The sequence below is a fragment of the Corvus kubaryi genome, unplaced genomic scaffold (assembly GCF_017639235.1).
Source record: "Corvus kubaryi isolate FWS band 111438036 unplaced genomic scaffold, C.kubaryi_AGA036_p1.0 137, whole genome shotgun sequence".
In the NCBI taxonomy this organism is placed as follows: Eukaryota; Metazoa; Chordata; class Aves; order Passeriformes; family Corvidae; genus Corvus; species Corvus kubaryi.
Genome location: NW_024580671.1, coordinates 19,822,114 through 19,894,202, shown reverse-complemented (window position 1 = coordinate 19,894,202; position 72,089 = coordinate 19,822,114).

Here is a 72,089-nt window from a genome sequence, read left to right as displayed (position 1 = left end):
CTCTGTTACTGGGCCAAATACTACAATTCAGTAGCAATTTTAAAATGTCTTAGAGGTTTTTAACTTCTAGAGGTGCTTTAGAGAAACCAGTTCAAAGGCTAGTGCTTCGTTACATCAATTGCAGAGATGTGACAAATTATCTAATGCCAAGAGTCCTCTTTCTTAATTTAAACTAGGCTTTTATAGACAGCAGTTTGTTTCACAAAGGATATTCTTACTTCATTTTTGAATAATTGCATTGAGTGTGCATTGTGCTTAGCAGCCTTGGCCAAACAACAAACAACTGGGCTTCCTGACCTCTCTGAATGCATTCACATCTGACTGCCTGTAAGGTGTTTCCATTTCCATTTCAGATGCTGCTGCCTATAAACAAGAACATGGGCACATTTCAAACTACCTACGTCTTCCATCTGCCAATCCTTTGAACATCATGTGTCCTCACCTGACATCTGTACCAAAACAGATGCGATACACTGTGGTTTGGCAGGACTATACACCCTACAGACAGGCTGGATCCACACTCTGACTAGGATCGAGATCCAATTTTTCTCCCCCAGAATTCCCTGGGAGTCTCTTCAAATCTGTCTCTGATCTTGGTCCAAGGGCAAGAAACAAGCCTGAATGTGAATGAAGGCATGGATCCATGCTTAGAATGGAGAGTACATATTTCTGTTGTGTGACCCAACACTATGTGTGACCCAACACTACACTGAGGAGAGCTGCTAGAGGTATTTCATTTCTTCTGCAAGGTATGAGAGAACCTCATTCAACAGGAGCAGTGGATACAGGATTTATATCTTAATATCTAAACTGCATTTACCGGTTCTTCATGTGTCAACTTCTTTTTCACTGGCAATTGCAACAACTACAACTCGTTCAGCATCTGCAACTGTAACCAGTAAGTTTAATTTGTCAGAAGAAAGTGACCTGTCTTATGAAATCCAAAGCAAAATGCTCATTAGCACTCAGTAAATATAGACCACTAAGATGGGTCTCCTTCTGGTACTTCAGAGTGCATGACTCTAATTCAAGATGATCATGCTCTGACAAAAAGCCTATAAATACCATAAAAAGATGCATACAAATGACAAAATAATAAAACAGTATCTCTTGAACTACAGAAATTATTATATGTATTAATAGATTTCATTCTTTATTTACAATTTATTCTCTCCTTAAAAAAAATCTCACATTATTTAGTTGTACTGAATTAAGCACAAGAATATCCATCTTCCATTCTGGTTATAGTTTCTATGAAAAGTATAAATCTTATAATTAGTTCTTTTACTGTCTTCAGAAAGGTAGGACTTTGCTATGATCTGAAGAATCCCTTACTCTTTCCTTCACAAATGCTTCAATATGTGCTGAAAATTCTTTAGCAAAAATAGACAGTTTCCACTTAAATTTCAGATAAAGCCACTACAAATCCTAAGACAAATTTAAAAATTATGTCTATTAGCACTTTTTTTTGTTTGTTTCTCTTAAAGGTCAACACAATTACTGTGCATAGGGGTATCTGGAGTACAATTTTGCTACTAACTGTATTGCCTTTTTCTGGTGTTCTTCAGCAAGCTCTCTGTCCCCGTCTTCATATGTTCTTGCATCAAAGCCAGACAGGAGGTGTTCTTGGCAGTTACATGATCCATATGTCAAGGCATGGAATATTTTTTTAAAATGATGGTCTGTGTCTACATACCTGCAGATTCAATTTTCATCACTAATCAAGTATTTTGCCAGACTAAGAGGAAAGTGAAGCAGCTGACTACATGCTCAGCATGGGTCTGCTTCCAAATTTTTGTCTCTGTTGTCAAAGGACAATTTTTTTGAATTTTATTTTGTTTTGGGGCCAGTTTATTTCTTTGTGCATTTTGTAAATAATCTTTCAGTAGTTCCTAATGAGATCCATATGTAAGTCGATCAAAGGGTTATATCCTCATGGCCACATGTGATTCAAAGCACACTGGCCACAGACCCATTCACAGAACATTAAGCAGAAATTAGAAATAAACTAAGCTTCTTTTCTACATAAAGGCAGTGAATTATTATTGGCTGCTCTTCAGCAAATAGAAGGATTATATTACTCTTAACAGAGATTGCCTATCCATCTGGCCACATGGATGCCTGCTGCCTGATTAGTGCTTTGGTAGGAGTTTTGATTTGCTCACAGTAGCAGAAAATGTATAGTTGTGTCTCCCCATTTAAAGTTAGAGTGGTCTTCCTAAAACATGTCAGTATTCAGTAACGGTTGGGAATTTGGTTGTTAATGGATTGTCTAGGCAGAGGATAGACAAAACCCTGCATTTTATTTTCTTATTATCTTGCAGATTTCATTCTGTTTTTACTAAGGGTTCAACTAATCTTATTTCATAAAAAGGATGTACTAGTAGCTGTTCTTTACTCATGCCAAAAACTAAAATAAAACACTATTTTGTTATTTATAATTTATTTGAAAACTCAAATTTGTGTGTTAAATATATATGGAAAAATTTCAATGGATGTAGGTATTGCAATGTTTAGAGCTCGAAGCAGGAAACAAAAACTAGTAAGAAAAGCATTTGTCATCATCTTAACTCTTTTCTAGTCTCCCTGGATGCTTCTTTTCAAGTAAGAGACATTTTACTTGACACCGTATCTTGAGATATATATTCATATCTCTTCTACTCTAATGAAAGGATTGAGTCAACACCAGAAGCTTAAAATGCATGGCAATTATTGGGCTCAGGCATCCACCTTATCATCTCAAGGGTTCTGTGAATCAGGATGAATGGCATTACGTAGACCAAAGAAAAGAAGCACTGAGTATTGTTTTGTTTTGTTTAATCCTATCCCGAAATAAACGCTATCAGGAAGACTACACACATAAACCAGAATTTTTTTTTTTCATCCCAAGTAGTTTAAAAAAGAGACATTAAAATAGCTGGCAAAATTTTGGCCCTTTAGGCTTGTTTATGAACACATATATGTAATTGAACAAAATAATTTGTTCAAATAACAGCTTCCCACATTACACTTGGCTTCATTGGGCTTTCTCACCATGGCACACTAGGTTCCTTTTTTGAATTGGACTAGAAAAGAGTTCAGTTGCTGTCTCCTCAGGAATGGAGGGACATACTTAGTCTCAGCTGTTTCCAGTTGGTCCTCCACTTAGTGTTTCCTCAACCCTTTTTTCCCTTTCAGAAAATCTATGTTTTTTTTAAATAAACTGACCGACAAAAGAGCAAACAAACAAGAAAGACCTTTCTTCTGTCATTGCCTTCCAGAAATTGATCCAGTCAGTGTTTCTCCAGACCCAATTCAGAACTAGAATGACACATAACCTGTGCATAAGAAATGTGGCACTTCTAGTATTAGTCCAATTTCTACCTCAGAACTACACAACCTTTTTTCTCAAGATGTGCAAAAGAGCTCCTCTTAGCTGCAGTGAACTTCTCTTCTCTGTTTGAAGGAGGAAGCTCTTCTATTTTCTATAGGTGGTTTCTCTTTATTAATCAGTCAGTTTGACTTGATGTTTTGCAAACAAAGTTAAATAGTTTTCAATCCTTTTGATGCCACTATGGAGACTGGTTGAACAGCTTGATGTCAGTGGAAGGCTCAGTTCAGTTGCCCATACGGAGCATGTAATGGGATTCATACAAAAAAGATAAAAGCAAAGTCTAGATTTCACAACAAATACCATTACCTACCTCCAAAGCAGAAAAAATTTCAAGCGCATCACCATGATTTTGAATGAATTTTAAAATTTACAATTTATAATTGCACAAACTTAAGCAAACGCTTTACTATGAACAAACAAGAGAAGGCAGTGATTTCATTAACAATTTTGTGGTCTCCTACACAGACCCACAGATGTTCTTCTACTTTATTCTCTCTCTCAAGGATAAAAGAAAGGCAGCTTAGTCCTAACATCACTTGGCTCAGTTCTTCTTAAAAGCATCATGAGACTGAGACTCCCAGTTAAGCTAGTCTTCTGCTTCTCTGTCCTTTCTGTTGCAAAGCTTTGCTTGTGTAAAATCAAATGTCTCCAGCTGCTCTTTAAGCCTTTTAGCACGTGGTCTCTCCCCAGTGAACAAAGAGAGCACTTTCCTGTTTGCTTTTCGTATACTCAGAGTCATTTGCCAAACCTATACTCAGAGTCCATTGATAAACCTCCTATAGATTTTGCCTCTCTGGTTAAATGCACCTCTTCTCTTTCCTCCTCCATGTAAATTTTTTTCAGCAAAAGACATAAAAGTGCACATTTCTATTTTTCTGAAATACTCATAATACCAATTGTAAGACTGTCTCTGTAGCCTGTTTTTGCTGGGTTTAATTGGAAGTATTTCAACTGGTGTCTCCAGTTGGAATGTCCTAGGTTGGTTTAGTGAAATTTCTTTCTACTTGTCCTTTTTTCATCTCCTTAAGTATAAGCATATATTTGTATTGCTATTAATAACCACTCACATAATTGATAAGAGTTGCCAAATGTTGGCTGTAATACTTGAGCACATTGAAAGATTTTGTACGTGTCATCAGGCACAAGAAAGCCCACAAGTTGAATATGAAGCAACTCATGGATTTCACAAAGGGCTATTGCAATCCTAAAACTGCAGATACAAAATTCTCTCCCTCTGTCATCTCTCAGTCCAAGTTCTAGTAGTATTAAATAAAATAGTCCTCTACTTGTTTGTGTGAAGTATAAATAGTCCAATTTATGAGTCCATTCTCTTGACAGATTTAACAAAGACAGCAATGAATTCCAACCATTTAACATCTATGAAGAAAAATGTAAAGTTCATGAAAACCAAGGGATCAAGACTAGGAAGCTAATTTCTTTGCAGTAATTTTAATAGTAAGATTGAGACCATAGGCCACTCATGCACTTTTGACATCACAAACACTTCTGACAGGGATTAATTTCATATCTGTCATGATAGCTAGTAATTGAGTCTCAGTGTAATTGGAAGTAATGGCTTGTGTCAACAATACTCCTCAGAAACACAGATTTACATGGTAAGATCTCTTGGTATGTACAAAGTTTAATCAAGCCATGACTGTAGGAGAAGCTGAATATTACAGCTGGTGTGCTGCCTGATAAAGACCCCGTTACAAAAATTGCTCTGAAGAACCAATTTAAAAATTATTCCTTTCATATTAATTTCTAAGTCAGGACTGAAATAACATAATTACTTGACTATTTTGTTGACCTTTTGTTGTGTGATAGCCAAATTTGTAATGTGTTGTGGTGGTTTAGGAATGGTGTTTCCCAATTAAGTCTTCCTACTGGAAAATTCCAAACCATGCACTGCTTGCTCACTCCCCCTCCCTTTATCCCTCCCCTTGCAGCGGGATGGAGAGAAGAATTAGAGTCACAAAAGGTAAAGATCACGGGTCGAGATAAAAACAATTTACTGGAAACAGCAATGAAATAAGAAAGGAACAGTAACAGCAACAATATAAATAACAGTGCACAAGAGAAGCAAACAATTCACACATAGTGCTCACCACTACAGCACATGGGACCCCCAACAATACCCCACCACACCACGATACATGACCTGAAAGGGGCCACTTTGCCCACCCCCAGAAACGACATCAGGTGGCATAGAATAACCTCAGGTTCTACTCCATGCCTGTCCTGGCTACTGCAAAAATTAACCCCGTCCTGGCCCAAGCCAGGATGTGTACTTGATAGTAATTCATGGGTTCAACCTTCTGTTTCATGGACAAATGAAATATTTTTATTTTATACTGAGCATATATTTGAATAATTTGTTGAACTACAACCTTATTTGTTGTATGCAAACATGTTTTCAACAAAATTATGCAAGTAATCTTTTTCTCTAGTCACCACAAAAACATTGAACCTTTCAGACTACCATCATTGGGAACATTGGGCACAACTGAGGAAAAGTTCCAGTATGTGGAAACTGGAATTAAAAAATAAACTTTTAATAAAATTGCAACAGATACAGGGGTAGACACAGAGCGTTGAACTATACAATATGGACATTTCTTAATAAAATTTTTACATTTCATTGTCCTGTTTTTAGGTCCAATTTGCTTATGTCTAAAACAGAGGTGCAAGTACACAGAACAAATAATTAGATCTGTAAATTTCAGCTGTAGGTTAATCAGTCAGAATATGGATATAAAACATAGCATGTGATCATGATAAAGCAAATGAAATCCTAGAATGTATGAAGGGAAGTATTACTGCTAGAGATAAGGAAGTGCTAGTGCAATTAGATGAGGCACTGGTAAGACTTCCTCTGCAGTAATGCACACACTGTTCTGGTAGCCTCTGTTTAAGAAAGATTAATTAAACTGCAATAGTTGCAGAGAAGGGCTGCTACGATGATCAGGGAAAAAAGAGCTTATCTTGTAAGAGTAGACTAAAATAACTTAATGAAGTCTGATAGGGTATATCATTGCTCTCTATAAATACTTCAGAGGTAGATAAATGCTAAAGAAGGAGAAAGCTATTTAAACTAAAAGACAAGGTTGACACAAGAACAAATGGGTATAAATGGGGAAACTTAGGCTGGAGATCAGAAGAAAGAGTGAGTTTCTGGAAGAACAAATCTTACTAGTTTAAAAGTGAGACAGGACAAGTACATAAGACGTTTGTGTAAGAATAGGAAGGAAATTGTCAAGATGACTAAGAAAATCCTTTTTGCTGTCTTTTCAAACCTTACCTGTATGACCACCTGTATCTTCCATATCAAGAACTTAGAAAAACAACCAGAATGCTGTTGTTTTATTGGTAAATAATAAAAGACTGTCACTATTGATTCATTTGGTCATTCAGAATGCAATGTACATCAAACTCCAGATTAATGATACATAGAAGACCTGCTAAGTCTGAAGTCCATGCTTAACTTGACCCTTTACCTCTGTAAAAGCAGAAGATAAAATAGGGGCTTTCAGGGTGTATTCCATCTTAAAGTTTTTTGGAAACAGAATTATGTAACTGGGTATACTGAGAGCAAAGGAAAGGGAACCAGAAGCTAGATAATTTCTTTCTTCCATTTAGGGAAAATTTTGCCAAAAAAAAAACCAACCTAGCAAGAGATTTAATGTTCAGTACATCCTGCAATGCCATGTCCAACTCCTTCAGACTTTCTTTTTGCTACTCTGATTTGATATTTTTTTCAGTCCTTTTCCTTACACCTTACACAAACCTTTATTCTTAGATTCTTTCTATATACAACCCTTGCCCACTTTTTTCCCTACTAATTAATTTACTTTTGGTTTTATTTCCTTTATAATTTTGGGTTTTTAACTCCAAAGTAAATTTTGGAACTTGCATTTGCCTTTTTCCTATCTGTCCATTCAACAGCTTTTAAAGCTAAAACAATTTTGTTCAGTTAGATTGTTAATTCCTAAAGATAAGTACAGTCCACTGCTGTGATTGTTGTGTTTCCTAAACCAAAGGTGTCCAAGTTTCCCCTGACAATCAACCTTGACAGGGCTGTAGTTACTTATATGAATTAACAAAATATTGTGGAGCAGCTCAGCTGAATGAAGTCAGCCTATTTTTTTTCTCATCTGCTCATTTTCTTGCCTTGGTCATCAAACTTATGGTACCTTCTCCTGAGATTTAAGAATACACTGTACATCAAGACCAGTGACATGTACAAGTGAGATTTTGAGTATCTGCACATAATCTAGAGCATAAAATTATTTTGTGCTTTAAAAAGGGGGTTATTACAGTCACAGGAAAAAAAAAAGTAATGTGCAGGTCTAGTTAATAGTCCAAATAAAATAATTTATTTTTTCAATTATACATTTTGACAAATCACTTACAGGAAATTCTGCATCTGTTGACCAGGGTGCTTTTTGATAGGTTTGTTTTTATGTTCCAGTTTGTTATCATGACTATTTGTTGTTGTGGGTTGACTTTGACTGGTGATCAAGTGCCCACCAAGCTGCTTTATGACTTCCCCTCCATCAACAAGACAGTGTGGAGATAAAAAACCAATGAAAAGGTTATTGGTTGAGTTAAAGACAAGGAGACCACTTACCAATTACCAACATAGGCAAACAGACTTGACTTGGGGAAAATTAATTTCATTTATTGGCAATGGAGTAGACTAGGATAACAAGAACAAATCTTAAAAAACAAAAATAATCCTTAAACCCACATCTCTCTTCTTCCCAGTCACATCTTCACTCAGAGTTTTCTATATACCCTCTTCCACCTGAGCAGTGAGATGAGGAATGAGAGTTGTGGTCAGATCACTACACCTTCTCTCTGACACTCTTTCCTCCTCATACTTTTTCCCTGCTCAAGCTTGGAGTTCCTCCCATGGAATACAGTCATTCATGACTTCCAACAAGGGTCCTTTCCACAAGATGCCTTTCTTCATGAACTGGTACAGCATGGGTTCTTTCCATGGGATACAGTTTTTCAAGAACAGAATGCTCATATGTGGGTACCTCACAGGGTTGCAGATCCTGACAGAAAATGTGTTTCTGCATGGGCCTCTCTCTCCGTAGGCCACAGGTCCTCTCATGATCCTGCTCCAGCATGGGCTTCCCGTGGCCTGCAGCTTCCTTCAGGGCTGCTCTGGCATGAAGCCTATCCATAGTGTGGATATCTCTTCCACTCTGGACCTCCATGAGCTGCAGGGGGTCAACCTGTTTCACCACAGTCTTTACCACAGGCTCAGGTGAGAAACCCTTCTCCAGTTCCTTCAGCACCTCCTCCCCTGGCTTTGATGTTGTCAGAGCTGTTTCTCACATATTCTCAAGCCTTTCTTACAGTTGCTGTTGCACAGTGTTATTTTACCCTCCTTAAATGTGTTATCATAGAAGTCCTACCTATGTCACTGATGTGCTCAGCTTTGGCCAGTGGTAAGTCCATCTTAGAGCCAGCTGGAAATGGCTCTGTCCAACACACAGACAACTTCTGGTGTCTTCTCACAACAGCCGCACCTGAAGCCCCCTGATATCAAAACCTTGCCACTTGAACCAAACACAGCAATATATTAAAAACTCATATATTTAGTATGATTCTCAGGAATTGCACGTAACACTGCCTAGAATTTCAGATGCAAAACTCATTATTTTCTTCTAACATTTGAGGCATATCTCTTTGCAATTGAACATATTGGTAAAATAGACTAACTATACCATAGCATATACTCTGTAAAGCTCAGCATTTCAAGTTTATCAAAAAATACAAAAAGAGAAGATAGGCCACTAGAGGTTAGATCATGGGTCCATGTGGCATATTATTTAGTCCGCAGTCAATCCAGTCCAGATTCAACCCAGTAGACATAAATGGACTTCTGAAAAAGAACAAAACCAGTACAAGTTTAGATGACATTTCCCTGGAATACTTTCCCTGTCATTCTCTGGTATTTCAGCTTAGAGGTTTTTCTGAGCCATGTGATTTGTCTGATATTTGTGATTTGCCTGCTTTGTGACCCTCAGTATAATCCTCTTTCGGGTACTTTGCCAATCTTGCCTTGACCTACACGCAGTTTTTTACACACGCTGTCCTTTGATACAGGGTACCTGTTATGATCTGGTTATTAAAACTGTTAGAGAGTTACCTCTGCCCAAATTAAGGTGCAAACAAGATCATATGCTGAAGTCAATAGTATGGATTTTATTTAACAGCAAATTTGAAGTAGACAGAGACAGATAGAAATAAACAGAAAGAGAGAAGGAAGAGGGAAAGGGAGTCACAGAGACAGATTAGGTAGAGAATAATCAGATCCCCATGGCATCCAGTTGATCCTCTTCTGGTCTTGGTAGTGAGGGTCACACAAAAGATAGAGTTCAATGGATACATGTGGGCCAGGTGGGAATGCCCAGGTACTTCCCCTGGAGGTGGGAACAGTTTTACACTGTCTTTTGCAACAAACTCTGGATCTGTTGCATCACTTTACATCACATGCAGTGCTCTAGTGCAAAGCCTCAGGAATGAGTCTGGGGGGCACGTTGGGGGTCTTGGATGGTTTATGACCATCCTCAGCTGCCTCTCATGTGAATGCCCTGTGTGTATGTGGCCTTCCCAGGGTGAGAGAATTTTACAACTAGTGACAGGTCACCAGTCTGATGTCATCCCATTCACTACAACCCTTTGTGGCCTACCTGTGGGCCTGTTGCTCATGTGCATGATGTGTTTATCCAGTTCAGTGCTAGACATTTTGTTCAGAAGGATGCTATAGATACAGTATCAAAAGCCCTACTGAAATCCAAAAATATTACATGAACTGGCTGTCCTTGATCAACTAGGTGGGTTACCTTGTCATAAAATGAAATCATGTTTGACAGGCAGAACTTTCCCCTTATGAAGCCATGCTGGCTGTGACCAGTGACTGCATTGTCCTTCATTTGTTTTTCAATACTTCCCAGGATAATCTTCTTGAGGATAATCTTCTTTACTGTGTTTCAATACCTTACATACTCTTTTTGATGTATCACTTTTCAAGATATGTTATCAATATTTGGCCTTTTAAAAAAATCAATCACTCAATTGCATCCCTATATTCACATTAAAAGAATACTTTGGAAATAGAAAATTTCTTCACCCTGCTCATCAGAATGTGCTGGAGTAAACTAGGTTGGACTCTAATCTAGCATTTTGTCCTCAGATATCTTCCAGATCTGTTTTGGTCAAGAATGAAGAAAGCAATGAGGTCCTTCGTTATCTTTCTTTTAACAGAAGACTTCAATTATATGATTGTAATCTGTCATCCCTAATTAACATTAAATCATCCAAAATTTAAAAAAAAACCAAAATTAATGCTGAGTCAAACTAGTATGATAAAATTTCCTGTCTTCTATAAACAATCCTTCATAAATCCATACTGAGTAGTAAGCTAAATTAACTACATCAGAAAGTCATACATAATGAGAATTCATTAAAGACAGTGACAACTTGGTAGGAGACAATGCACCACTCATTCCAAAAGCTACTGAGAAGCCTTACTTGATCAAAATGTTTGTTTATTTGGGGAATGGGTAATTTAATTATATCTCTTCCTGACAAAAGACATCCTTGTTGACTAGAGATGTAGGTATTAGCATATAAGGAATTTATTATTTCACCTAATCTAACAGCTTGACATCAGACTTAGACTTTGACCTATAAATAAGCACTGGAAAGTCAAAAACCAAACAAGCAAACAGGCAAAGGTTGAAAGACAAAAGAGGATATGCTGCTGAAAATCTCATTTTCCTGGCATCAATTTTGCTGAAGTATAGCCTACCTCCACTGTGCTGAAGGAAAACATTTACCTTTGTAATACTGTTTGAAGTACATATATTAACTTTTGAGAAGTTTTAAACAAGGCAATGTAAGTTATTCTCTCCTGGTCCAAGAAAGTGCTGTCTTTGTCATTGTTGCCACAGTCAATTTTCTATCCCACCACCTGGTAGCTACCTCCTTAGTGAGCAGAGGACTGCTGGAAACTACTTCAACTCTGGAAATGGACTGAGCTATTTCTTAATTATTTTTCATGACCATAAAGTTTTTTCCTTGCCCAAATTGTAGCTGAAGGAGCAGTGGTGAATCATTTGTGAACGTTGCCTCAACAGATATCTCATCTTCCAAGTCAAATCTTCCATTGACCACAACATGGAGACATTATTGAGATGATTAATATGACTGGCAAAGAAAGTTTTATAGAAGGAAAAATAATGCTTCTGTGGGATAGAGCTTGGAAATGTGCTGTGTTCAAATGCATAGAAGGTAACTTTATATGGTGAACAGAGGGAATAGGAAGTTCTCAGGTAAGTAAAATCAATTTGAGTTTTAGAAAATATTACAGAATCCTGGACCCAAATAATGGCTAAAGGAGGAGACTGAAAATTTTTTGCAAGATATTCACAGAAAAAGAAAATCCAAGAACCTTCTGTGGAATTTGGAAAATGAAAGTGAGAGGGAAGAAAGAAAATTTTGAAAGGAAAAACTCAGTGTATTCTTTCTGGGATCTTTGCTGAAAATATCTGGTAGCCTTAACCTTCAGTTTAAGTGGGATGCTTTACTATTTTTCTTGCTGTGTGTCTTTGTCAGAATTATTCTTCCTTTGCCTTTGTAGTCAAAAGTGGGTTTTTTGCAAAAACCTCTGACGTTTTAAAGCTAAACAGCCAGCTCACTATGGGTTATGAACTGATCAGTAGAATTCACAATCAGTTTTTTTTCTGTGGAGGGACACAAGGAGTTGCTTTGAGGTACCCATACATCACACAAATGACAATGTTCCCTCACTATACAGTAGCTTCTGCTGTAACTGGCACAGCTATGGAACAGAGCATTTGGTCCGCTTGCAAAGGGAGCAATTTCATACAGTCTATGGATGTTGCCAAGGAATACTTCACTTTCAGAATGCCAACATAAATCTGAAAGTCACCAAGCAAGTACTTATGCAGTTCAAATAATTATTTGGATCAAAGATCATAAAATGAGTATATAAGCAAGCAAATATAATGTCTGTATTTAAATCAACTTATGATGGCTTTAAAAATATTAGAAACATTGAAGTATTATTAAATTACATCAAATATCAAATAATACAGTAAAATACAGATAAAAGCAGTAGCCAAATAATGCTTGTTACATTTGATGAAGGGAGAAACAAAACACAAACACATTTACAAACTATTTTTTTAATCTGGGAGGGATTTATGCAAAATTGGACAATATTTTATTTTTGTGCGTTCAGCATGTGAGGAAGTTAGTTTTGCCTGTTGAAGTTTCCCTGGAAATAATGCCAGTATCAGCAATCATTTGATTTTTCAGAAACCTTTTTTCACTTCAGTCTTCATAATGAAAAGTTGCCTAAGGGCATGATCCATAAAACATAAATAACAAATTATTTTGTGCAAATGCAGCATTTATACTTTCTGCATAATGCAAACACTAACATGGTAGATACATTTTAATATTGTTCTAATATCTTTTAAATGAGTTTTGTGTTTTGGTTTGCGTTGGGTTTTGGGGTTTTTTGCAAGAATATTTAGTAGTTGTTAAATTCTGAGACAGAACAAGATAAAATAGTGTTTTGGGAGATAAAGATTAAAAATATAGATTGCATTTTAAACAAAATATTAAGTGCTAATTATGGATGTCGATTATAAACAGTTACATACAAATGCAAAAGAAATGTTTCACAATAGACTGTGCATGACAAGAAGGATAAAGATTGAATACTAATGGCAGTAAAGAAGGAGTTAAGGCCTAACCTTTGCCATATCTCTGCTTTCTTATTTCTTTCTTTATATTGTTTTTCCAGTTGGTACATCTATCTAATTGCAAACAGCTGCTGGCAGGATAACAGATTTAGCTGTACTTTAGCAATTCAATGGCAAATGCTGATATCTTTTACCTCAATAATCAGCGTATCCTCATTCAAGTAAACTTTCAGTGGGTTTGGCATTTGATCTGTTTTAAGTAGTCCCAATATGACTCAGGACAATCAAAAATTGTGATTAAAAAGTTTCACAGTATTCAAAGAACAACTAGTGTCAGTCTCATTCTTTTTCATGTACTGCAGTATCTGAAAACAATTCTTATATTAAGCACTGACAACATGCTTGTCTTCTCTTTTTTTTTTTTTTTTTTTTTTGTTTCTTTGGTTTGGTTTGATTTTTTAATTTGTATTTTTATTTTTTCTTAGCAGAGTGTGCATATTTGAGACAGAAAGATGCACAGTTGGATGCAGTCTTGGTACAATTAGTATTTCTGTTGTTCTGAAAGTATGAAGCAAATACCTGAAAATGCTTTATAACTCCAGAATGACCACATACCTACATCGTAATTGAATTCACTTCATCAATGTGGTGATTCCTTTTACTGCTTTAAAGTTAAGACTATCACCTCCTACCCTTTATTACAAAGAAGAAACTTTCTCTCAATGGGCTGAATGGGATCCTTGAGTGTAAACCATCTATCTGTAGTCTTCTTAGTGCTGATACAGTAATGAATGCATTTATTGTGCACAGATATTATAAAGTATTGCTTAATAAGGTGACTGGTTACACAGGATATAAAAGTCCAAACTTGAAAGCCCATGTCAATTCCATTAATTTATTGGAAACATTAATTTCACAATCCTTCCTCTGAATTACCTTAAGAGTGTTGTTTCATTTAAAAATATCCAAAGATACTGTGCTGTCTTGCAGGTCACAATTACAATTTGATGGTTGAGTTAGCAGCTCTAAGGTAGACTAAATCTCCAAATGAGTGGGTTTCATGACAGAGAGGCTTATACAAAAAAAAAAAAAAAAAAAAAAAGTTATACAAATTTTGCTTTACACCACAAATTTCATAAAATAGAACTCAAAGTTGAGCACATTGGGAATGACCATCTGGGCCACTTACAGGCATCAACAAACAGTGAAAGAAAGAAAGAAACTACCATTCAGTCTACATTTCTGGACCTGTGTAGGGCAAGAGAGAATTAACTTTACAGTCTATATTGAAAGTTCAGTGTCAGAACTGGAGTAGGGATGCATAGAAAAACAAAGGATCTATTCTTTTTACAGGGTTCAGGCAATCATAGAAATTTTTTTTCTTGAATTCATATTTATATATTGACTGACTGTGTGTTGTGGTTTAACCTGGCAAGCAGCTAAACACTGCACAACTGTTTGCTCACACTCCCCCAACAGGATAAAGAGAACTGGGAAAAAAGTAAAACTCATGGGCTGAGATGAAGAGAGTTTAACAGGACAGAAAACAAAGGGAAGATTCAAATCCAAAACACAACACTGTACCACCTACTAGGTAGAAAATTAAGTATACCCCAGCTGAAATAGGACACTGCAGTATGTATTAGGTCCAGGATGACCAAGTATGGGGTTTTTGATAACCATCAAAAACCCCACACTTACTTGAGGTAGAACATCTGTCCAGAATGCAATGTATTATCATTGTTTTTTCAGAGTCCTGGTTTTAGAATTTTATAGTGTTGTTACAAATTCTTTCTGTTTGTTTGGTTCAGAGATTTAGAAAATGCCAAGTATCCCTCCCCAGTGGATGTATGCAGAATACATTAAATTTTACATTGTCACTAGTGGTTCTGAACTTTCTGCTGCAATCTTTTTGCTAATAACATTGGCAAAAAACCTAGTTTGGAACTGTGGTTTGGATATGTCCTCAATTCTTATTAAAACTGTGTAGGAAAACTAAAAATAACCCTGAAGACAGGAATGAAAAATGTCAATTCAAGAAATAGGGTAACAAGACTTTATTAGCTAGCTCAAGCACAGACTAGAAAAAGCATAAAAGACAGTACAGTCCACAACAAATGTACATTTAGAGATTGTGTCAAAACCCTCTGTGCTCATGCAGTATGGCTTGATTTGCTTACTACTCCACCTTCATTTTGTCATCAATGCTGATGTTGTAATCCCTGTTACATGCTTTACAAGGAAATAACCCTTGTCCCAGGGTAAAATTTGGAAGGTAATAAAGAGCATTTCAGCACTGGATATATTCTGTCTGGTATTCACAATCATACAGATACACAATCCAGGATTACTGCGAATTCCTGAGTCGCATTCAAAGTTGCCAGGCTGCTCACATCTGCCTACATTTATTTGTAATTGCTTTCCTGAACAATATCATCTAGGTAAGGAACTGGGGGCGGGGGGGGAGGGGGCTGAAAGTCAACAGCTTTGCTGATAAACACAGCAGGTATGTATTTAATATAATTTTTGCAGCCCAGACAGCTAACTTCCCTTTTCTGAAGTGGAACACATAACATAGATTCAAAAGGCAGCACCATCTTTCAGTGTAATAAAACTCTTTATTAATATTTTCAGAGGCTCTGGAGGAATAAAAATCTTCAACTGAAATATGTCTATTTGTCCCTTTCAAATCTAGAGTTCATACTCTTTCTGTTGTTGAATTCACCATCTCTTGTTTATTAGTGTGCTCATTGAGTATGGTCTTATCATCTCAATTTGACATGTCTACATTCCCAGAAGCCAGTTCTGTAATTTATTCCTAATTTATTCCTTGCTCAAGAAACATTCATCTTTGAAAAATAACTGAGGCCATTTACTATTTCACTATCAACTATAGCTAAGCCTATGGTGCTACAGCATATATACAGTGATACAACATATATACAGTGCTGTAGTGATAACATCATCAAGAGATTTTAATGAATATATATTCAAGTAGAAAAACAAATAATTTGGTTTGTTTTGGTTTGCCTTAAACAGAGGTGTTGTAGTCTGTCTAGCAGAGTTTTTACACTGCTTTGTGCACACTACAAATGCATCACTCAATATGTGGTAGAAGACAGCTGGATGTGTTTAGTAAGGTATTCAAATTTAAGTTTAACCTTCTGCATGATATGGAAAATAGATAAGACTTTTTGCCTTCTTGCAGAAGCTTTGGGGTTTTTTTTGTAAATTGGCTGAATTTGTCCAACTGAGTGGAAAGTAAATGCATAGACAGGGAGTTGCCTTTCTCAAAAGTAAACTTCTCCATGTAATTTTTGGCTGAACAGGAGAGGATGTCTGGAGATTCAGGTAAGACTGCCAGTGTGTCCTTTTTGAAGAGAGATCATCTATTTCACCCCCTAGGGAATTCTAATCCAGCCATTCCTTGAAAGACCATGTCTTTAGTGCAGCGGACTTTTGCAAAGGCTGATCAATACCTAACTCTGTAGCTGATAAAACAAGATTCAGGTAGCACATTAAATATTCAGAGTAGTCTTTTACTGATGAGAAATCAGTGAAATGAAAATAAGCTGAATATTATTTCTCTTTAAACTGTGTTTAGAGCAGTAACTTGTTTGGTTTGAGGTATTTTTTTCACAGCTTTGAAACAGAACTTTCTATTGTCTTGTTTTTCCATTTCTCCAGAAGAATGATTTTAGGTCTTTCTTGTTTTTTGAAAGCTAAATTTCTGGAACAGCAACTTTCACATGTACTTTTCCATTAAATAAAGTAGTGCTGTTTCTGCCCAGTCCTTGCAAATATCACGTTAGTATTTTAAAGTTTATTGGAAGGTATTAGAAAGCATTTGGGAGGTCCATGGCATGTGGTATTACATAGGGTGTATGTTGAACCTCTGTTGTCTAAGGACTCTAGTCTTATCAGTCTCTTCCAGTCTTCGGCTCTGAGAAGTAGCATTTTCCCTCATAGTCTATGTATATGTCTCAGAGCACATCTGTATAAACCAAAATTATGCATGATCAAATGACAGAAAGCATCACTGAATAGTTTCACAGGTAAAAAAACCTCTGTATTCACAGACACCTACTTACATTTCCTACTTGGATGGAAAAAGCCCTAAAAAAACCAAATTTAACCTGAAGAATTCAAAATACTCTGTAATGGTATAAAGATCATAACAACTTCCAACATATTCCTCTTCCTAAAATGAAATACCAATGAAAAATTTTACTCTACTGAACATGTCTGTCGAAATGGAGGATTTGAGAAGCAAAAAATTTACAACCTGTTTGTACAAGTGTGTAGTCATTACTGCTGTATACACTCTCAGATCCAAATCTGTTCCATGCTATCACTGAAAATCTGGTTTTTCTACCATCAGATCAGCAAATTTCAAAAGCTGATCATTTTGGAGAGTAGAAAGCAGCGCTTCAAACAGAGCAGACACAAAAATATTGTCAGGCTTTAAGAATGTAAGTGCATCAGCCAACATAATTAAATTTGATGATCATCTTGGTAACACCCTCCTGAGAAACTCTTTAGGATGGTATAATTTCATTCTTTTGTCTGTCAGATATGACTGCAGCCTGACAGCTTAGCTAGCTTAGTACATTTGTGACCAAAAATAGCCCATACTAGGTGTCACATTTTGTGAAATTCAATATAATAAAATCTAAATGCCAGGCTTAGAACGATAGACTCATAGAATGGCTTGGCTTGGAAGGGATCTTAAAGATCATATGGTTCCAACATTCCTGCCATGGACAGGGACACCTTCCACTAGACCAGGCTGCTTGTAATTCCATCCAACCTGGCCTTGAACACAGACAGTGTTGGGGCATTCACAATTTCTCTGGGTAACCTCTTCCAATGCCTCACTACGCACACAGTTAAGAATTCCTTTCTAATATCTAATCTAAATCTACTCTCTTTAAGTTTGAAGTCATTCCCCCTTGTCCTGTCACTACATGTTCTTATAAAAAGTCTGGCTCCATCCTTCTTGTAGGCTCCTTTCAGGTACTGGAAGGCAGCAATTAGGTCATCCCTAAGCCTTCCCTCTTTTGGGCTAAACAATCCCAATTCTCCCAGCCTTTCCCCACTGGAGAGGTGCTCCAACTCTCTAACCACCATGGTGTCCTCCCCTGGACTCACTCCAACAGATTGATGTCCTTCCTGGGATGGGGCCCCAGAAGTGGATGCAGTGCTCCAGGTGGGGTATCACCAGAGTGAAGCACTGGGGCAGAATCCGCTTCCCTGACCACTTGTGACATCACTTATCACTGATGTCCATTGGGATCTGAGCCATTGACAACTGGATGTGACTATCCAACCAATTTCTTATCCATTTAACACTCCACCTGTCGAATCCATTTCTCTCCAGTTTAGAAAGAAGAATGTCATGGGGTATCGTGTCAAAAGCTTTACAGAGACCCTGATAAATGACATCTGTAGCCTTGAATACTATTTCTGAAAAGAAGTCTGAACTGACAATACTAAGAGAAGAATAAGAAAATATGCTCAGAAAGCAGTTTGGATATGGTTGCAGGCTGCTTCTTCTCTGCTTTTGGTTTTCATGGTCTACAGCCCACAGTCCTGTTTGCCACTGGTTTAACCAGGAGTATGGACATACATACTTATGGCATGTTTATTATAGGCTGAATCCCACATTTACCACTCCAACTAGTTTTCACTGTCAGATGCTCACTTGATGCTTGCCACCACAATTTCCTTTACTGGATTTCCAAGAGCCTGGAAAAGGTTGTGGAGGAACAGCTCTGACAGATCTCATTACACAATGTGGCTTGCCAGCATACCTCTGACAATCTTTAGTAACAGCTCCTGAATCCTACTAGTCTGAGAAAGGATAATTAAACTCATTCAGAGCCAACTCTGCTTCTACCAGAGACAGTACAGAAGCTTTTTATAGTGAAGTAACAGCTGACAGTAAGACTGAGAAGCCCTTGATGCAAGAAGCCTATCATATATATATAATTACATGGATTGCTTTGGCACTTGCTACACATTACAATGGTAAGAAATACTATATTATACTATATATACTATAGATTCAATTTTCCTTTTGCTTATCATTAGGAAGTAAATTCTTTAGAAAAATGTTTGCTGTTACAACATGCATAGACCATGAATGTACTATTTTTTTAAACTGAAGTTTATTTTAACTGCATTAGCTTTAATTGAAGAAATAAAAATGTTTGATTCTGTAATTGCTAAATTCCCTCATCTCCTACTTCGGACTACCTTCAGGGAAATAAGGACTTCAACCATTTGCCCATGCATCCAGGGCAGAAAATTTTTTAAGGTTATGACTTCTCCTGAAAAATGTAACCCAGCTTCCATAAAATTTTTGCAATGTTAGAAATGTATTAATTAATTTTTTCCAATCCATACGTTGAATTCAGCACTGTGATATGCTCAGTATATTTTGACATTTGAAAATATCCTTATGAATTTGCTGTGTGAAAAAGCAAAACAAAAAATTATTCTTTCAATCTTTAATTTGCACATGGTTGTTTAAAACCAGATGGAAATTAAACTCCAAGAAAACGGCTCGCCTTTCCCCCACCCCCTCTGGTGGCAGAAACTGTGCATAGAGATAACAATTTACTGAAAACAAACAGCAATAGAATAAGAAATGAATAGTAACAGCAACAATATTAATAGCAAAAGTATGCAAAAGAGAGGGTGATTTGCACACAAAATGTGCTCAGCACGTTGGCTTAGTTCGGCATGGCCACTGAGACAAAGACAAGGTGGCGGATGTTTCCACACTCTGGCAGTGACAAGATGGTGGACATTTCCGCAGCTAGTGCCACATGGCCTCCCAAGACAATGAAAAAGCAATGACGGACAAATCCCCCAAAACCCAGACTGTCTGCCCTGCACCATGCCCCCCACTCCTGGATCACTTGTTCCACTGGGCTTGGCTATGGTCCACATTATTCAGTTGGGTTTGGCTGGGCTTGACTCAACTCAGATCCTTTCAGGTCAGTGCCCACATCTAGGCTGGGTTCTCTGCTTGGAATTGCATTCTACTGAGGGGTGGGAAGGGACAGGCAGTGGCAGAAGAGGGACAGAGTCTGCAGTGTTGGTCCCTGAGGAAGAAATGGAATAAAATGGCCCACTTCTGGCATGCATTCACCTTTTCCTTCACCCTAAAGCCAGGACCGGCCAGTGATGACCTGTTTGGCATAGAATAGCAACCAAGCCATACCCCCATGGCTTTAGGCTCTGCCCTTTCTTGGCACCTGCGAGCAAAACTAGGACATTCATTAAGAGTCTTCTGTATTTGAATGTTTCAAGTATTTACATATATTTTGATCAGCATAGAATATATTTTCTTTTAATTAGAGATTCTCGTTCCATAAAGGATAACATTGAAGCTAAAAAAGAAAAGCATGGAATTCTTTCTGATGACAAGGTATTTAATAATAGTAGAATAAAGAGATTGGAAGAAATCTTGGCAGATAAAGTAATCCATCCCCAGCTGAGGACTCAGCATACCTTCTATTTCATTAAGGTAACCAGTTCTTATAACCTGTCAGTTACAGATGCTGCACTACTTACACAGATAACCTGTTCCTGTGCTCAACCATTCTCAGCTTTAAAATACTTCTACCTGATGTATGCCTTACCTCCTCCTCCTTCCTTCAAAGAAAGCCTGTTACTCGTCACTATATCTGCAGAGAATAAGAAGGATGGATTATTCCTTTTCTTCCTGCCACCTTTTTTGTATTAGAAGATGGCTTCTATATGTCCTCTCAGTCTTCTTTTTTCTGGACTAAAAAGCTCAAATCTTTTTTCATAGGTCAATTTTCATGGAGTTCCAATCATTCTCAGTCCAATATCACTGACAGTGATATATACCACTTTGCTGCATATTGACAATGCAGCAGTAATCAGCTTCCAAAAGATGATCCTTCCTCACTGCTTACTGGCTAGCTTCCATAGTTGTATAAAAACTCTGAAATATAGCAGTAATAAAGAACACAGTACTGTCCCACAGTTTTCTGCTCTATCAGGATAACACACTTATACATATAATAATGTTATCTAAGCAAGACAGTGGATCTAGAGATTAAGATAATGCAATCAATATGAACATAATTCTTATCACTTGCTATAAGGTGCAAAATCTGGTTTCATTACAATTTTTATCAAATCACTTCAGAAGATATTTGAAATTATTTTTTAATTTAATTTTTAAATTTATAAACATAAAATATCTGGTACAGATTATGCTTAAAGGGGAGATAAAACTCTAAAAGCACAAAATAAAGATCACTGTCAAGGTGCAGTACACCTTCATAACATTGTTTTTTGAAAAAGTAGTTTATTTTGAAAGTGCAAGATTATCTCTCCTGTTCTAAAATAATTCAGAAGATATTGTCCCCACATAAAGCATAAATCTCTGAATAGAGATATAATCACCATAGAAAATAATTTTCTCATCCAAAATTGTGAGCAAAAATAGATTTACTGTGCAACAAATTTTGATTTAGAAAACCCAATTTTATTGGTTGTCATTAAAATAGTAAGAGAAGGTACAATTTAGGATTCAAAGTACTAAAATTACTTAGGGAAAGCATACCAAAAATTTTAAGCCACTCCTATAAAGAGCTCTCAGATTTTCAAACAGAAGGATCAATGTATTTAACTATGTATCTACCTACCTACTTGGGCAAATTTGCCTGTTAAAAATATTGCTGAAGTAAGGACAAGGCTGCTTTTCTGAAAAAGAAGAAAAATAAGAATTTTTGTGAGACAAAGGAGGTACAGGTCATGGAAAATGTGTTTGCTGGTAGCCATGACAATCTGAGAGAAGTTAACTTAGATTTAAAATATTATTACTCTATCTCAAAATTAATCTGGTCCACTGAAGCAGAAACACTTTACATGGAGACACAAGCTATTCTGGGATATTCAGAGTCGCATCTCTGAGCAGCAGCAGTGATGACTTACGTCTGTGACAACGGGCTCAGAAGATCCACTGTGATGGCTGTTTCAGGATTTCTGCCCATCCTAATCAAAATTGATGCACATAACTTGTCCACTAGCATGGCCATCTGTTAGCATGGCATACTGCCCACTCAAAAGGTATTATGCCAATTTCAGTGTTCCGGCCTAAGACGGATTTAGAAGGCAACAAACAGAAAAAACATAGTGCATAAAACCACCAAATAGCATTCTATCCTTTGGGAATCCTGTAGCAAGGGCTTGCAAAGTACACCTGATACCTTAGCAATCTGTTTTACAATCCATATCTCCTGAGCTGAACCAGAGAGAAGGAGAATATCAAAAAAGCTCCAGAAAGTGTCATCAGATTACTGTGCTACCAAACAGCCAATAGATAAGAGAAGTGATTTCCCCCTTCAACACAATGCTCATGAGACCACATCTACAGTACACATCTAGTGCCCAGGTTGGCCTCCCAACTAAACAACCAGATCACAAAGCTGATCAGAGGCAGGAGCACTTGTCCTGTGATGAAAGACTGAGGAAACTGGACTTATTCAGCCTAGAGAAGAGGTGGCTTAAGGAGAAACTAAGAGCAACCTTTCAATATTCCTGGTGGTCTGAGGAAGACAAAACCAGGCATTGTATGGGAGTGCATGATGGGAATATCAGAAGCAAGGGGCACCAACAAGAACAGAGAAGGTTCGGAAGGGGTGTGGGAAGAACCATTTTCACTGTGATGATGGCCAGGCAGTGGGACAGTTTGCCAAATTGTGAAGCCTACAACCTTCAAGGCTATGAAAAACAGACTAGCTAAAGCCCTGAACAGCCTGGTCTGACCTCAAAGCAGAGCTCCTTTTGTGAAGGATGCTGCCCTAGAGACTTCCTGAGATCCCTTCCAACCTGGATCATACTGCAATCCTTCATGTAGTCAATAAATAACGTGATGCTCTTTCAGAAGATACCTTAGACCATCCCATTTTATATTTTTGTCTATCTAGCGTCAGAAAATAAAAGTTTCATGAAACTAGAAGAAAAATATGCTTTTACAGAACTTCCTGCAAACACAATAAATAAGGAATTCAGGGTCCAGCCTCATTTGTGTTAATGTAAAGGGAGAGGGCCTGGCCGCTTGAGGTTTGTATTCCATGAAACACCAAAGACAAGTCCTGACAAACCAGATTTTCCTCTGATTCTTTTACATGAGCAGTGTTTGCTACTGAGACTAAAGAAACACTCTGATACTGGATGGTGTAAAAATATCCATGAAGAGGACACAGCTGTCGCTGAAGCATACACAGGATTGATTAGCTGCTATAAGTCTATGGTACAAACAAATCTCTATTAAATTGTCATTTAAATAAGTAAAACTTTAACAAGAAGTTATACCTCAGTTAAGCAATTTACTAGCACCCTACAGATGTATTACTGTAAACATATACACATATACACATAATAAAATGGAGGTAATTACCTAAATTGCATCTTGTTTTAAAAAAAAAAACTGATTTCCCTGCAGTTTGAACATTTTTATTTAAATTGGATAGGAGAAATTAGACACGTGAATTTCAATTGCAAAGAAACTAGTTTTATAGTATTTTTTAAGTCAATATTATTGGGGAGCAAAATTAAGGTCATTAAGAAACGGTTAACAGAGTAATACAATAAGCATAAAAAGCAAGTATATAAACAAATGAAACAAAGTAGTTCTCACATACTTTGAAATCTCTAAACTACTTTATAAGAGATTTTCTTTCTAGTAAGCAACTTTTGCCTGTGAAGACATTTAACCGCACAGAGCATTAAGTGCTTCAAAGTTTGAAGGCAACTGGTAGAGCACAGAATGTGAGACAATCCCATAACTTCCAGCAAAAAATTATGGATACTAGATAGATATTAGATCGTGCACATCTCACAGGTTAACATTACTGTCTTGCTTTTGTGTTTAGTGACTTAAATAAGTTTTCCATTGGTAAATTCACATGAGATTATTTATACGCTTTTTTAAAAAGAAGTTCAGTATTGTAGCCTGATATGTTATTCCAATTCCAATAATGTGGCTGAAGCATGAAAGATTTATTCAAAATATATACTAAGATCCTCCAAGCTGATCTTTCATCTGGAAGCCAGTGATTTCAAGACATACATCTTTAGTCTTGCACAAACTTCTCTGACTGCGCAAATCCTAGTTATCAGAACAGTAAAAGTTTTGAACTCCAGCTTCTTTGACTTTGGCAAGACTGAACCATATAGTATGTAAAAGGATCTGATGAAATGTTCAATATCTCCCTGTCTTTTTTCTGCATGCGTCTTCCTTATTAGCAATTGGATCATTCAAAAATAAATGAGTTCATGATCTAAATAAGTTCATGGAGCTAAGCGATGTCATTTGCAGCTAAGTATAACAAAGATATATTTAACTCATTTAATTCAGTATTATCTTTTATAGAATTCAGTAGACTGGGGCATCAATTTTTTTCAAAGGAGTATGAATTCACATCTTTCATTTTCAAAAAATCATCAAAATTGTATGACGCAATAAACATCACCAGAACCGAAAACCTCCAAGTCTTTCTGCAGTCATTATTTACAGAGTTCTTTACCATTAGAAAAAAAAACCCAAAACCACACACTTCTCTTTTTAATATTGAAGTGACATTTCAGCAAGCACTTTGTTCACCTACACAATTTAAGTAGATAATTAAGTACATCTAGAATAAAACTATTGCATTTATTTCAGAGATCTATGATTCTATCTATGTAGTGAAACATGCCTAGAAATGTCAGTTTTCCGTGACTGAACAAAAAGGTCTAGACAGATGGTTCAGATGTAGACACCTAAATCTGATCACGTAAAGCCAGTGCAGGAGTAGCGAACAGCTTCTGAGATCTCCTAGAGCATTTACAATAGAATTCTGTGCAAATAGAAAATATTTCCCAAGCAGTTCATACTCCTAGATCTTCCTAAAGCTAAAATTCCCTATCTCAACAGAGTAGATTATATATTGTTGTATTGTATTCTATTAATCCTCTATTAAATTACTTTTTTTTAACTGCTGGGACACTGTTCTATGAGCAATATTGGCATAAACCAGTATAACATGGTACTTATCAAACTTTAACTAGAGAAATTCCCTGCTTTTTGATCAGCTCATGTTCATTAACAGAAATATTTTGTAAGCAACACCTAAAACTGAGGGATAAGCAATGTTAGAACAACTGACCATGCCAAGAAATAATGTGTGTAAGCTCTGCTACGTGAAATGTAGGGCCATGAAGCAGGGGTTACCAGCATAATTTCCCTTCTCATAGGTATCTTATGATGTACACATTATGAGTACTCCATTTATCAGTATTATTACATTCATCCATGTAGAATTCCTCCTTCCCAATACAATAAGTAAGGAAGAAAATTCCAAAGCTACCTGAGAGAACAATTTAGACATGAATATACTTTGATGGTCATTAAGAGCTGATTGGTCAGGATCAGGTCTTTGAATATCTTCACAGATGGAGACTACACAGCCTTTCCTGGCAACCTGTGCTTGGTCACTGTCACAGTAAAAAGGTGCTTTATGATGTTCAGATGCAACTGCCTGTGCCTCTTGTTCTGTCATTGAAAAGAGCTTGGCTTCAGCTTCTTTACACTTTGCCTTCAGACATTTGTGCATGTAGATGAGAACATGCCCAAGACTTCTCCAGGTTCAAAAGTCCCAGCTTTCCTCAGATATGAGCTGCTTCACTCCCTTATTCTTCTTAGTGGTCCTTTTTTGGACCCTGTCCAGTAGCTCCACATCTGTCTTGTACTGAGGAACCTGGAAGTGGACACAACCCTCTAAGTATGGCCTCATCAGTGCTGAGTAGAGAGGAAGGATCACCTCCCTCACCCTGCTGGCAACCTGTTGTCTAAGGCAGCCCAGGATACCATTAGGTTTCTTTGCAGGAAGGACACAGTGTTTGCTCATGTTCATCTTGGTCCCCCAGGAGTCCCAGGTCTTTTTCTGCAAAAGAAAAAGACAGTCATATATTGGTGTATGGAATTATCCTTTCCCAGGTGCCGGATTTGTATTTCTCTTTATTGAACTCCATGAGATACCTGTATGAGCCCAGGTCTCCAGGATGTCAAGGTCTCTCCAGATGGCAGCACAACCCTCTGCTCTACCAGCCGCTCCTCCCTGGTTTTTGTAACAGCAAACTTGCTGAAGGTACATTCTTCTTCATCATCCAGATCATTAAATAAGGTGTTAAATGGGATCAGACCCAGCATTGACACGTCTGTTACTGGCCTCCAACTAGACTTTTGTTTGAATGTCTGGGTCCAGAGGATGGTGATCAGTAGCACAGTTTCCAATCCACTTCACTGACTGCTCACTGACCCAATACTTCATCAGCTCATCTATGAGTACCTTTAAAAAGACAGTGTCAAAAGCCTTCCTGAAACTAGGTAGATACTGTTTTTCTCCTCTCTCTACCAAACCACACAAAAGTTTATGAAGTTGCTCAAGAATTACTTCCTCTTGTTGAATGAGCAATCCTCATTGCTCTTGTTGACTGTCTTGTCTATCATGTGCCTGGAAATTTTTTCTAGGATTAGCTGCTCTATTACCTTCCCAGGGATCAAGTTGAGGCTGACCAGCCCATCATTCCCTGCATCCTCCTTCTTGCCTTTCTTGAAGGTAGGCATAACATTTCCCCTTCTCCAGTCCTTAGGCATTTTCAATCACCACATTTGATCAAAGATTTTCAAAAGTGGTGTCACAATTACATCACCCAGCTCCCTCATCACTTTTGGGTGCATCACATCAGGGTTTATGGATCTATGTATGTCCAGTTTTCTTAAGCAGTCCCTAATCCTCCACCCTCAAAGGTACATACCCCTTACTCCAGCATTTCCCTCGGTCTCCAAGGCCTGGGATTCCTGAAGGTTGGCCTTGCTACCAAATTCTGAGGCAAGGAAAACATTCAGTATCTCAGCCTTTCCCACAGTCACCACAGCCTCTAGCCCATTCAGCAATGGATGTACATTTTCCTTGTCTTCTTTTTGTCACTTGTGTACCCGTAGAAACGCTGCTTGTTGACTTAGACATCCCTTATGAGAGCTCCAGTTGGGCTTTTTGGTTTTCTTAAACACACTTCTAGATGCCCCTTGTCTCTGTACTCCTTCCCACTCACTTGTTCTTGCTTCCAACTTCTGAGTTTTACCAACTTATTGCCTGGAGTTCCTTGTTCATCCACACAGGCCTCCTGGCCTTTTTGCCTGACTTCCTGCTTGTTGGGATAGACCGCTCTTTAACTGAGATAATCCTTGAATATTTAAACAGCTTTCTTGGGTACCTCTTCAAACTAGGGCCTTTTCCCATAGCTTACGCCAGATTTAACTAAATCTGGCTCTTAATTATTTATACTTAAAAAACATCTCAAAACCCAAAAAAGCACATAGGCTCTGTCCAAGGTTTTAGATATTTGATATCCTTTATCAATCAAATATAGAAGACAGTATAGAAGTCTGATAAAAGTGTAAATGGATCATGAATGTATCAGTTAAATAATAAAATAATATACTTCAAAATACTTCTAAAACTCAGATAAAATGTGACCTGTAAGTACTACAGACACTGTAGAAGACACCTTAAAAGGAGTAACTATGTCATTAAGAAATAAGAGCCAAGATAAATAATTCCAAATCCTATTATTGTTTTAAAAGTTGTCTCCATATTAAGTGAAATTTTGACTATATTGAAGTTTCCTGAAAGTTCATTAGAAAGGTAACGAGCAGCTAAAGAGTTTAAGAGGTGTTTCATACTGATCTCTATCAAAATTTAACACCTATTTACAGCAGATATTTTTAATAAATATCTGGTTTTTTAATAAATATCTTTTAATAATCCTTGAAACAAAATCTGCATAAGTCTGTGAGAGAACACAGAAATCATTTTCACTATTGACCTGCTTCTAAAATTCCCTTGTCCCCCACTGCATATGTCAGATAGATAGCAATATTTGACCCTGCACTATAATTTAATGGACATCAGTAAAAGTGTCTTCAGTGAAACACAGTAAATGCTTGTCCCCATCTCACCTAATTTAATGGGTTAGTAGAAATAGCATAAGTTCTTTAGAAAGAATGATTAAGTGCTTTAATAAGGAAAAGCACTGAACTCAGACATTGTTCCACATTTTGCAATTTTTTAATTATAAAATGACATCAAGAAAGACAGGTTACCACCTGCTGGCATTTTGTTCTGTTCCACAGAAAGCTGAAAACAAGACAGCTGCAAACTGAGGTCAGAGTCAGCAGGAACTGTCACATATGTAAAGAGGAAAATGGAAAAAAAAATTAAAAATACAGCTGGTTTTGAATCTTAGGTCCTACCATCATTTTGTAAAAGTGGAGTGCATGTATCCACAGACAGAAAATAATGGTCAGAAATAACAAGGGGTCACAAAAAAACAGGTCAACATATAAAGCTGCTAAAATCTGCATGTTCTAAAGGAAAGAAAAAGGCAGCAAAGTCAGTCTGAGAGGGCCTGGAGAGAGTCTGAGAGAAGAAATTCTCCCCTGGAGAATTCTTGGCTAGTGAGGACTTGGGTATGTTTTGCAAGGTTCAGCCAAGAAGATGAGAGCTAGGGTTGAGAGGAAGACAGGCGTTCTCTATGTTTCCAGACCATTTTTTTCCTCAAACAGAGCTTTCTAACCCTCTTCAATTTTTGCTAAGGGCTTTCTCATTCTCTCAGCCCTCACCCTGACTCTAATCAAAGTTTAAACTTGACAGCCCAGGCTAGTTCCTGAGGGAAATTGATCTGAAGTGAAAACTTTTGGTAGCCTTAAATTTCCCTGAGCAGATATCTATGGTCCCTTTCCAAGCACAACTATGGGTTCAGAGATCCCAGAAACTAGAGATATTGAACAGACTTTGCTTTAAGGCAGATGACTCTACCTTATGGAATTTCTCTTTGGCAAGAAATTTTTCAGACACCTTAAAGTGAAGACATGGTCTTTCTCTTTCTTTCAAATACAACCTTAACCTGATACGTAACCTAATCTGTTCTCCTTGCACACAGCATCCCTTGTCTTTGCTGAGATGAAAAACTTCTGAGAACAAAATTCTGTCAACATTCAGTTTGATTTCTTAACTTCTTTCCAACCCAGGTCCAGACAGATGGCTGAGCTTCTTTCTCACATACCAAACCTGAGTCTACTATAATCCTAGCCATAGACGAGGCATAGATCAAGGAAACCGAGACCTTCCAAACATTAGTCTAGAGCAGAGAAAGGTCTGGTAGTCCTATTTCACCTTTGGTAGAAGTCTTCTAGTACCACAGCAATGGGAACTCAGGGCTTGCTCTTCCTCCCAGTTATAATTCTACATTTAACGCCATGCGCAGCCTCACAAAAGCCGCACCTGAATTCTCACAGATGAAGAATTCTTGAGGGTAATGTTTTTGTAGCTAACAGTTTTCTTTGATAGCTGTTTCCAGATAAAATCCATCTGTAGTTCTTGGCTTTCTTTTTTTTCACAATCTGAACCCTAGCCATAATCCTAGCCTTAATTAAAACGTTAACCTATGGCTGGTCTGTAGGTCTGGACATTTCAACCATTAAATTTTCCTTACAAAAAAAAGAATCATTTATTATTCCTCATCTTATTTTGGGGGCCTTTTTTCAGTTCTACTCTTACCAGAGCTCTGGGCTTCTTCCGAGACACCCTGGACTTTCCCCACACCGTAGATCACTTGGAGAGAACTCCTTTGGCACTGACTTTTCAAATCAGTTCCAAATTGAACTCCTGGCTTTCTTCTTTTCCTAATCTAACCAAAACCCTGATACTCATACTATATGCAATCCTAGAAACCTTATATCCATAAATTTCTTGATATAAGGGTTGCTTTGGCTGCCCTAGCTTTCTCACAGCACCCCTGCTACAGCTGTGCTTATTTTACTCAAGAGAGCAAGCAGAATTTCAAGATTAATGTTAGAACTGAGAAATGAGAAAGGCTAGAACTTCAACTGGAGTAACCAGAGTAGGAAAGAAGATCCTAAAGGACAATGTGACAAAATACTATGCTCTGGGTGAAATCAGGTTAGGGTTGCCAGAAAGAGAAAGCTATGCTATAGATTGGTGCAATTTTGGCAGGGAAATGATCCCTTGGACAAGCATGCTTGTAAGACAGGTTGTCTGTTATTCAGAGACTTCATCCTGTGAAGTGCTGAATAAATAGAATTCAGATGGTGAACAAAACAGATTTCAATCTGTTCTTGTAGCTGTGTAGATGGAATTTGCACAGGCATTTGTTAACAGCTATAACAAAATAAACACAAGATATAGAATGATTAGCTTTGTTCGGCATTGTACCTTCATTGTTTATGGTTTTTTTTATATAGGTTTCCTAAAACTCAGATTCCCCAAGATGAAGATCTTTATATCTTTAATATACCGATGTGTGTTTGTGACTCTTCACCATAATATTTAATTTCCAACAGCATATTTTCTTATAAATGGTCAAGTGATGGGAAGGCATTTAATAAATATCCATGGAGATATAAACCAAATTTTACCCCAAGGAAGAACGACATTACTAGGCAGTATCACTTTAACAACTTTAAATTTCTAGATTATATGTTAGATTTACGATGCTGTTTTCATTGTTACTTCTTTTGCAGAGATTAGACTGTGTATGATGTGAAAATTACCCATTCTTTTAACTAATTTAACATAAACTGTCTCAAGATTTGCCAACTCACCTAAATGCCTCAATAGGTTCCTCTAGTATTGCAACATGAGTATATAGCAATATTTCTTTCTAAATTATAGTTTCAGGAATTCTCAATTTCATTATTTCCAGTTTCCTCATTTTATGAAGGATTGGGTATTTCCAAACTCTGTTTTGGGGTTTTTTTTTGTTTGGTTTTTTTCAGTTTGGGTTGGGGTTTTTTTTTTCTGAATTGATTTTTATTTTAGACAAATTATTTCTCTACACTATATTAAGAAGCTGTACTAAAAAGTTTTGCATTTTATTATTCTGGCTCATGGGGAATGTTTTTGTTGGTCTTTTTGGTTTTTTGATATCAAACAGTCCTACTGTGTCACACTGAATAACAAGAATATTTTGGGTATACATGAGAGACTGGTTAGAGTTACAATGTAAAGAATTAGAGTACATCGGGGGAGGAGAAATAGGCTTATGGAAGATAAGAAATAGGCTTATGGAAGATAGTCATCTATCAGACAGTCCTCTGCCATCAGTATCTGGGAACAGCAGATCTGATCTAAAAGATCACTACAGTTAAAGAAAGATTTTCTGTTCACTTCAGTGGGATCAGTCACAAACTGCTGAGTATAACAGACATTTTCTAGCTTGTCACGGTGCAGATTTCAGCCTGGACTCCATTGTTCCATGCCCACACTTTCTAGCTCTGTGCTGGTGGTTAAATACTCCCATGTATTTAACACTGTTGAATATTCTACACGCAGAATGATATGCCTCTGTTACAATAATATTTCCCATTTTTATAGCACTTTAAGTTTCTGTGTTAAAATGAAAGCTTCTCCTTGAGTCTCTCCCAGAAGAGTTTGCACAAGGCAGTATAACAACTTTTGCTTTAGATTTTGGGTAGCTATTTAAAATGCTGTGTACTCCATCAGATATATTCGCAATGCATCACACTCTGAGATAGGTTGTTCTTGCCTCTCCTTACCTGCAGCAGAAAGGAAGGCATTATACACAACTTTCTTTTTCCCCCTTGTTCATTCATCCACATGAGGTACCAGGTTGATATTGAACTCCTAGATCAACACAGTGCTGGCCTTTTCATGACCAATTTAGTTAACTGTCCAAGAACAAAACTTCTTCTGGTTCTTCATGACTTCCTACTTCTTTGTATTTCCAATTTACACCTGCCTTTGGAGTATATGATTAATTCAATCTACTTTTACACTTCAAATTCTGAAAGATTAATCTAAGCTTCTAGTCATGAAAAGAGACTTCCTCCATTTCAGACAGGTGAATTTCCCTCTAGAGGTGCTTATCTTTCCCAACTGATTATAGAAGAAGCCAGCATTCCTAAACAACTAAAATGATCCTGGAATCAGCTGCCAGTGTACACCCACTATTCATCTTTTATTTTCTCTAATGACAAGAGTCAAATTCACCAACCTGCTGGATGATTTTTCTTTTCCATGATGGATATTGACATGATAAATCTATTACCTGGTGCCCTCATGTCATCTTTTACTTTTCAATTCATGTTTAAAATACAATGAATGGAGAACAGCATAAGACAGCTAAGAATTTGATCAATATGTGTGTAGCATATGTTTTGGTGTTATCATGCAAAGCAGGATAAAGCGGCTTGGTGGGTCTGGGTAAGAAAGGGTGGGAAAAAATATTAGGATTTCAGACATCACAGAAAAGAAAATAAAAAAGATTAATACAATTATTCTGTGGAAGATTTTCAGGGACTAATATGTTGTGCAAGAGGTTTAATTACATTAGACACTGCATAAAAATGCACTTTATATGAAAGTGAAAAATAACAATAAAAGGAGACGGAGACATAGAGGAAAACAAAACTTTGAAGGGATAACCTTGCAGGAGAAGTAAGTGGCAGCAGGATTTTATTTGTTGCAACTTTAAGAGGTTAAAAAAAAAGAAGTACTTTTCAGGAGATCAGAGACTTGCACCCTGTTTTTTATTTCTTCTTGTGACAGTGACAAAAGATATTTGAGACTTCATATGTGTGGCCGTCTTACACAGTCTTCCTTTGTTCCCTCTCTGCTGAGCAATGTATCATAAGATAAGAATACCAGGTGGATAATGCAGGAGGAACTGTCTGGATGTTTACATAATTAATGTATTCCAGAGATGGGGAGTTGAGTTGGTTTTGATTGACTTTGGTGCACATGCATAAGGATATAAAATACTGCTGCAATCCGGGCCAGCCACGCCAACTTGTCTCCTGAGGCTGCAGACAGCTTTGTGTGGACCAACATCCCCGACACCCACTCTGCACTCTGTTAGGGGTATCCGTAGGGCACACACAGTCTGAAAACAAGGAACACTTTCTTTCGGATGAGTGTGTAAAAGTGCTAAGATTTGGTCAAATATAGAAATAAAGTCCTAAAGTAGCTACCTAGGTGTTTTGTTGCTTTGTAATTGTGAATTAAGCAAGGCCAAAGACTAAATCTGTATGTTTCTAGACAAATCTACTTAGTTTATAGCCCTTTAGATGCAGAATGTTGACCAAATCTGAGACAAAGTGGACCTAGCCACACCTAGAGTTCTCTGAGAAGTTTAGAAAGCAACAGGATCTCACTGAGGCATGTGACTCAACACAAAGGACCATGACATTATTATATTATAATCCATTGTAATAGAAAGTAGAGTTGTTATTTAGGTTGTATTAGCAATAAATTTAATCATAATCATCCACATAATCACTGTGTCCTACTTCTAGCACCTGGCCGAGAGAGTACTTTTGACTATGTCACACTTCTCTTGTGCCTTCCAGCAGTAAGGCAAAATATAAAACAACAAAAAATCTCTACCATTGCTCCAATCTCTAATTAGAAGTTCCATTTTTGCCAGTAAGCAAATTATGCTGAGAATTGAAGGACTATACTGCTGATGCTTCTTTTTCCTATTGAAGTACCATACATCTGCTAGAAAGGCTACATTTTTTGCCCCTATTGTCCAAATTCTAGAAATGCATACATTTATTTATATACGCAGACACACACACACTCAGCATCAAGGTCCAGAAAAAAATATTTGATCTCCACAGTGTACAGGCTAAATAACACTTTCTTTTCAACTGCTTCATTATATTACCACCAAGATGTAAATCCAGAACTGTGGTTTCTAAGTGACAAGAACTGGTACTAAAATAGCATTTAAGAAAGGTATTTGCCACCAATTCTTCCAAAGACTTTAAAGAAATGGGTGGGTAGTGAGAGATAAGCTGGCTGCTACTCCTGTCAATGAAATATCTGTACTGAAAGCAGTGACTTAGAGAGTGTCAATCTTGCTTAGCAAGTAGAACCATAAATGAATCCCCCAGAGTGACAATTTTCTCATTAACATTAAAGATCATCTGGAATCCCATTAGTAACACGCTCATGTCTAGAGCATATAGAAGGTACAACATAATGAAGCTAACTAAATTGGGAACAGAATGAGGCAAAATTCTATTTTACTCTCTTTTGGAATGGGTTCCTAAAATATACCTTTGAGAACAGGCATGACAAGAGAGCAAAAAAGAAGATATAGTCGAATATGCAAAAAGGGGTTGTAGCTCATGACAAGACATGACAAGACTTACAAGAATGGCAGTTGGAAGGAATTATTTCAATGAAATACCCTTAAACCCTAGAAGACTGTCCTTCTTTTGTCTAAATTTTCATGGGGTAGCTGCAAATAAATGGGGATAGATCTGAATGGTGATTGGAAAAAGCAGTCTGACAGAGAGCCTTTGATAAGAAAAAGTGACATGGAGGTGACTGTCCTTTAACATCCACCAACCTGTCTTCCATTTTCTGATCCTCAGATTAAAATGACTGAACTGTACAAAGGAACAGAATAAAAATTACTTCAATCAGCATGAACACAGGATATATGGGAAGCAGAAGTGTATGCTCTCATTATTTTGCAGTTATCTGTCACATTAATTCATATTCTGTTTAGATAAAGAAGAGATGCCACATACTATGGTCCAATGCTGTGGGCATAAGGAAAACATCTGAATAGACTCCTGTGTCTTCGTACCAAAAAAGATTTTCTGTAAAAATAGCATTACAGAGGCTGCTTATTCTATCCTGGTTTTATTTCACATTTGTCAAGTTTTACTATCTCAGTTTCCTTACTTGAAGGAGTTTTCACATGTTTATTTTTCTTTCTTATCCACTTTCCAAAAGTTTCTGAAGTACTATGTTGCCAATTTTTGTAGCATGTAGGGGAAGATTTTTAAACACACTTCTGAAATAACTTCCTAATATCCAGCTTGATGAACATCACTGTGATTATGGAAACCTCAGTCACTTTCAAATGCTTCAGTATGTTTTTAAATAAGAGAGGAAATGCACTCAAAAGTTAGCAGGGGAAGAAATCACTCCAATCTAAAAACTAGGACAAGGTAAAGCCCAAAGACGAGGATAAATCAATCGACAGAATACATTCCACCATTATCATGTTATCAAAACAACTCATAATTTTTAATTTATTTACCAACATGGCACATGTGATAGAAGTAGCTACAAGAAAGACTGACAGCCATGTGGAAAATAAAGTGAAAGGAGTAAAAGGAAGCACTCCAAGAGTGTTTTTTAGATACCTAAATAACCTCAGATACAATATAGTGTATTACTGACATAGATACATATAGTGTATTACTGACATATCTATAATTGCTATAGATTTTCATTTGTAATATAAGCAAAGAAAACCTGCTTTAAAAAATAAGCCATATTTTTACCCTCTAAGAATTATCTAATTTCAATAGATTTTCCCAAGTCACCCATTTATAACAGTCTATCCATGTAATATTCAAGGCTTGCTCATTTAACACAAAGCACTTCCAATTAGTCATTGCAAATAGTCCACTATAATTGTTTACACATTCAATGGCAACCTTAATGCTAGAATTTCCTAACTTTTCAGAGGTTTTTATTTACAACTGGAATATTTAAAGTATTTTTCAAGCAATTTACTAGATTTTAAGAAAGAGTGTAAAGTGGAAAAAATCACTTTCATCACACGTATTGTATGAACTCTTCCTATTAGTGAGTTGACAATCTTCAATCCTTCTTATTTTATTAAACTTATCATCAGTGATGTTGTCACCCTCCAGAGAAGATTTTACAGGAAAATCAGATATCTGCTTTACCAGTAAATTTACTTATCCATTAGTCTGTTGTCTTTCTGGAAGATGTGACAATTCTGAATCCTCATCTGAAATTATTCTGAACTGTATTAATGAGTGACTTCTTGCTGGTTTTTTTGCCATAGTTGCCACCCTTACAGATTTCTCAGACACAGTTTTGCTTTATCCCTGTTTCCTGAGATGTCCCGTTCCACATTTCATTCTTGCTTCTCCAATTATTCTCAGCTCCCAAATCCAGTTTCTTCTTTTGATTCAAGGTGACATCTCAGTCTCTCTCAATTACTTAAATCAGGTGTCTTCCCACATATTTTGCCTATCATCCTAAAGGTTAGAGTTAAAAGGACCTTTCTTTTCGGGTTCCTGTACAAGACCTATGGTGGCAGTTGGACAGTGGGAGTTTTGATTATTTACAACTGCTCACTACTTACTAGAAGTGGAGATCCTTGTTATGATCCACTGGAATAATGTTAGGATTCCACTCTTGAAATTATGTTAGGGTCCAGTTACTAAAAGATGTCTCTGCCTGGATTAAGGTGAGACGACATGCCACAGTCAACAGTATGGATTTTGTATGACAGTAATGGGTGTGAGAGACAGAGAGGAAGAAATAGGAAGGAAAGGAGGGAGAAGAAAGAGAAAGAGAAAGAGAAAGAGAAAGAGAAAGAGAAGGAGACACATTACAGTCACCACCACAAGGGTTCCTACAGCATCATGCTGGCCCTCCTTCTGTTTTTTCTGTGGTTGGGATCCCCAGAGAATTCTTCTGGAGGTGCCACTTTTATACAGTTTTACACAGTCCTGGGTATCCAGATGAGTATATCCCATTGCCACAACTTAAGATGGCATGTGTGTAAGCAGTTACTTCCTTTCTCACAATTTGTCATCGTGGGAATTTTTGTCCATATAGGTTATGCAGATATGCTTCACCAGGCCTGGCATCTTCAGATTTTAGGTCTGAAATAAACTCTTACCAAAATCATTAGCTCTTGCAAATTATACCATATATTTTTTAAGTCTCAGGGAAAATTTCCATTAAACATGCACATATTGGAACACACATGCATGGAAAAATATTAAGGCATTTTTAGATCTTTCAAGTCACTGCTACACAAAATATAACAACTCCCTTTATTTCAAAAGAGGAATGAGCCACCTATGACAAATACACTGAATGCAGTTAATACATTTCTAAACACTCTGATACTATGATTTGATGGGAACACAGAAATATAATAGAAACACAGAAAAATTCTTCCTCTTGCATGAAGTAAAATTTCTCCTATGAAAATGTACAAATGCTGAACAGGGCCATTGGAAGATTTTTTGCAGCTACAGAAATACTGAGGACTTTGAAAAAGAAGTTCAGAATTTTTAGTACCCTTCAGGGGTAGGCTACTGTAGCAGACAGTATCTATCTGCAACTATTAGATCTACCTAAAAATATAGCAAAGCCAGGGCAGGAGATCAAACACGAGTCAAAAATTACTGACTATGTTTAATTGCGAGCAGCTAAGAACCTCATATGGTGCTTTAGCTGGGCAGATAGTAAATGTCAGTAAGTATTTTCAAGGGGTATTTTATCAAGGTCCATCTTTTTGGAGGTGAGGGAAAGAAAATTAAATATATAAGTGGGGCAGCATGCCACTTGGCCCCAAAGCACTATTAAATTAGTAGTATAGCTGATATCTGTATTGCACTCATCTGAATGCAGAAGAAACAAGGACTGCAGAAAAGCACCCAAAGGTCAATGCTTTTTTGGACTTAGCTTTCCCTGCTCTTGAGCCTGTGGATTCCAGAACTCATCTGTACAACTTCAGCAAAAAATTTTATTCCACTCCCTCTTATTTAAATGCCTATATTCATGCATATCATAAGATCTCAAAACAGTTCCAGTTTGGTTTGCAACTGTATATTTGAGACAATCTCTTCGGCAATAGCACAGTGACAGCAACAGGAGCAAGGCCATGCCTTAAAATGGAAAATAAAAATCTATGAGAAACCTCCACTATTTTCCTCTGCCATTTTGATATTGCTAAGTTCTATTTTAGAAACATTGCTAAACATTTGGCAGATAGATTGTGTTTTATATTGTCAATATGAATAAGTATACTTTTCTTAGCTTGTGGCTATGAGAAACATTTTGGGTCAGCCTGCAAGTTCAAATTACAATGAGCTTTTAGAATTCATGAAACAACAATGCCATTTTATGGTGCCAGATTCCAGTTTGGTCCTGAGATACATGCTTGTACTCCTTCCACAGTGAAGATGCCTAGGAAAATGATTCATGGATGATAAACATGCTTAAACAAAAAAAAGAAAAAAAAAAAAAAAAAGAAAAACAAAGAGAAAAGAGAACAAAAAGGCATAAGAGGAGAATCAAAGAGGGCTGTGTTAAAATTTTAGGGTTTTTTACTTACCTTGAAATGATAGGGAACTGCCTTCACTCACTCAAAAATTTAGTTCTGAAGCAGAGCCTTCATAAAAAATTATATTTATTCAACTTGCAAGTGGTGACATTTATAGCCTATGCAAGTACTTACTTCCTCTCAGAAATGAGAAAATTGAATGGATTTCTTTTTTCTAAGTCTAAATGGTTTCAAAAGCTTCCTTCTCAGCAGAATATCCTGAGCACCTTACAGAGACTTCAGTTTTAGTTCATTTTCTATGAAAGGGTCCAGCCAAAAATACAAGACTCAAGAACTTGGGAATAAAAAGAAAATAAAAGAGCTCAACACAAATTGTGAAGGATAGTTCTGGGATCTAGCAACTGTTCTAATGGTCATGTATTCTTCACAACTATTAATGGAAAATAATAATAATGATTTTAACATGAGCCAAAATCCAGGAAGCGTATGTACACTCTTCTTTGCATGGAACCCAGTAGTGTAAGTAGACTCGAATAAGCTCCCTGGATGAGGACTCTTGTTTCACAGTCACAACAATCCTTATTTGTAAATTTCAAACCAATACAGGTCCTTTTAAGGTGCTATGAAAGTCAGCTCAGCTGGGATGCACAGTGGTACATTTTAGTACCATTTAGCACAATTTGGTACCATTTAGTACCACAGTCACATTCAGATGCAGAAAGAATCTGTGGTTCTTCAAACACATGAGAGGTTAGAATTATTTTAGAGAATTTTTGTCTTACACTTCAGAAGTGCTGTTATATTTAAGCCACACTGAGTGCCTAAGCGCCTTATGTTAATAGGAAATGCCAGCATTCCTGCACTGAGCATAACTGAACTAAGCAGGCAACAGCTACATCCAGACTCTGAATTTTAATGCTAAGAAAGGTTGATCCTCAATAAATATATTAATCAAATATAATTGAAATAGAATAAAAAGGATACATACTTCCCACTATAAAAAGTACTGACTGAAACCCAAAGAAAAAGGAAAGGCATCAGGAAGTAGCATTAATAGTTTACCAAGGAAAATCTTAATATATTCATTTCCTTTTTTTAATAATTGACAACAAATTTCTCCAAGTTGCCATATAATATCCAAATACTGATTCACTATTATGCATAATAATATTATGTAAATTGCTATATTTAACCTCGTCAACACTCCAAATAGGAGCCTCCAGTGTAAGATGTTAATGCAGCATTTATTATTACTTGGCGACAGCACCTTCTTCACTGAAGATTTATTATTTATTGATGTGACCAATTCCTGTTTAGAATACTGACAAAAATGACAAGTCCAATGCTTAGTTTAATCCCACAGTTCCTCTGCATGTGCCTTCTGATTGCAAGCGTAAAAGGATGATATGCACGACATGGCCTTTTTCCAGCATCACCACTTCCTGTTGCTCTGCGGCATCTTGAAAAGCCAAAATCAATATTCTAGCTGTATGTCTGCTTGTTTTTTAAATCTAGTAATATTGAGAAACAGACCAGAACAATACAAGTATTAAGTTTAAAACTCACTCTAAGTCCTTTATTGTCCTTTTCCTTTGTTATTCAGAATTGCACCTTACTAGCATAACCCAGCCTTGAACAAATTGGAATAACTAGAATAACCAGCAAATTGGGTTAACATACATATGAAAAAAAAAAAATTAAAAATTGTGTCTTAACAGTCTTTCATAAAAGACTTTTAAGAATGAATACATTTTATTAGGACATTAATTATAGTAATAAATAAATATGTAAAATCCTCCTCATAGTCAGACAGTTCTTGTCTTTGTATGCTGCAACATCACTCCCCAAATGTCTTGTTGTGACAGAAACATGATTGACACTCACATTTAAAAGAGTGTTAAACAAATTTCCCAGTTTTCTCCCCAGGTCTTCCCTCTTCTTTTGCTTATTTTTTTCTATGTATTTAATCCTTCTGAAAATTCCACCAGCACTTGGTTAAAAATTCTATATTCATGTATAACACAGGTAAATGTTTCAGTCCTCCACACTGTATATATTTTAATCCTCCCTTAAAAGATGACAACACATTCCAAACTTAGCAATCCATTTCCTGAACTTATGTATTTTGTAGGTATGATAAACACTAATAAATAACGGTTTCTAGAAGCAGAATATACTTCAATCATTTGCTATAATCTCATTATTTTCACTCACTACCCGAATTAATAGAAAGACTTCATTCACATTAGGAGCTTGGCATTTGAAGTAGTAGGTAGCAGTAAGTAGTAGGAAATAAAAGGTTTTTTAACATCAAATAGTGTTTCTATAATGTACAAGGAAACAAAAGACTATATTTTCTCAGTAAATTACTTAGGTGTCCAACATCCAATCCTATTGAAAATTACAGCCTGTAGAATGACTAAATGCTCTAGGAAGATAATTAGCATCAATTAAATTTAAACAATAACTGAATATTTGAGAATGGAATGTAAATTATGGACCATAGGTTTTTTTTTACATGGATTAGTAAATCAAACAGATTTTCTTGATTTTCTTTTGTGAGTAGTAGGGTGAGTACATGACAAATGAATATCACACAGACACATGTAAAACTGAAGTCTATCCAATTCAAATTCTTTATTTGTAAAATGAGCATAATAAAATGGTAGAATATGCGATGTGTTACTACATACCATTAGTGATTATAGGTAAGTTTCTTGGGATATATGAAAACTTTTTCATTGTGTTTCTGAACTTTCTTTCAAAAAAATTACTTAATGATCTACTATTTTACTTATTAAAAAAAGATTAGGAAGGGTATACATAACATTTAATGAAAATAAGAAAGGCAATAAATATAACAAGGTGGAATGCTTTAAGTTTATTAAATGTCCTTACTTAATTTGCAGAAAACAATTTAGAAGTGCTTCAGCACAACTGCAGAATGACTGACCTGTTGGAAAGAACCTCAGCAGATCATCCAGTCCAACAGCTCTGTTCAAAGTAATGTCAACACAGCAGATTGCTCAGGTCTGTATCCATAAAGGATATAATTCAGTATCTCTAAGGATGGAGACTACATAGCCTCTCCATACAACATGTTCTGTTTACGATAATCTTCAAAATAAAAAAAAATTACCTTGTATTTAAGTGAAATTTCCTGTATTTCAGTTTGGCACTGACTCTTGGCATTTCACAAGGCTTTCTCTGTCTTTTTGACTCCTTTCTCAAGACCATCAGAGATCCTCCTGAGCATTCTCTTCTCCAGGCTGAATAGTCCCAACTCTCTCATCCTCTCTGCAGAGCTCAAATGCTGCAAGCTATTAAGTCTTCATGGCCCTGCGTCAGATTCCAATATATCCATTTCCCTGTCATACCAGGCAGCCCCAAACTGGATACAGAACTCTAGCTTTGGTTTCCTCATGAGAAATCTTTTTCTAAAAATGAATGAGAAAATACTTACTTATAAGGCTACTCTTAAACTACCTAGCTAAAACAGCAAGATTTTATTTTCTGACTTGACCAAAATTTCTAGGGAAAACTCCTTGACCCTAGATATTTTAATTATAACAACAGCTGAATCAAACATTAACAACAATACAAATGGTTTAAAACTCAAGGAAAAGTCAATATGTTCTGTTGCAGTGGGGTCTCCTGCAACATGTATCACAGTGAGGCCCATGGAAAGAAATAAGGACTGATTCTTGATAGATGTTTCAGAGATCTTTTTTCTCCAGCTGCATGGCTGGCAGACTGCCAAAGAGCTGTCGCAATCACGGGACCAGCAGGGTCTTTCCCCGGGCAGGGGAACACAAAACAACCAATGGGGAACGGGATTGACCAGGGAGTGGGGAAACCCCGTAGGTCATGCCTCTACCCCAGGGTCCCCTCCCCCAGGACCACATGGCGGAGAGGAGGAACCCCAACAATGTTCTCCTGGGTTAAGTGAGGGTTTTCGCCCAAAGCTTAGTCACCAAAGCAATGTAAATAGAATATTGACAGTACAAGGTTTGTATAACAGGAAGCTGTGAGAAGTCATAGCAAATTATCAGCTTACTTAATATGAAGTATCACAAAGACTGATTGCAGTGTTTTCCTTGCCCTGTTTCACATTCATCCATGTCTTCTTTTGATTGCAGAGTTTTTTTATGAGTTTATCATTAGAGTTTCAGAACCCTTGGTCTGTCTTTTCCACTTAGTACAGAGTAGCTGCTAAGCAAATATTTTTGTCATATAATCACTGAAAATTTGACAATAGTCCTTCTTCTTGTTCAGCTGTAACTTGAACTGGGCATATTATTTGCATTTCATGAGTCTGTGCTTGCTGAATTTACAAATATTTCTTTTACCAAACTTCATGGCAAACGGTTACTGAAAATATAGAAAAATTAAGTACACCACCACAAAATCTATAGATAAACTTTGGTGCCTTGGAATTATGCAGTATCTATGAAAACAATTGTCCAAATAATCCTTCCATTTTTGAATCCAAAAGCCAATCAGCATCAGTGAGATTAGATGAAGAAGACTGTTTTTCCCTTAAACCCTCAAAATGCTCAGATTAGTAATCAGGATTACTAGAGGAGCTAGTAATTAAGTCTATGGCTCTTTATCAGAAATGGTGAGAATATTAAATTAAAATATTAAATAAAGTCAATGTGTGACTGGAATGTGTACCTCAGTTTATAGCAAATAGATAACAGAACGCAAATTTAGAGATATGCAAGACAGAGAAAATTTGTCAGCTTGGCAACAAATGTCTGTCAAAGATAATAATGTAAAAATTGGGAAGGGTTTTAGAAAACATTTAGTTTTGACCTTGTGTAAAATGAGCTCTACAATATACCTCTGTAACTACAGAGGGAAGATGATGCAGCCTGAGATGAGTAAAGAAAAGGTAGAAGCACAACGTAAATGAACGTTTGACAGAAAAAGCATAGTTGAATTCATGAGTGGCCAAAAGGAATCAAAGGTGTGTAGAAAGAGATGGTAATGTGGAAAGAAAGAGGAAAGGACAAGCCAACTAAAAGCACTACTGAAAAAAGAAAAAGAAGACATCTCATACATCAAGGTATACAGGGGAAATATCTGTTAAAAATTTTTTTTTTAAATCTTCTATTCCATTATTTCAGCAGATCCAGAACAAATACCATATCCTCACCTCTGCAAGAGTTAGTGAATATCAAAGTCTGAAAAGAAGAAAAAAAACTATCTTTTGGCTATAAATTTAAAAAATTCCAAAGAAATGAAACTCCACACTTTTAAAGGAAACAAAAATTATTTTCATTGCCTATTTGAAGTATGCTATCATTCATAGGGTGCTGTATGCTTATCCAGAGAAGATGCCAAATGGAGAAAGTAAGCAGTATATGGACGATAAAGTGGAAGAATAAATAATATATATATATATATGTTTACATATACGTGTGTGTGAATGCTTATATAAATATTAACTATATCCATTGATATTCGGTCTAATGACAATTCATTATGGTGGTTAGGATGGTATTTTACTGGACAAATGGAACAAGGGGAGAATCAGAGAAACAAAGTAACCTATTTGACATATTCAATAAGTAAAATAGGGTCAGATCATCTCTTACCACATTTGGATTCCCCCTATCTGAAAATGACTCATGTAGATGACTTAAGAACAAAACTGGTTTGCTGCAACACAAGATTTTATGTAAAAGGAGAAAGTAAAGAACAAAAAGTAGTGAAACCAGAATATTCTTGTCTGTAGAAAATGGTGTGGACTGCAAGTTTAGATTTCTATTCTTGTTGCAATCATTGTCACAAGGACAGATTCCTCTTGTGACATGCTGTGTTCTCATTACATCTTTTGTCAAAGAAATAAAATCAATACCTCATGAAATTTTCAAAGTAAGTTTACCTGTTGATGGCTGTGGAATACTGAACTATTCTATGTATGAACAGCTAAACCCACTAATAGAAATATTAGACCACTGTCTTTTGTATTCTCTAACACTTATTAAAATTGCACCCCCTTGTTCTCATAATAAAGATTACCATAAATATGAGGTGCAACATACTGTATAAGCTTTCATTATAATTGGGAAGAAGAAATTTTGGACTCTGTTCCAGATGGCTCACAACAACTTTCTGATAAAAAAGAAGCCACACTCGCAATAGCTGTCTTTTTTTATCTAGTTTATAATGCCACAATTTGTTTTGTTATGCTCTTCTGAGAGCTGAAAATTAATAATTAATGTATAATAAAAAATATGGAACACAGAATTCTGCAACTAGGAAACTATGACAATCCACAAAAGCAAATCTACAGAAACATGGAATTGTTACAATATGGACCTCAATTTCCCTCTACAGTCAGAAAAAAAAGCCCATCATTGATTTTCATGAGAGCAAGATTTGAATAATTGATCCTGCAGTTTGAAATCAATAAGATGCCTTTTCATGTGCTGTCCCATGTTGATTTGGTCCTGTTAATCTCTTTCACATCTAAGTAATTCATAGTTTAATGACTGGACTGGGTGATTAGCCCTGACGAGTTTACCCTCTGAATACTGTGACAAATAAAATGTTATCACTAGAATTTAGGCACCTCTACTAACAAGTAGGAGGCAAGTGTTGATAGTTATTTTTAAACTGAGAACCTCCAAATTTTTTATCTTCTGGCAGTAGATAGCAAAAACCCATAGTTTACTAATTGTAGTATTAGAAGAGGTAGTAGTAGCAGTATTAGCAGCATAAAACCTTAATTGCAGAGATAAAACAAACACACTGAAAAACCCCAACTATTAGGGCTGGCAGAATACATTGCAAATACATCGTTACTTTTAGATATCACTGGCTTAAATCATATTTAGTAAACACAAATGTGAGCAAAAGTGGACCCTTCCATGTTATTATCCTGCTTTGTTTGGCAACGAAAGTGAGAAGTCTGTTCTGCAATACTTCTAGGATCTTTTATATTACCTGTCGCATAGGACAATGCCTTGATCACTTTCATATTCTCAAGGCATTGGCCTGATTTCAACCTACCAAACTGCCATGTGACTGTTCATCTTATTAAGTGGTAGGTTAAGTGAGGCAAAGCAATATGGTGACAGCAAAAAACCAGGGTAAGACAAGGACTGCATCCTGTCTTCCAAATTCATCACAATCACAATGTCCTTAACATTTTGCTTCCCATTTACTTATGCAGCACTGTAAAATATTTTTTCACATGCTCAGAAACAAAGACAGGGCCCATATGCTGAAAAACGGCTTTCCAGTTAATTAGTACCTGCTATTCAAGTCACTTAAATTCTGTCTCACTGTCTTTTTTCCTTGAAGCTAGAAAGGCTGTAGATTTATAAACAAATCTTTAAAGTAAACTTAAATTTTAACAATCACTCATGTTTCCTCCCACTTACTCTTTTTTTTTAAGACATCCAGCTCCTGTTTTAATGACATCAAAAATTGTATGTCCATGTTTTACTGCCATGGACATGACGCTGGCATCAGCCTCACCTCCTTGCCTGGTAAGATTGTGCGTCAGATTTCTTATATTGAAACGTATGAGAGAGAGGGAGGCGATTAGGGATCCAAGGGCAAATCATACCTGACTAACCTAGCGGCCTTCTATGACAAAGTGGCTGCATCAGTGGAAAAAGGAAGAACTACAGATGTCATCTACCTACATTTCTTCAAGTTCTTTATACAGTCCCTGACATCATCCTTCTTGCTAAACTGGAGAGATAAGGGTTTGAGGGAGAGACTGTAAGATGAATAAGGAATCAACTGGATGGCTGTGCCCAAAGAGTTATAGTCAATGGCTTAATGTCCAAGCTGAAATCAATAATGAGTGGTGTCCCTCAAGGGTCCATACTGGGATCAATACTATTTAATATTTTCATCTCTAACATAGACAATGGGACTGAGTCAACAAGTTTGCTGATGACACAAAGCTGAAAGGTGTAGCTGGTATTCTTGAGGGAAGGGTTGCCACCCAGCAGGACCTTGGCAGCCTTGAGAAGTGGGCACATATGAACCTCATGGAATTCAACAAGGCCAAGTGCAAGGTCCTGCAATAGAGTCAGGGCAATCCTCAATATCATTACAGACTGGTGGCTGAATGTGTTGAGAACAACCCTGAGGAGAAAGACTTGGGCACACGGCATACAGGTGGATGAAAATTTGGACATGAGCTGGCAATGTGCACCTTCAGAACAGAAAGCCAACCACATCAGACTTGTGTCCAGCAGTGTGATTTTCCCCCTCTACTCCACTCTTGGAAAACCTCACCAGGAGTAGACCATCCAGCTCTGGGATCCACAGTACCTGAAGGACATGAATGGACCTGCTAGAGTGGATCCAGAGAAAGGGTGCAAATTTGGTCAGAAGGCTGGATCACCTCTCCTGTGAATAAAGGCTGAGTTGGAGTAGTTGAGCCTAGAGAAGAGAGGGATCCAGGGAGACCTTAGATCAGCCTTTCAGTATACAAAGGAGGCTTTTAAGAAGGAGAGAGAACATTTTACCAGGGCCTGTCAAGAGGTCCCCCTAACCCAAGCCACTTTATGATTTTGTTTCTATATGAAATGGCCATAATCCTCCTGCCCACGTGAAGATAATTCAGACTTATTTTGAAATGAGAAACCCACTGAGTTCAGATGAGATTTTTGTTCCCCTATTCCTCTGCTCTGAAAGCTACTCCAGTGTAAAGCACAACCAGTTTCTCAGGTGTACCTTCCCTTCATGACAGAACATATTTGCTCACAAACTCTAGGTTGACATTATGCCAGATTATTAGTATAATAATAATAGTAATGCTTATTCCTACATATAATTGAGTGGAATGCTTACCTGCATGTAGACTAATAGATCACACTGTGATGCAAACACGGATGACACCAAATCTGGGGTTTTAACATGCAATATTTAACACTGTCATTCACTGCCAATGAAAGAGTGATACCCAGCTGTGTTATATTGCTTTACATTGTCTTAGCCAGAGATTTCTCAGGAGACCTTGAGAACTGTTGAAAACAGTTCTGAAAAAAAATATACATGATCATATTTCAGTAACAAAAGATTTCAAGCTACTGAGCTGAAAGGGGGGAATTTTTCAGTTAGAAAAGCACATCTGTCTTTCAATATGCAAGGCACCTGTCGCCCAGCCAGTGATAAAAAGCCAATATCCTATTTACTTTTTACTCAAAGTATTTGCAGTTTGCAATCATCAGTTTCATCTATGATAAAAATTGGCAATTCATGGCAATCGTCTTTTTACCATTATTTTCCTTTGCAAGTCAAAGAGAAAAACAATAAAATACTTTATTCATGTGAACATCATTTTCTCATTTAGATTTCATAAATAAATTGCCTTTTTAGTACAAAATGAAAAGTGGGAATTATTATTTAATGAAGATTAGTATCCACAAAAACACATGTGCATAACTTTTCACAATCATTTTCATATTGTTTTTTCAGAGTAATTTCCTTAATTATCAAATGTATTTTCTTCAATTTATCTTTTCTCAGTGTTGCTTAGAAGTTGATAATACAACAATCTATTTTAAAAAAGCAGTAATACTAAAAGAAGCATAGAAACATTGTGGCTTTGTGCTTTGGCAAGAAATAAAAGAGGAGTAGGTAAGCAATCTTTAGAGTGCCATCTCTGCTTAGATTGGATCTCACAAAATATGACATCTCTTTTTCTTAAGCGGTTGTCTTAGTTTTTTGTGCTTTGCCACCAAGTGACAACTGTTTGCCTTTAGACACTTACGCAAATGAAAATGCACTGAGCATTTTATTCTGAAAGCTGCTTACTTTCATTTCCTTGGTTTCAGTAAAACCAAGAAACTTGCAGGAATACCTAACACTTTCAGAACTGAATACAAATAAATGCTATGGGATTTTTTAAATTAATTTGTCAAGTCTGGCTGAAGTTCACATCCTGAGATACCTTCTAGAAGAACAGACACTGAATGCAATAATTTTTTTCTGCATTAATGGCAGGGTCCTAATGGAAGCCACAGAAGCACCAATGAATATTTAACACATCCATGGAGAAGAAAATCTGTCTCCATAAATCCTTAACTTCCTGATTGCAAGAAAATGGAAGTTTATGTTTCTCATAGTTTTGGGGGATTGTTTGCCTGGCTTTTTTTAAGAAAGCACTAAATAGTAGCTTTGCTTGGAGGGGGTTTGATCTGACCAACTAGAAAAATTTTTGTGTACTTTCACTGTCACATTTTCAGTGTATGTACTAACAGCAACAAAAAAATGAAACCTGATTAAAAATATAGATAGATCCTGAAAGAAAGCAGCATGCAGTGGTCTAAAATATTTTGAATCATGTTTAATAAAATTTCTATGTATTTTCTAGGAATACTTCCCAGAAAAGTAGAAGTCTTATTATATAGGAAAAAAATAAAATGAAAGACTTGAAATCAAAACCAGACTGTAATTATAGCTTAAAAGATTCACCACTAAATTATGATTCAGATGCTTATAAATTTAAACTTTTGCTTATTACTAATTTTCATAACTTTAGCAATTTTTTTTTTTTTTAACTAAACATTTATTTCATTTCTACAAGTCTCCATTAGGCCAACAGCAGCAGCAGGTTCACCTGACCAGCAAGTCATACCTCCAAATGAAAACCTCTGGCATCAAGGAACAAAGCAAAAGGAGTACACAAGCCATATATTTCACATTTAGACATTTATAAGCAAACATACACAAGTATAGGTATTAGTATATAAGTTAAATCCCACTCCAAATGAATAAAACTTTGGTATTTTCGCACCAACCAAAATTTTCCATATCCTAAATGAAAAGTCTGCAAGCAAAAAAAAATTCTTTAAAAGATGAGTTTTCAGTAAGAAGGTAATAAATTTAATAGGTTTTGAACATACTAGTTTGTATTCTTTGCTGGGAGTGGGGGGGTGGTGGTGGTGTAAATAGTAACTTGAAACACCATGCACCTATTAAAAACACTGTGATTCCAGTTGAATTTAATCTCCTAAACATATAGTACAATAAGACAATAAGGAAAAAATGCTAAATAGATGATACTGTTGAAAAATTTTAATTTTAAAAGCAGTTTTTAGTTGAACAGCATTCCAAGATGAATAGACTTTTTTTACCATTACATGTTTTTCTTTATGAAACTGAAAAAAGACAATCTAGGAACATATATTATTTAATACTTTTATTGCATTTACAGCTAGAACTCTAAAATGAGGAACCAAGGCCCCACTGAGCAAACATAATACCAAAATTCCTCCTTACAAAGTTTAGGGTCCAAAAGCCAACAGTACAGTCACATTTTTTGTCATACTTAGGATATCTTTTTACAGAAGTCAGAATAGCCACAAACAGTTTAAAATTTTTGAGTTCTTTTAATATTCAGGGAAAGATCATTAAATAAATAAATAAATAAATGCCTAGCAGAAGCTTTTTTAAAGAGAAATCAGATTTTTCAAATCCTCTACTAAAACCCAGTAGACCAGCATTCTAAATTGACTATATTTTACTGAGATTTGCTTAATCAGACTCTTAGAATTTATCATTCATAAGTTTCCTCCCACCTTAATTTTCCTAACATCTTAGATCCCAGATTGGAATATGCAAGTTCTTGTCTAAGAGCATATCTTCCCAAGCATTGTGAAGATACCTGAGATTCTTATTTATTTGTATGTGTGAATTTGTAGTAAGAATTCTTTTTACAAGTTATCCACTAACTTGTTTTGAAAGGAAGAATATTAGTTGTCGTCTCCATGTAGGTAAGATTTTCAATGTCTTTGGATATATAATTCTGAATATAGTTACATTTGTAAGAAATATTTTAAATCCCAGCTATCACTCAGTTGAACACATCACTAGGTATCAGAGAAGTCACTTTCACTATTAAAGCAGAGCATTTTTATGAAATTCTCAATATAGAGGTCACTGTACAGAAACTAGTGCACAAAAAACATGGGACCCTTTTTTTTTAAATCTCAGAACTACATTTTCTAAAATATCCAAAGAGGTTCATGTTCTAGAATCTGAATGGCTAATTTGAGATAACATTAGCTGTCTGCACATCAAGGAAGGGCTGAACTCACCCCCATGAAATATAATCTGCATGTTAGGCAATTAGAAGCCAACATTCAAGTCAATTATCATTTATTTTAATTTTCTATTAACTTCTACTTTTAAATTATCTGTTTGTAGAAGTGAAATGTAAATTTAATTTAATCCATAAAATATGAAAAAAATAAATGTTGGAAGGCTATGACATGAACTATTGACTTTTACTACACTATACAGACAGAGGGTCATGATGCTTCTGTAGACACTCCAGGATTCTGTTGCGTGATCATAAAATATAACTGAATATGTGTTGGAGAAACAAATCTATTAAATACTTTGATTGCTAGTAAAACTTCTGAAGACAACAAAATAATTTTAAAATAATTTTTAAACATGCTTACCTCAATAAAGAGGTTCCCACATTCAGGAAGTAAATCTTTATAAATTCAAACTCACTGAGGCTCTAGCTGCAGTTTTCTGTATTGGTTGTTTCTGGATATGACGATACAGAACATTACAAATTAGAAAATATAAACACACAGTCCATAAAAGCCTACACTCTTCTATTAACTAGAGGTAGGTAAATCTGTAGTGGGAGCCTTTATGAAAATCAAAAGACAGAATCTGGCTCAGAACCGTGAATGAAATATCCTTATATGACTTGCTAATAAAGCCCCTTGAACTAATATTGGAAAAATAATAGCAATAACAAAATTGTACCAATGTCATCGAGGTTAGTTTAATAGTGAAATCTCTTCTATTTGTACCACCATAACATTTTCCAAAACTATTCACTAAGGCGAACTTCAGACTGAGTAGTCACCAAGTGTTGATTAATAGCCTATTTAACTCCAATTGAATTTAATGTAGCTTCCAGTCATCCAAGTAATTTCCATTCCAAGTTTCACAATAACATTAGCTAACTGACATTGTAAGAAATGTCAAATCAGATGGCAATGATTAGTACAGATCATATTTCTGCAAATTACTTCACACAAAAATATAAAAATTAAATACTTGAGGGAACAGTAACAAGTAATAGACATCACCTTGGCTTCAAGCAGGAAACCCTGAAGAGAAAGACTTTTGCTTATAGTTGTCTCTGTAAAATGAACTTTGTATTCTAATTCTGAAGCATTCACTTGAAGGACTTGATCTTTTCCTTACTTGCTCACATGGCCCCCAGCGTCTTGGGGCAGGGCAGAGTTTTTCACTGATTTGTAAGACATAACACTTCTGTTTTCATGGCTACTAGCTTCTATCAACTGCAGGAATGTTGAAATGTGCCTTGGAAACCATCAATAAAATGCGTCTCCTTGGGCTGATCCAGTGAACTTCATGAAACTCAGACAACAGACTAGTTAGTATGTTTATGGTCTTTGTCCAGAAGCATATACAAAATTTTCATTACATCTGACAGCTTGAATTTTCAATGAAATTTCTCACTTATCCAAGAAAAAGGTCTCTTTTGTAACATCCTCTGTAACATTTTTATTCTACTTTTTTAAATTTAGATTGTTCACTTCCCCATAGATGCAGTTAGATTTGCCTACATTGTTGGTTATATCCATCTCTTACAATGTGGTCTCAACGCTATCTTCATCACTGCAGTGCAGTTAACAGCTGCCAAGTAGAGAGACCAAATGGTACTTCACTGTAGCCAGAGTTCAAACAATCCATTCTCTGATTAATGAAGAAAAGGGTAAAAAGATTAATTTTAGCATACTACATTTGAATCCTGAACTTCCACTTTGTTGCATTGGATATCATCAGTGCACATCATGTTTCACTAAGGCTCCCATTGCACATAGTAGTGGTGTTACAGCTGCTCAAATCTGACCTAACTCACTAGGCCTCCTCTAACATATGTGTCCTTGGGGAACAGCATTAAATTTTCTTTCTCCAGTAATTTTTCCCATGAAAAGGATGATTTGGGGTCAACAGTTTCGTCTGTAAGCAAGAGTTGTCTGAGCAAATCTTTCCCATAGCACTGAATCAGTTTACTGTCTGTTTTTATAATTAAATTATTAAAAAAGAAAACAAGGCAAAAGAATACAAAACATTTCAACATACAGTACCAGGTTTCTCACTCTCAAATTACGGTTCCTTGGCATGAAAATATTTACCTCAGACTGTTACTGATTATTTATACAGTAGTACATATAGGTTATAGACCTAAATATATGTCAATTTATACCAACGTTTGACTTTTGGTAAGAAATGAAGCAGAGAAACATTAGTTAAAAATGGAAAAATCTTCAGATTAAACCTGTTAAAGGCATTTTGCGAAAGGTCAAAATAGGCACAAAGTTTCATTGTATAAATTATAACAGCTCAGCACCAAGGGATATAGGAGATATCTTGCTGTTGCAGCAGCAACTGTGGCAAAATCACTCTCCTCAGATGTAAGACGCACACCTCCATCCCAAAGTTACCAACCTCTAATGTACAGTTGCCCCTCACTGAGCTTGATGTATGACTAGAGGCACTTGAGCTCCGCCTAAACATAAAGAAATAGTATAAAAATAAGTTAAGAATGGGGAGAAGTTGGAGAAGACTTTATTGTCATGCCTGGGATTGGTCTACAGGCTGAACCTATCTTCTCTGCCAAAGGGATGCCTTTTGGGTAAGACTTATACTCTATGTATGCTGAATGATTACTTATTAGAGCTTGCCTGTATATTGCTTTGAATATATTTTTGCAGTTAGATACTATCCCTAGCAATCTTCAAACATCAGCCTGTCACAACTTTATTAATAGAGTGTTACCCTGTAAACTATTAGTGTGAGTCCTTCAAGGGCGCTGGCAGCAGGTAACCTACTCAAATAAAAGTGTGGAGAGCCAGAAGGGGGTATCTCTTATGCTGGTGGTCTGGGTCCCTTAGCAAGACAGTCAAACTACTCTCCAATCCAGCAGATCGCTCAGTGGAGAGTCTCCATAACAGGACGCTGACAGACTGGTTCTCGGCGCTCCTGGGGCACTGACAGAGTAATCAAACACAGAATGTTTGATGAAATCTCCCCTTTCACATGACAGAGAGAGGTGCTGACAATATATGTAGCTAAGCATATTTGCACACAGCATGAGCCAAAGAAGAATTTAGCCCTGCAGTTGAAGTTTTTTGCTCTTGTAGTCAGAAGAACTATTTGTGTTTGGCAGCAAGCCAGACATAAGCAGTGGGACTGTACAGCAGGGCTGGAGCCTAAAAGTCTACAAGAGGAGAGGCGGAACACCTGAAAAGTAGGATTTGATGCTAAAATAATATATCTGTACCAGCTTGCAGTTGAAGTGTAATTAGCTGTGGATACATAGAACTAGAGGTATTATCATGCCCAGTTAGGTAGCTGCCACTGTCAGGTTTGCTGCTCTTAACGTTCCAAAGCAGTTACTCAGAATCGCAAAGATGGTTGTAATCTGTAGAAGGTAGACTTTTAGAATAACATGCATATAGTAAATTACATACTGATATTTATCCACATGCTCAGACACATAGATACCAGCCACAGTTTTTCTGAAATAACTGAAACGTTTGCAGTGAATCTTTGCCTTTTTTTAGTCTCAGTGTGTTTCAACTTCTAAAGTTTTAAACTTCACTGCCTTCTTCTTTTAAACCTTTTTTCTATAAACTTCCAAATGTATGACAGAGGAGGAAAAAAGCCAAACATGGAAAATTTCAGCTGTTACAGTGAGCTTTTCAGAGTGCTAGAGCAACACCAGTTAAAGAACAAATGGAAGTTCCAACAGATTCTGAACTTTAGTGCTTATTTAAAACTGTAACAAGCTCATTTCAATCATTAAGTGGAGATCTAAATTGCAAAACAGCAACAAAAATATTCACTTGGTTTTAGGAATCCTCCTAAGTTAAATTATATCATGAAGCCATTAAAATATTCCAGATATGAAACCATGTTTTCACAACACAGTTGAAATAATTTCAAGCACAAGCACCTACTAAATTATAGCATTAAATAGAAATGCTGCAGTGTTTTCTTATTAATTTTGTGTATGGGGAGAGCTTTTCACAGGGTTGCTTATGTACATGCTATCATATACCTTAAATTCATGTATTTCTGTATAAAGGCAAAATATAGTAGTCATTTGATTAACACTTTAGACTTATTTACGAATCTGTCATAGTCTCCGGTGTTTGTTATTTGTCTACCTCCATTTTTACTTAGTCATAATCTGACAAAAGCTAAATAGTGTGTCTTGCCTTACCATCACTTGGAAATGTAGGTTCTTTAAAGCTTCTTTTTCAGACATTATATAGAAATACATAGGGTTTAAGACATGATGTGAATATTACCAGCCACTGGAATACACTAGGCTACAATCTTACATCAGTCCTTTAAACGTCTCTGATCATTTCCTATCTCCATTTCAATATAATGGCAGAAACACACCTTTAAAATAACATGCTACTGAAGTCACTGCACTGGTCTACAGAAACTAAGTGTAATATTAAGTTGTTTCAAATGTGAAGTTCCTTATGTCTGATTTGGATTCCATTATGGAATCACCTAATCTGTTTCTTTAATATATCACTAAGTGGATGCTCAGTAAATAGATGAACAATAGCTTACAATTTGATCGTTAAAGCCAGTGACATCCTACATTTCCAAGCTGATGGGATCTGAATATTGCCCATTGTTGTCACGTGCTTTTAGTATTAGGCAGAACTAAGCAGCAGATTAATGGCTTAATTTTATAATTTAAGTGAAAGCTAGCTACAGAACAAAAGGAGCAGGTAAATGAATCACAGAAAGTTATTCATCCACACAGTCGAAGAAGAAGGAATGAGATTCAGATGTCCTTGTTGCTTTGCTCACAATACTACATCTATCTAGATAACAATATTCTCTGCCTTTTCATCTCTAAGAGTTCAAATTCTCTCAGGCTTTGCACTAGTCTGGTTTCTGCTGTCACAGGACACAGATCCAATCCTTTGGGAGTAAAAAATCTGCTCACAAGATACAGCTGTCTAATACATGTAAAAGATGTTCTTAAAGGTTCCAACACCTGGCCAGCATGGCCCCAAAATTGTATTGGCTGCACAAGACTTGTATTTAGCTCAGCCAAGAGACACAACCATACATCATTCCTCTAGAAGGAAGTTCAGTTCAGTTATTCTGTTATGGAATGTATTTGCTTCTATTTATTCCTTCTTGATATTCAGAATGTTGTAATTCTGATACTAGTGCTTCAGTGATGTATCCTTCCCCATAAGCTCCCATGAATACGCTTTTTGTGTTTAACTTCTTTTTTGTCGTGTTTGTTTTCTGATGGCTTTTGAAAAAATCAGACTAAAGAAATAATCGTTACTGCTTAGAGCAAAGGAAGATCTCAAAACACAGAACATTGCCCAACTCACTGCAGTGGTTTGCCTTCTGGTTCTTGTATTTATTCACAGACTTCAGGCTACTTCCATTTTTTTTCTCACTGATCTTCTGTCTTGTCTTTTCTGCAGCATTGCATTCCTTCTTCTCCCCATAATCTCCCAGTCTTTATTCTACTTATCCCTAAAAAGCCCTTCTGGTAATCAAAATTGAATTGAAAATTAAATAAATTTTAAATGTATACACTTCTGCACAAACATAGTTATTACAGCCCAGAACTGCCCTTTTGCACCTCTGTTAAATGCTTCAGTTAAGATCAGCCTCTTCAGAAAACCTTTGTATAGCCAAAGAGCTAAAAAGGCACTTTGAAAGCCCATCAGTGCTGTGATTCACTTTCTGGGGGTTCCTCATTTTCTGTTTACCACAGGGAGAATGGTGGGGGTGATTGCGCAGTAATAGTCCTTCTGGCAATGCCTTAGCCAGCTGGGAGGAATCTGGTCTTGTTCCTAGGTAAATGACAGGTTGAGACATAAGGAGATAAGTAATGATGTTGTTTTCAAAAGAGTATCTGGCTTCTGGTACGCTCGCTGGTCCCCTGCAATGTGGTAGCAGAATTCTCATAAGCCGGTTTATCCAGCTAAGCAGAAATTTGCCAGGGCATGCTTCGTTTATGCCCTCCATGTGTATGGAATAAAGCCAACCCTAAAAGCAGTCAAACCTGTGTTTCTTCAGAAATATGAGCTGACAAATCATGTTTGTTTCTCATTACCAAATACAGAGGTTAAAGTAGGAAAAAGGTAAATTGGGTACTTTTCAAATACAGTCGCGCAACAGCAGTAGCAACCATATAGCATTTCTTCAGAGACTGAACGCTTAACTTGCATTCAAATGGCAACGATTATGTATGTAACATATGTAACATTGCCATCTAGTGACGTCAGCTGTAACAACGTGCTTGAACAGCTCCAAGATGTATGCACAGCCAGCTCCAGTCATAATAACCTCCTTCCTTCTTCCCAGTCTTCACAATTTTTTATTTGGCACTCATATTTATTACACCTTCTCCTACATTTAAACTGGAATTGCATAAGAATTTTTGAATGGGCATCTAACACAATTTAAAGGACTGTCAGTAAATGAATAAGGAAGTAACTCAAGGAGGCTAGGAATAAGCTCACATTACTTCTAAAAACCTGAAAAGGTTTGTTTGGTTGCGTGTTACTATATCCGCTTGCTGTGGTTTACAAATGGTATTCTTCAATTTAGTAGTCCCACTAAAACCATGCTGCCACTCATTCTCCCTCCCCCTCTAATTAAAAGAACAAAATGCAAAGATCATGGGTTGAGATTAGAACAGTTTACTGGAAACAGCAAAGAGATACAAAAATGAACAGTAATAGCAATAAATTAATAACAAAAGGTATAAGATGAAACAATTTACATGGAAAGCCTGTGACAAATGCCGGTTGGCTCCTCCCCATTATGTTTTCTCCCCACCAGAAGAAACACCCTCCTCCTGGGAATTGAGAGCTCCTTACTCTTGCCCCTGGCAATGATGTGAGGTGGAATAGAACCACCTCCACGATACTCCCCTTAAGCCGTGCTCCCTCCCCACCACTGAAAATAATTAACTCAGTCCTGGGCAAAACCAGAGCACCACTAGAGGTATTTTCACTAAAAGTTCTGTGTTTTCTCCAAAATCAACTTCTGGAGAGCTTTTCAGCTCATACTTAGGAAACAAAAAAATTAATGACTCAGATCCAAGTATTAGGCAGTGGTGGCACTGATGTGAACTGTCATAAACAAGGGATATGCGACCATTTCATACACATGGCAATAATCTCTTGAAGGGGACTTAATTGCATGCTTCAAATGAAATTGAGCTTGGGATAAGTGTAGGTTATACGATATCAAATACATCCTCTATCTTCTGCAGGATGACCTTAGACTAGATGCCTAATTTTAGACCAACAACTTTAGATGAACACATTTGCACACAGGAAATTGTATCAATGTAGGCATTCAGAAAGGTCAACAGATCTATTCTTCCTTAATATTTCACCTCAGCATTCAACTGTTTGGATGGCTTCCTTATTTTCCCAAAGTAGAGGGCTTTCCAGCATAGAAGAGATTATGAAGTAGCTCAGCTTCTCACACACAAGTCAGCGGTACTCATTGGATAGATGGCATTCTGGGGAAGCAGGCACATGCCATAAAGACGTAATTGGTATACCTGTGCCATCATAACCACACATCTGTTCTTGTGGTACACTAAAATAGACTGAGAAAAATAGGAAAATTTTGTGGTGATTTATTAATATACCCACTGACTCTGTAGACCATCTTATGACAACTTGATGCATACAGGTGAAAGCATTTGTTCTACTTTTATACAGGACAATGGAGAAAAAGCCTTGAACTTTGATAACACTAATTATGTGCTGAAGGTCACCCCAAGTAATTTTTACCCAGGTGATTTTGCCTTTTTTGGTTAGGTAACTGCTTGCTTAGACTTTTTTTCTTCCTTCCCTCTTTCTTCCTGTTCTGGAAAACATCAAAAATGCCTTGGACTTTTTCATATATCTACCATTTTGTATAATTTTTGATTGAACTGGAGCATGAATCACAATATCTGCAGGAAGCTTTAAGCTCTTACAGTCTGTCACTGTCTTAAAAGTACAGTGTGAGTGCATTGCCTTACTCCAAAATGTTTCTTGTCCCTCAGAATGCCAGAATGCTAGTTACAGAGCCTTAATTTTATGCTTAAAGAAGGCTTTTATATACAAATGTACAGTTTCATAAAGCACAATAAAGCTACCAGTTTGAACTTATCCATGAATTGTAGTGTCCAGAAAGTTAAATAGAACAACATTTTGTTTGAGTTTCTTTATGACTACAGGGACAGTTTATGGAAGGTATTCAAAATGTCAGCTATACATATGCTTCTAGAGAAATACATGAGCATTTCCTTTTGTATTGGCTTTAAGTTTTACCAAAAAAGAAAAAACACCAGTCGCAATCAGAGACTTTTCTTAGAAAAGGCAAGTACGTATTTGCCTGATAGGCAAAAAGCACTGGGATTTGATCTTGAAACTTTAAAATCGATTTCTTTCCATCAAAAATTGTACCACATGTTAAAACACACAAAAAAAATACAAAATTGCACCCTAAATATATATAGAATTTTTAAATCACAAAAATTAGGGGATGAAATTACTGTACGTTTTTCTTTACAACATAAATGAATGAAGTGAAATTAATAATAAGGGATGCAAAAAATGTAAATGGACACCTTTCCCTGTAATTTTTTCTGAAAAATGCTCCTGGATCTATTTAAGGTAGTGATACTTTTAGCTAGAGCAGCCAGCTTGTATTCAGGCAATGTTATCATTATTCAAGGGAGAGAATTATATATTCTGGGAATTGGAGTGCATGCACAAAATTTGACAGTGATGTAAATCATCAAGCCAATGTCCAGAGGGAGCATGCTGTAAATAGGTATCATATCTTTAATTTAATCCTCACTGGTATCATAACCTGCCTCTAAAACAGCTGAAATTGGAAATTTTGCAGAATAAAGTGAGTGGTTTAACTCTAGTCTCAAACAAATGTTTGTGCATCCTCCACAATACAGGGCAGTGTGCATCTACCTTTCTCCAAGACATAAGCCTCTAGTGGATGAAACACAAAAATTAAGAACCAGTCTCAAAAACTTCCCAGTGAAAGAAACTAATTTAAACGTCTCTCCTGCCTTACCTGTGGATAACCTTCTCCACTCAATGTCTCTTTTCAGCGACATGGACAGTTTCTTTCTCTTCTAAACACTATCCCTTTCTTCTAATGTATGCACTTTCTTTCATGTGTAGATGGTGGTTTTGGCACAGAGTCTGCTGAGGACAACTGACAGGGTCTGTGGAGTAAATATTGCACCTCATGGAGGTGTCTCCACCTGCTGACCATGACTAATGGAGAATTTCAAAAGGTAGGGCAAAGAGGTAGGAGGAACCCAAACCCAAACCCATGAGTAGAAGCAATTTTCTGTAGTGATGTCCTGGATTCATCCAGGATGTATTTTACAATTGAGTAGCAATGCAATTTTGGTCTGTCTACATTTATATATATGTAGGGTTATTCTTGTTCATTTATTTCAGAAACCCTTTGAGGCCTCAGTCAAAACCAAGTCCTGTCATACTGCGTATGATAGCAGTAAATACTGCGAATGCAAATGTTGTCACAAAGACCTCCAACAGACTAAGAAAAAGCAGCACTACTATGAGAATTTTACAGAGAGAAAACTGAGAAATTAAGTGCCTTGGCCAAGGCCTGCAGGCGTCCTGTAGGAGAGTTTTTCCCTGAAGAGCACATCAGTATGAAATCTCTGCAATGATTGAAGCACAGTCACCTGACTGCACACTTAAAGATGTTCCCGTGAATATGTTGTTAGAATAACACATTTTGCTAGTTAACAGTGATAGTATAAAAAAATGAAGGTTTCATCAGATGTATGTGAAACATTAATAAGTACAAAAAGAAAAACTAGGAGAACAATGAGATGGTTACTTCAAATAGTAAGTAGTTTAATCCAGAAAGACACTGACATAAATCCTTTCCTGCAAAATTTCTGATGTTCACTGGAAAACAAGTTTTGTTTGAAGCCAGTACTATACATATTACTTTAATAAATACCCACATCAATGAATGTTGATAATTTTTAGTTCTAACAATCCAGAAGACACTAGGTATCAGTGCTTGCAGTGTTATTACAACAATTCACATATAACTACAGGCATTAAAAATAATTTTTTTGAATGAATGCTACTTTAAAAAAGTTACTAATTAAGGTAAGAATATTGTGTTGCTCAGAATAGAAGATTGTTGGGAAGTAAATTATCCTTAAGAAGGAAAGTTAATGTCTTAAAAATGAAATGAGGGAAAGGCAGAAGAGAGAGAAATTGCCAATTTCAAAGATAGAGATGGACAGCATCCAAAACACAGCAGTCCCAAGTATATTTTTGTTTACCACTTGGATTTATAGAGTAACATGCAAATTCAGAGCAAACAGATTTTATGGATGATTCATTTCCTAGCTTTATGTATATTAGCTCTTCATTTTACAAGGGGATGGTCAGGTGAACAGGAAATACTATTGAGTGCTTCTCTGGCTGTCTGCCATGCTCCAAATGATGGCTAATAAAATTACACCAACACTTGAAAGATTGTCTTAAAAGTAAAAAAGAACATTTTAAGGTGAAAATCTGAACATTGTAAGTTTATCTTAAGAAATTGTATACATCTAGAAGTTACTGCATTACTGTAATACAAATATTCTGAGCTTTGACTTAGTTTCCATAGCATGTTTTCTGATAGCTGTATAAATATTTTAATGTCCTGTTACTTACCCTTATGCAGTGAAAGCTGTTTACACATTTTAAGTTTCAAAAAACCGGTGTTTCTGTGCTGAAAATATCACTGTGTGGTGTTTTGACTAAATCATGTATTAAACTTTTCAATTGTGATTGGTTTTAATTGAAAAAGAAGTAAGAAGCAATTAGAAAGCATTGAAGGGATAATAAATATTAGATCCTGTCCTTGATTTCTTCCATTATAAATCTGATAAAATTATAGGAATAATGAATGCATCTATTCAATATCATCTAGCAGGAAAAAAAATTTTCATCAGTAACACTCAAGGATGATGGGAAAAAAGCTCTTCAATTTTTAGGTGCAAAATAGCTACCTTTAGTTCTTAAAGCAAAAAAAAGGTAATTTCTCAGATTATCTTGTATAAAGGATTGTTGCAGAAAAATAGTCCAATCAGTCCCCTAAAAAACTATGATACAGCAGAAATTCATCATCATCAATGACTATATTCAAGGCACACAAGGCTGTCTACTCGTTTTTGATGCACATCTACTCTCCAAGAAAAGCATCTCAGCTGTAGAAAATGGTTGGTGACATAAAAACTAGGCTGCAGATCCTGGTATCCCTCAAATCAGAATTTTGAGATGCAGCAGGGAGTTTTCACATAATCAAATTGATGTCTCTGCTGTTTGTTATATTAGAGACTTCCTCTACTGAAGCAGCCTTGTGGGATTCTGTGGGATTTTTGTGTTTCACTGATGCACCTACACTCCATCACAAATAAACTTTGTGAAAATGAAAATCAGAAGAGGTGTATGTGTTTGTCAAATAATTGGTCATGTCACTCATCTGGTACTTTAAAAATCAAGCTGGGTTCTAAATGTGTGCTGCTTCTTTAAATGGATTTTAATAAATGATTGTTGTATAGATAATTCACAAGAAAGAATGAAATCTATTTCACATCATCATTATTTTCCTATCAAGAGCCAGCAGAGCTACATGCTTGTCAGCAGAGTAAAAACCTACACTGTTAAATACACAGGAAGCATAATCATGTGGATGACATTTCTACAAAGCAAGTGAAATTACAATTTAGAACTGTACAGACATTAAGAATGTCATGATTTTTCTTGTAGTAGTAGAGCACCTTACTTAAAATATCTCTCTTGCCCATATAACACTGTAAAGTTGTTCAGTGATACACTGCAATGTACAGTTCTGCAATTTTTTGTCTCTTTTAAGGAAGTAACACTTTTGATTGTAAGCTCTTTAGCCTAGAAAAACTCTCAAACAGCCTATCCCCATGAACAAATGATGGGATTACCTCTGAGCAGCATGAGAACCCCAAATGGCAGGCGCCATAATTGACTGAACTGCTCTCATGCTGGTGGAAAGCAGAGAGCTGAGAGTCACATGGGCATTTTAGTAACACCATAACCTGCAGCTCTGTTAAGTAAGTGGTGGTTTTGAATTCACGAGTGATAACATTTTTTCTGTTGTTCTGAGCAGCACATTCATTCCCTATTGTACATCTTACATAGTGCTGTTCTCTTTCTGGAAGAGCCAGCAGCAAGACAATGAGCCGGGATTAATGGTATGGAGGCAGGTGGACTGTATGAACAAAAAAGTTGCATCATTGGTGAAAAGACCTGAAATGCTAGAGCTGTCTGTGTGCAATTCTCATCTCTTCTTACTCCTGAAACAATGTAACTCTAAGGGGTGGCTCAGCTGAGAAAACTAATCCGAGCTAAAAGAAAAACGAAGCAAGTAACCAGACTGAACAGCTTTAATAGGCATGGACAACAAGGATAACTAAGGTTTTCCTTACCAAGACACCTAGCAGGATCTTATGTTAAATACATGGCAAATGTAGAAATTGCCCTTCTCCAATATTATTGTTTCTTTTTATTAATCTATCCTCTATCCCGTTAAATTTCTTTTCACTTAAATCCTTGGACTCAGTTATTTGCAAATGGAAAAAGATTAACATATTTTAAATATGTTCTTTTTATCAGGTTTGAAGAGTGGCTGAAAGAATTCATCTGACTTTTTCTGGACTAATGAAATAAGAAATGGTTATTTCCAGAAGCCATGTCACACCACCTAATATTAATGTATCTTGTCAGTAATATCCCTTTCTGTTTAATACAGCAATGGCTACGTCTTCTGCAGAGGTCAGGATATTTTCAGCCTCCCCGTAGATTGTCTAAATGAAGATGTGCTGATAGAGTATTCTCTGCATTTCTGGAGATGTACTGATAAGGTAGCCTGTGCTTTTGTTCTAGTGCACACACGGGTTGTTATTATTCTCTGTATATTTTGTATATAGTGGGGGGAAAGATTGGAGCTGGCAGATATTTCAACCTAAATTTAAAACAATTTGAGCCTTAATATTTTTATATGAATTGGAAGATCAGAGATTTTAAGTACCTGCCAAAATATTGTCAAAGCCCGTGGATGGACAAGGTTCAGAACCTTTACATCTGCACTTTCACAAAGCCTCCTGCCCTGTTAGATATACATCTTTTGAGTTTGGGCAGTAGTTTCTGTCCTGGCTGCTGTCTTCAGAATATGTAAATAGTGAGTGTATGGAGCAAGAGGTCTGAAGTAACAGATGTAACAGAGAACTCCTTTGATCTATTGATTCATGCATTTTAAGCATAAAAGGTATCATAATGATGATCTAGTCTGACCTCTTAAACGATGCAGGGCAAGGAGTTGCAGTGAGCAATTTCTATAATAAAAATCTCTGTTTGACTTACACCGTATTTTTAAGAAAGTTATCCAATCTTAGTTCTTCACATGATGAAGAACCTACCTCATCCCTTGCTGAGCTTTCCCAGTGATGAATTATTCTCACTATTAAAATTTCTGATTTATTTCTAGTTCAGATTTGTCTAGCCTCATCTACTAACCACTGGATCTCATTACACCTTTCCATATTAGACTAAAAAGGCATCTACCACCAGAAATGTCTTTTCTGTACAGTTACTAAAATAGCACAATCAAGTCACCTTTTAACCTTCACTTAGATAAACTAAACAGATTGAGTTCGATTAACAAGCCTCCATCCTGCCTTCAGGGAAAAGGAGCAGTGGTACTCTTGGGAAGGTTTTCATGAAATAAACCACATTATTCCACCAGATTTTTTTTCCAAAGCTTTCTGTACAGCATGTGATTTTGTTTCACTTACTAACGTCCGGCAGAAACAGCAATAAAATGTCTCTTTTCTTTCCACAGCTCCACAAAAGCGCTTGAGTGTGCTAATGCTGGCACAAAAGATATTCCCAAAGATAACTTTATTCAGTCATCTTCAGGAGCAGAATTTTTTTGCCATTGCAAGCTGGACCCCTGAGATCTGGATGTTATTCAAGGAGAGAGCGGGTCATGTAGAACTGGGGCTCAAAGACACAAGGAAGCTGAGTAGGAAGAGAGACGATAAAGCAGCACATGTTTCTACAAGTTTGCTTCTGGCAGATTTTCAAACTTATTGGAGACTGGGATTCTTAGCCTGTAGCCTTTTCTGGATTTAAACACATAAGTCATCCACTTAGAGAAAGTCTTTGAAGTACATAAAACTAAATTCTCACTTCCAAAAAGAAAAGGAAGAAAGGAAAAAAAAAAAGACATCTAATCTACTACACTAGAGAAAAAGATAACATCCATTCTACTCTAAAAATGATGAAGCTAAATATTCAAACTTCACAGAGACTGAAAAAATGAAATTGAGTATGTGCATGACTGATGAAGACACTCGTCTGGGAAACAACAGTCAATGCCTTGTTTATGAATGTTGTTCAATACAGGTTTAGTACAAAATGCTTTAGCAGGCCCAGATGCAGAGTGTCCTTTCAGAGGTGACTGCCCTTGTTAAGGAATTGCATAGTCTTCTCCTTCTCTGATCATGTGTTTTCCTATTGATTATATATATATCTACACACTATTATAAAATGCAATGATATAATTGTATAATTATAAATTAAAATTTATTAGACATAAATATAGAAATCTCACTGCAATTTCCACCACATCTTACTTTAACCACATCAAATGCTTCTGTGAATTTGGACCACACATTTTTAAGCCAAAGACAGGCATTTTGCCAGCATCTGTCATTTATTTTCTTGTTGTGTTGAATTTTTGTTCCTCATCATAAGCCATGAGTCCTTTTACCTTTAGGTGAGTGCAATGCAAATCAAGGTTGCTCACCTAGTTGAAACTGATGTTAAAAACTCTGTTTCATTATTTTGAAATATATGTTTGTCCATACAAACTTTGTAAAACATATATCGTGCATGTCATCCCCTTCAAACCCTCTGAAGGCCATAAGGATGCTTAATTCTTGGTAAAAGCACTATCAAAACTTCTGTCACAATGGTATGAAGCAAACACAAATAATTCAAGCCTAAATGGTGCAACTATTTTGTATTTAACAATTGTGTGGCTTTCTCCTTAAAAGGTTCAGTTCTATAAGACTTCCGATGACGTTGAAATCAAAGCTTTTTACTATGGTTAGAAAATCTATTAGACCAAGTATGTCTCTAATCATTTATTTGTACATACATTTGCTATCCACATAATGTGGCTGCTGACCACACAAATAAATATAGACATATTTTACTTGTTTTCAAAGAAAACAAATATGAAATATTTCTTTATCAAAAAAAAGTTTTGTTTTTCTGCAACCCAACTGATTTTGTATTTACTACTTGTAACAAGCATTTTTATTTGTTTTTCCATCTCTGTATATTGTAAAACTGGTGCATTTCCAAATGTGTAGTTGATGCCATTCTTCCATTAAGATTATACCTAATGATAAGAAACTTTGATATTTCAACATGTGGAAGGAAAAGCCGGGGGATGTCTAGCAGGAGTGAAGAATGTCTTCAGAGGCTCTGTACTGCATAAGTCACCACAGCAAGGAGAGAATGGTAGATAACATCAGTGTGTTGCTGACGTTTGTATCATGAAGTTGGACATAGCTGGCAGATTGTTCAAAGGGGAAGTTACTGTCATTCTGAAACATGCAGGCATCACACATAATCAGACTAATTAGTGTTCATGACGATTCCATGGTGATGGATGAGATCTCACAGTATTATGGAATAATATTTTCTCTGACTGTAATATTCCTAAACCCTATCCAGTGGACTACACTTTGATACGTGCATCAGAAACACTGGAACATTTGGGCATGTCATTCTTTTTGAAGACCACTGTGCTTTTCAGGAGTTGTAAGGGGCAGCCAGTTTGTGGGAACCTGACTGCATAGTAATTTGTACATAGTGCATTATAAAGGATTTGCATATGCTGAAATATGGCATAGTTGTGTTCAGTCTGCAACAGCTAGCCTTCATCTACTTCCGTACCCAGAAATGCTTGAGATGCCATCTCTTTGTGTTTCAAGAAAAATTTGCACTGAAACACATTGAAATCCTGACCTGTTGTGTTTGACAGTCAGGATGGTTCCATCAGGAAGATCATAATGGGAGCACAAGAGAGCCTCGGTACAGTGATTCTGAGAGTGATTACAGGCTATAGGATCTTGGTGGTTTTCTTCATGGTGCAGACAGAGGCTACTGAGAAGGGGTCTCAGGCTAGTTGCTGTGGCAACCTTGCCCACAGTATGAAAACTCGTGTTTTCATTCAGTCATCACTGACCACAAAACAGAAGGTGCATTTTTTGCTGCACAGATATTTGCTCCCACCAATGTTCTTTTTTCACTTTCTGTGGAGAAGGTTAATTCCTATTTTCTTAGTTTAGATACTACTGGTGACACACAGTCTTCACCAATGTTATTTTCAGAGTCAATATAGAAAATGTGTTTCTGTGTGAGTAGAAATAACTTGCATTTCTTTGAAAGTATATGTCACATATACAGTGTGTTTACACTGAATTTGTCTAGTGTATAAAGTCAACCTACAAGCCCTAAACCTAGACAGTTGTTCCATACTTTTATTCTCTCAGAGAAGCAGTAGGACCCTGAGTTCAGATGCGTTTTTAATAGGAGAACCTAATGAAAAAAATGTTTCCTAAGAGTATTACAGTCATTTGTCTAAATGTCATAGATGTTCCACAGATTGTATAGTCAGCTTCTTCAGAAAGGAAAAAGAAGATTGCCTTTTTTGATTATCATTTTGCCCTTTCTCTAAGATGCTCACATTAAGACGAATTAAATGATTGCCTAAGAAAGCCCTTTGAAGCTTAGTGGAAGCAAGCATCTTCCAAGCAATTCTCTAATTCACAATCTCTCTCCCATACTGTAACTTTAATTAGTCCCGTTACGATATTCAACAGTAATGGATTCAATTAGATAACTGAATGACCATGTCTTATAAGTAATTATGAATGTTTTCGGCTAAGATAACCAGTGTGCTGACTTTTAAAAGTGAATGAAAAAGTGTCTAGCAGATTAATTCTCATGCATAAACTCTTGCTAAAATCTTCAATCTGCAACATTTATTTGGAATGTTTGCAAATTAACAATTACCCCAAGAGTTTCCCTATTACTCTTCAGATTATTTTCTTCCTATACTTTATTTCAAACTATTTTTATAAATGCTCTGCAACATATAGTGCCTGTGCTGGTAAACGCGCTAAGCTATCAGTGAGTAAATGACTTTGGAAATTAGTTGGAGGTTAATTCTTTGCCTCATTGGCCCCCCCAAAGTAGCCAAACTGTAATTGATTTTGATGGCATTCACAAAGTGCCTTGGCCTGTTGAATAATGAAGGAGCACTTAGAGAGACGGCCACTGAATAGAGCAACAATTATGCAGGGTATCAATGAGGCATCATTAAAAGTTTAATGCTTCCTCACTTAATCAACTTTGCCCTACTTTTAACAGCTTTGTTGCTTTAGGAAATCTGCAAAGTTTCAAGTGTCAGTGTGTTGTACATGTTTTACATCTATCAATTCAGAGAAATGTTCGCTCAGGGTAAGCATGTCTAGTCCTGACATATTTAAGGAGCTGTTAAAGCATAAAAGAAAAATGATAGACAATTACTGGTGCTGGGAAAATGTCAGGCCCTTCATGTGTGTACTGAATGGAGCATTTGTCACTCACATGGTCACTGTGCCCTAAGGACAGCATCATCTTACTCTATTTTTTGACTACTCACAGGTAACATAAGAAATGTCAGATTTTTTTTTAGTCGTAACAGATTCAGCCAATCAGCTATCAATTTGTCCCCAGGGTTTTTAGCTGGTTTATGCAGTTTGTTTTATGATTGACAGTGGTGATTATAGCCGTGTCTTAACAGTAATTTATTGAGCTTTTTATGTTTGTGTTAAATAACTACTGAAGTAGAAGTTGTGAAGAGTTTAAGAAGCTAATGAACCTACACTATACCATCATGATTTGTACACACTTGCTAGCCACCTCAGTCAGTGTCTGAGGAAAAAAGTGCCTAATTTACTTTACCTGCATGTGGCAGTCTACTAAGCAGTAATGAATGGACACAGGACACTAAAGTCACGCTTTAAAAACACCACACAATGTAGGATGAGGACTATTTTTGAAGGCCTGTGTAATATCATTCCTCTAAAGAGAGTTTTGCTATGGATTGTTAAAGTTGTGGGATAGTAGCTTTGTGTCTGAATCCCGAACCATCAGTCCCACTTACTTCAAAAACCATAGCTATATCACCCCCTTGCATCAAAAAATGGGGTAGAGGTCATGTTTCCTGATATTAGCATGGAATCTAGGATCACTGTGACTTAAGCAAGGTGGCATCTTTTTTCAGACTAGGTCTGGATAGCTCTCTTCAGTGTTTGTACTACACCTCCCATTAAAAGGAGGAAAGTGCCTTATCTACACTTTCTGACACACTGGAAAAGTATAGATCTTGGTACTTTCCACTTAGAAGTTACTTCAAGGTGTGTTTCTGCCTCGAGGACTCGATCAAGCTTTATCTATGTGTGTCTCGTAAAATTATGATTCTCTTTCCAAAATAATCCCTTTTAAATATATCTTCATATCCTATAAAAACATGGAATATACCTCTTGTACTAATAAAGGAGGAGGACCAAGCTCAATCCTGAAACCAAGCAACATGTCATGACTTAAAATACTTAGATCTAGTATCTACTACAGCAAACTTGTCTTGGTGAAAGCTAGCTGGAGTATGTAGAGTACCAAGGACTGGATTAACACATAAGCCTTGTGAATTCTTGAATTCCATTTCTGAATGTTCTCCCTGGCTTTGTTTCATAGAAATATCTGTGAACTATATTTCTGAGCATTCAAAAGGTATTTCTGAATACAAGTATTCTAAGGTATTTCTCACTTGAATGAGTTTGCAAAGCTAGTAGCTTAGTCTCCAGAAAGAACTTTTATTTGGCTGTCTCTGATGCTACCTTGAGAACCATTAATGTGGTCTTCCTTCTTTAAGTGCTGCATACAGACCTTTTTCATTCTTAATATGATTAGCATTTTTAACCCTGTGCTTGTCATAATGTGAATTTGAAACTGAACAAAACATTACATAAAACTGAAGGGAGCCCTTTATTTTCTGCAGGATTTCCATGTCAATAATTTTTTTAAAAGTACAGTAGATAGTGGGTGAAACAGGGAATATTAACAGGGAAATAAATTATTTTTAAGTTATTGACTATCAGGTGGTGATGTGTTCCGTCCCTGCCTCTGACATCAAGTTCATTAATATTTCTGGACTTAGCTCCAAATTTCTGTAGATTCTTCTTTTTCTGACTCCTGTAGCTAAGGCACTTTGGCTCTAGTTTGCAAACATATTAAGCACACTTAAATCCACCTGTCATTAAAAAATGTTATCATATCAGTAAAAACTCATCCCTGGTCTTTATACAGCAAGTAGTCATATTAATAAAACTCAAAGTATGAAAATAGATTAGGTAGATCCTCTTCTTTCTGTTCTTCAGCCTTCTATTTCAATCTTTCAGTTCCTGAATGATTTGTCTGTATGCAAGAAAATCTGAAAAAACCTTTATTTTTATTTTGGCTAAAATATTACTGTTGAGTGCCTGCTGGAAGTCAGTTTTTATGAACTCTCACTGTACTAGGAGAAAGATCTAAAACTATATTTCCTCTCTCTAGCAATGTTTCTCCAACATTTTAATCTGAATGTATGTCATATTTTAACCTCTGCTGGCAGCAAAGTACCAAGCAGCCACTCACTTCTCCCCACCCCTTCTCCCCCTCAGTGGAATCAGGAGAATTGAAATAAAGGCAAAACCCATGCATTGACATAAGAACAGTTTAATAATTGAAATCAAGCAAAAGATATCACTATTAATAGACTGAAAAGTCCTTGATTTAGTTCAGGCACTACTTAAAAAGAACTAAAACATCAGTGTATTCTCAATATTATTCTCATACTACATCCAAAACCACAGTACTGTACCAGCTAATGAGAAGAAATTAAGTCTGTCCAAGATGAAATCAGGAGAGTGTGTTCTTCTGCTAAATGAATGCTTGTGTCTCCTCTTATAGGTTAAGACCCTGTCTCCCACTCTATAGCAGTAAGTTTCCCTTTTCTTATTCTTTCTTTGTACTGGATGTAAATGGTGCCTAATTCTCCATATTTAGTGCAGATTTATCTCAGGTGCTCAATTCAGCCTTGAAACCTACTTATTCAATTGTCTAATTTTAGGTCTTTGCTGATCATCCCATCAGTGAGGCAGGATTTGTTTCTGTTAACTCAGCTGTGATGCCCTTTTTCCCACACACAATTTTATTCATGCATTCTGCTGCCATAATCTTTATAACAGACTATATCATCTAACCAGAGACAGAAGTCAGACTTACCAAGACGTAGTGTTTAAGATTTCCTCGAGAGTACTTTCTGTGTGGGAGTTATACTGGCAGCTCACCAATATGCTGACACAGTTGCTGCTCGTGACAACAGGTTACACTCTTGGCCAACTGCTCTGCAATTTCACATATGAGTGCTGTCCTGGTGAATATTATCCAATCCTACTGATTTGCTAAGATCTTACAAAAAATCTGTTTGGTCTCATACTTTCTGCATATTTATTTTAAATTAATCTAACTCCTCTGACCTATTACAAAAAAAGTGCATCAGGTGTGGGTTTCTCCCCAGATTGCTTCACCAGTAAAGGAAAAAAGCAAAGAATTTTCTGAGCTGCCTTTTTTTGTGGTACTATCACCTCTGACAACAGCCCGAGGTTGTTCTTGATTATTCTGTATGTGAGTCAGTCCATGGCAATGGGTCTTTTATCTAACAACCTTCAGAATTTAAGTCATCAATTAATGATCTTTTCTTGTATTTACTTTATCGATCACTTATTCACAGCCTACTAGAATTTTATTGTAGAAAAATCTCTCTGAGTACCTCCATCTTGTGTGGAAGGCTGAAAATTTGTTCATGCTCTTTCTTACAGAAGCCTGGATACATTGGATATAAAAAATGCTAGCACATTATTAATATTTGGTACTGTGGGATAGTGTTTTTGTTTTGTAACTCATGTCTTACCTTAGATTTAGTGCAGTGGACCATTTATTTTTAAGTCTTTCTAACAGGTCAATTTCTTTCTTCCACAAGTTTAGTGGAGTGTAATTTTTCATATATTGCTGTCTTCATCTTTAAATTCTCTTTTAAAATTTTTATTTCTGCAATTTTTTCAAGTAAAATAATTTCAAATTACTGCTCAATGTTAAATCTGAACATTTGGAATGTTTAACAATATTTTATGTGGATCAAATCAAAAGCTATTTTATCTGTCATAGAAGGGGAAGTGGCAGGGATATTAATCAATAGACCATCAGTGATTTTTTTTTTCTCCTATAATTCATCTGCTATTCCTAGTTAATCATAAAAAGGTAATCACAGAATATGGTAGAGTCACACTTGAAAATGCATTTAATTAGAGCAATCATGTCACAACATAGCTTACCTTGTTTTCTTTCTGATGTCTTCTATAGTAGTCCTACTAGAAATGCATAGTTGGTTAAGGAGCTTTTAATTTGAGTTATTAATGCAATCTGCCATGATTGAATGCCAAA